General features: G+C 28.2%; 3 protein-coding genes across 4 annotated transcripts; 1 reads left to right on the top strand and 2 right to left on the bottom strand.

Moving 5' to 3' along the window:
• Positions 1-9,886: 9,886 nt before the first annotated feature.
• Positions 9,887-12,423, bottom strand: LOC112679923 (cilia- and flagella-associated protein 20-like). The gene is made up of 3 exons (XM_025549871.1): positions 12,340-12,423; positions 11,620-11,811; positions 9,887-10,237 (listed from the first exon to the last, which is right to left on the bottom strand). The coding sequence occupies exons 1-3, from the start codon at positions 12,421-12,423 to the stop codon at positions 9,887-9,889; spliced, it is 627 nt and encodes a 208-aa protein (XP_025405656.1).
• A 13,416-nt stretch (positions 12,424-25,839) lies between these two features.
• Positions 25,840-31,339, top strand: LOC112679912 (dynamin-1-like protein). Its single transcript, XM_025549857.1, has 12 exons — positions 25,840-26,289; positions 27,508-27,652; positions 28,191-28,399; positions 28,465-28,675; positions 28,733-28,833; positions 28,894-29,040; positions 29,556-29,719; positions 29,780-30,146; positions 30,214-30,375; positions 30,443-30,656; positions 30,718-30,929; positions 31,005-31,339. Exons 1-12 carry the CDS (start codon positions 26,188-26,190, stop codon positions 31,059-31,061), a joined length of 2,091 nt encoding a protein of 696 aa, XP_025405642.1. The 5' UTR covers positions 25,840-26,187; the 3' UTR covers positions 31,062-31,339.
• An 8,362-nt stretch (positions 31,340-39,701) lies between these two features.
• LOC112679933 (ankyrin repeat domain-containing protein 50) lies at positions 39,702-48,640 on the bottom strand. 2 transcript variants are annotated; one of them, XM_025549886.1, is made up of 17 exons: positions 47,895-48,640; positions 47,250-47,513; positions 46,899-47,179; positions 46,563-46,806; positions 46,235-46,492; positions 44,669-44,758; positions 44,191-44,597; positions 43,881-44,107; positions 43,473-43,719; positions 43,200-43,383; positions 42,504-42,720; positions 42,065-42,235; positions 41,758-42,002; positions 41,529-41,685; positions 40,630-40,720; positions 40,374-40,566; positions 39,702-40,015 (listed from the first exon to the last, which is right to left on the bottom strand). In XM_025549886.1, the coding sequence occupies exons 1-16, from the start codon at positions 48,564-48,566 to the stop codon at positions 40,392-40,394; spliced, it is 3,930 nt and encodes a 1,309-aa protein (XP_025405671.1). In that variant the 5' UTR covers positions 48,567-48,640; the 3' UTR covers positions 39,702-40,015; positions 40,374-40,391. The 2 variants fall into 2 exon arrangements, with proteins under 2 accessions (XP_025405671.1, XP_025405670.1); XM_025549885.1 differs by having other exon boundaries at positions 39,702-40,566.
• Positions 48,641-72,089: the final 23,449 nt, after the last annotated feature.

Raw genomic sequence — 72,089 nt, 5'->3', positions numbered from 1 at the left:
AATAAAAACACTGTTTACCAAATTATCGCGCTTGTCGAAACCATCAATTTATAGGAGTTAAAAGGGAAAAATGATCGTCGGCACAAACACTGAATTACAATATGCAAAAATGTGGGGCATACGTCAAAGTTTTAAATAAAAACGAAAATTCCGAATACACGTGTGGAGAGTAAAAGAGTAGGGAAAGAATTATAGTGACCCGATCAGCCGGATAATCACCGATTCCACGCGCGTACGAAACTCGGTAATGATACAAGTGTCCAATGCGCGACCGATTACAATTTTTGGTCGTATTTAATTTCGGACAATTAATGACCGACTGGTGTCCGATGCGCGACCGGTCGTAGCTTCTGAATTTCTCAATTACGTCGGTAATACGTCGACTTCTGTTGAAGGGTGGTGTTGTATGTTGAACGTACAAAATGTCTGTTATGAAAAACCTATGCGCATTTCGAATAATAATAAATTAGTTTTAAACTTATCGGAAGTAGTGGGTGAAAACGAATTTTTATTTTTGTGCTTGATCCCAAGAAAAGTATATCAGTTGATTCCTAAATGTTGACCCGCGAAGACGAAGGATATTTTAAAAACTTAAATAAACAAAAATTAGTTCGAAAACGAAATCGAATTTCACGAGTTTCCCCGTACAAATCGTGCAACTTCAAACCGTCAGGTAATATTTACGTACGGATAAATATTTCACGTTCTGGCGATTAAATTAGTGATTCCTGACATCTTGACGCAAAGGAAGCTGCACTACACTTGTCACGGGTATCGTTCATCGCGCGTAGAACACCGATCGATAGGGAAACGAAAACAAGCTGTGTCGTAATGTGTTGCGCCTAACTTGTGATGGTTGATGTCCATTGCCGTGATCACCTTCAGCCGGTCGTTCATGTGCAAGAACCGCTGGGACTTCTGCTCGACGTCGTGTATGGCGAGTACGCCGGATGAGCGGTAGATGACCTTGTCGTCGGTCTGGAAGAGACAGCTGTTGGACGGCATGGTGGTCAGCCCGAAGATGAAGTTCGGTTCCAGCGAGTACTCGTCCTCGGAGGATGTCATCACGGGATCGGCTTGTGCTGATAATGGCGTTACGAGCCACTCACCGGACGACATCGCGATAGACGAACGCAGTGCCGTTGGCGACGAACGCGCGCGTTATGAGACGACGACGAGAAGACAAAGAAAAAAACAAAAAAGAGAAAAAAAGAGTACCGTTACACGCTAACAAGTCCGTTGCACCCGACGGATGTAAAATATTTTAAAACACCGTATGTATTGGTAACCAACCAACCGTGACCGCATTGCGTTGCCACCACGACGGGATACCGACTGACGTTTGTGCCGACGGCTGTCGATAAAAGTTTTCGTCGGTTTTCAGATAAAACTTTCTATCGTACCGCTGACCGTAGGTAATCGAACGGTTTAGGTTTTACGTTTCAGACGACGTGCGTCCGATTAAATACTACTTTTTCCGTTTATCGCGTCCACGTGGCTAGGCGTTTCCAAAAAGGGATAGGAAGGGGTGTTATTCAAAACGGATCGATAAAATTGTGCACAACGAAATAATAACTACACGTAGGTATACTTTTGTTGTGCAATCATACAAACACATTTTTACATTACACGTGGAAAAGATATTCATATGCACTGCACCAACGTACGAACAAATATTTAAATATTTAATTAGAATTTCAAACGTACATTTCGTCTTTTGAACGTATATTTTAAATCATGCGTGACAAAACTACAGCTTTGGATTATTTAAACAAAACGGTGTAATGAGAAGCCCTGTTTACATTATTGTTATCGTAAAATGTACGCATTCCGTTATGATGAATATGTGTTCGTCACAGTTTATACAATGAATCTTTACCTTTATAATACTTGAGTTTAACACGGTCAAAGGGGAAGGGATGGTTGTTACTACACCTGTAACAATCCCTTCCTGGCTACGCGCCTGGTTTATCGAGTAACTACCACGTCGGCTTCGAACAGTGACACGGTGGTTATCTAGCGTTATGTTACAGACAATATGAAATACAGGGTAATGTTCGTATTGCTCGGATAATTTGCACAGCGCACACAGGGTATGAAAATAATACGAATGAGCCAAAACTTTACAACAGATTTTCATTGTCGAGCATAAGACGTGTTCCACCGCCGAACTGTCATAAAACAAAAAACACACTCACGTTGTTAAATTGCCTGTTTAACGCCCCGTGTTACGTTTAAATACACCTATAAAACCGTTGTTCTTTCTCTTACGTGCAAACGTATTAACTTTATTGGTGTACACTAAGATTTTATAACAATGATACTTAAATTCATTCATACCTGAAGTGTCTCCACGTAAAATTTTTATCGATCAATTCTAAACACATATAGTGTTCGACCCATTAGAAGTAGTTAGTCGTGAATAACCGTGTTTTGCTCGGTGGTGGATCACGTCATCATTGATACATTACCTCCAAACTCCAAAGTCTCAGGAAACTCTCTCTAATGTCGGAGGGTAAACTTATTAGGTGAGTAATATTTACGTACAATTATTTCTCGTTTACTCAACGTGTATACTGATTTGGCGCACATTTATAATACGAATTTTCACCGTGAAAAAGATTAAGTTTTTTCACACCTAGTTCAAACGCTTAAATTTTTTATAAATAATTAAATCAAAATAAAAATCGTAAATTTCCAGTTGAAATAGTTAAGCCATAATGTACAAAATTACTCTTTCGTTAGAATAAATACTTACTGGATAAAGTTTAACGTTGCTTCGAATTTATTTTTATTTAGAAAAAAAAATATAAAAATCAATACTTACAAAGTCGAATAATCGACTTGATCATCTGTTTGGTTACTCTTGAGACCGATTTCCAACTTCTAAGATAACACATGAAACCAATGGCACATATTCACTACACATAAAAATTGTTTACAAAAATAAACAACGTCGTATTAAAATCAGTACACTCTATGCTGAACCCAAAATTAAAAGTAAATACAAATAAATTAAGTTTTATGACCAATATTTATACAAGTTTTCTCGATAACAGAACTAGAATATGTCATTTTCCAAACGCACGCTTAAATATTAATGCTCTTCGAAACACCATAAGTTATTTTAATATTTTTCTATTTAATTTCTCAAAATACTTGTACAATATCGATAAAAATAGGCAGATAAGTCGTATCGTTTTGCACCCCAATTATGTGAAATCGTTATCCGTACTAGTGCTGACATATTTGTTATAGTTTATTAATTATATGTACAAATATTGTTATTGTAATTCCTACATCAGCAGATTTTTTGAAAGATATTCAATTTATTAAAAATAATATTAATTTTATTTCAAAGATATAAAAAACAAAAACTTAAACTGAACTACAACACAAATATACGCTTTATTTACATTGAAAAAAGTGATGGTACAGGGTTCAATGGGACTCAGTTAACTAAGTAAATTATGAATATGTGTACTTTACATCTAATGGTTGCAATACTGTTTTCAATTTTTCCTCATAAAAAGAAATGTAATCGCTTTTCTTTAGATAAAATATATTTATTCTCGTGTTGTTGAGAAAGTTTCAATATACTCGATGTATCATATGTTCATTATACAATTATCAATTAATGCAATCAACAGCAGACGTGACTAAGAACATTTAAATGCCATCTGCTTAAATTACTATTGAGCAAGCAAATTGTTGCAAGTATCACCAAGAATTTTTTTTTAAGATTTTTTTTCATATGCTATTTCGGTACTATATTTTGTTGGATAAACTGTATGTACATGCCATAATGTTTTGAGCAATTTAAATATGGATTTAATCCATGAAAAGACTTTTTATTATCTTCTAAAAATTAATTTGAATACTTACATACAAATTATTTACAATCACTGTAAATAATTATAATCCAAAAGTAAATTCTATGTATCTATTTTATCTTATGTAATGCTTCTCAGATCTCACATCACAGTAAAACTTATAACGCAAATACTTTATAGTTTCGAGAAAAACGTTTCAGACTGTGAGTGAAAATAATTTTCGAAAAGGCAGCTTGAACCTAAAATAGCAACTTGTATATACTTTAGCATTCATCAGTACAATATATATAGATGAATGCAAGAAATTGACTGTATATTTCATTTACTACTATAACATATACTACAAAATCAACAACAAAATGAGTACAACAAACCGATTATTAAGACTTCATTTTATGTAATGAGATTATTAATTGATTATGAAACTGATTTGGAATGGTGTATACATTTTCAAAAACAAAATAAGATCTTAATGATGTTTAAATATTAATATTAAAAACAACATAATTTAAAACAAGTATTTTGCATTCAGTAATAGTCAAACGCTAATTGTAATATTTATCCATATACGAACTCAAGTCAATCTTTCAGATCAAAAATACTGAGATTATCAATGAAAGAAAACCAAAATTATATCTACTACATAAAAATTACAATATTGTCTTCATGTACAGGTTTGTTATTATTTTATTAATTAAGCCCATGAAAATATATAAACACAAATTATTATAAAAATATGTGAATTTCAATCATTTATATTCTATCATGTAATTAATATCCAATTATATTCTGGTCCAAAACTACATGCGTTCAACTTAATATTCTAGCCTAAACGTATACCCTTGATAAAAAACTTAATTTTACCGTGTTACTATATTTTACAATGTACATATATCAATATTTTATAATATCATTGTAATTAAATAACTGTTGACGCTCGTTAAAATAAAGTCATGTGGTAATATCGGTAATATAGGTGTTTTGTGTCACAAAAATCTTATACCTAAACGAATGATAATCCATAAATCCGACTGGCACGCATCTATTAATAAATTCAACTGCCGCCGCATGCACTCGCACCATTCTTTATCCCTACACCAGATTCGGGGATTAAGGGACAAAGCTACGAACCATACATATATTAATATGTAGTCCTTTAGGCTCAAAGGGTCTGAGGGGTTCACGGGCGATGCTGAATTTATAACTTTTTTTTTCATATTCTCGTTCCTAGTATTTAATACCGTATTTAAGACATGCATTTATTATTATATAATTTTGCATGTATGTGCGTACATTATTATTTGTGATTGTATTATATATGGTGATGTGGTAAGTGTATGGATGATATTCAAATAAATATTACGTTAAAGTTAACGGATATCATTTAACGTAAACAGTAAATAAATAATTATTACAGGCCATGGATATCCACAACATTAAATACCTAAATTTATTTATCATTTTTGAAGTAGGGTGAATTAAGGTATTTTCATGGCATAGGAAATTTCGTGATATTATTTGTTGAACGAACAATGAAATTCCCTACTACAAAATTTATTTTAAAATTACAATGATCCTTAAAATGACTGTGTTTTTAAGGATCAATGTAATTTTTAAGTCAATCAAATAATAATGACAAACTAATAATATCACGAAAATACTTTACTTCACCTTATACCATATTAATGTGGTTTTGCGATGAATTTTTGATCCAAATTTAAATGAACATAATCTATTATTCTCCATGTTCACCAAAAAATATTATTACAATCAATAATTTTTTATACTAAAACACCACAAAATTACTTTCAAAAGCCAGAATACATATTTTTCTAGTACTGAATTATAAAAAGTAACGATTTTTTTCATTTTCACCCGTTGATCTTTCTCAGATGATAAATAAATAATACAATATTCATACTAATGTGTAATGTAAATTTCTTTGTAAAAGAAAATGTAAATTGTAATGTAAATTTAAATTGCATTATTTTTTTTTTTCACTCATGATATCAATCATGTATCTTTTTTTGAACGAAAGCTGATTTAAATTTATTTAACCGTTATTGCTGGTTGGATATAACATTTTGAGTGCACGATAAGACCGTTTCTTGTACTCAAGGCCGGATTGGATAAATTCGGCCCACCGAATTTTCTGTATGTTACCGGCCCACTTACTAACTGGCGGTCCTTGTCCAAATTTTTTTAATCGCATATTTCAAAAGGTGCACTAATCTTCAACTTTAAACTATTAATATTTTCTGTTAGAGGCCTTTCACAACTTAAAAGGTCAAAAATTGTCGCGGCCCACCGAGTTTTACTCGGTAACTCGCTGAGCTAATCCGGCCCTGCTTATACTCAAGACTGGGTATTAGTAAATTAAAAAAATTTAAGTGAAGTTAAAAATTTAAGTTACTTTTAACTAAATTACATAAAGTGTTACTTTTTTTTTTAAAAAAAAAAAAGTAACTTCTATTTTCACGACGGTCGAGCACTAATTCATTCCAGTCTAAAATACGAGGAGTGTGCATACCAAACGAGTTTCTAGGTTGTTGATTAGCCAAAAGCGTCTACGGAGCGCTAGGGCATCCCGGTATACACGCATCATACTGTTACACTACCGTGTAGTAAAACAAAATAACAATAAAACAGGCGGATGATTTGATAAAAGTCCGTCACCTCCGTTTAAATGAAACATTATAATAAGAAAAAAATACCGCGACCGGTGCTCTTATGGCACGGGACTCAATAATAACAATGCGTAAATAACACGTGAAAGGTTATTAGATTGCTAACGTCACCTGATAGTCTAGTAAACAAACTCGAACCTCTAGGGTTTAACGTGGCAAAAAGGGTAGGTGGAACTCTAATCCATATATCATTCTCAGTACTCTATGTAGTCCCATATAATTACAAGGTAATTAATTATAAAAAAGTAAACATATATAGATATATATTATGTGTTTTAGCGAACGATTTCCTCCATAAACTATGCAAGTGCTGTAAAAATGTATAATGTATAATGTTATAATAATATTACAATAATTTATAATTTTATAATGTTTGAATATTAGTTTTGTTTATGAAAAACTGTTAACACCTAGTGACATCAATTAAATTGCAAAGCCAATTTATCAACTGTTTTATGTATATGGTTATTTTTAACATATAGTTGAGCGTTTCAGTAAACTTTACGGAGAAATGTCAAAAGGGACTCTTTATAAGCGCTGTGAGAGGTAGGGGGACTGGTTCTCCTTGCGTCCTCCCACCGTAAAGCCCTGCAAATCCCTTGCATCATTCCTTGCCCTGTGACATCATCGTCGTACATAATCGGCGACCTGCCATATTCCATACGTATTTCGCCGAACAATTTACTCTATTTCTCTTTGAAAAAAAATAGAAAGTTTAAGTTTTCGAAATTTGACTCTTAAATTATTACTTAAATTAAAAATATTATAAAGAACAGATTTTATCAATCATATCTACTATTTCAAATATTGTTCAATAAGTATTGTAAGACGAGAATTGTTGAAGAGTTAATATTATTATACATTACTAACTTTGTTCTGACAATTTCTTTTATAGACTAGTGTGTCATATAATTTCCAATTTGATGAATTTAGAACCGTTCTGAAGGGAATCCCTGATGATGATGACTCTTATTTTAATAATTCTTATACATTTACTAGACGAATAAATAAATAAAATAATTTTAGAAAAATCTTTATACATTTTTAATAATAATAAAGTAAAAAATCGTGATTATATATTTAATTTGTAGATAATAAAAATAATAAAAAAATAATTTGATATTATTATTTACAAATCAAATTAAATTGGTAGAAATTACGATACGTTAAAAATATCTTCCTATAGAAAAATAATTTACATTCTATGAATGTCGTATAAGTTTAAACTTGTACAATAATAAAAAAAGTGGTTACTTTTTGATAATTCTTTTTGAATTTTTGGTGATTAGTAATATAAAGAATATAATTTATCCGTAAATATTTTAAAATGATTTAATCAAGTGACTTAATTCACAACATGATTAACGGCAAGCCTCTTGAATTTATACTTACACAAAATAAGAATTTCTATATTATTTTATATTTTGTCGAAAGGAAATTTAATCATTTTAATCCTCTTGCTAGCAAGCTATCAGAAACGTCTTATTAAATGAAAATTTTTTCAAAATTTTTCACGAACCGGAAGTTTTAAATTATAATTTTAACCGATCGCAACGGAAACAAAAGCTAATATTTCGTAACAGAATGCACTAAACGTCAATTTTAAGCACTGAATATAAATTTTTTCAATGTTCTATTATTGTTATCATTAATGTGCATAATTTAAATGTTAAGACTTCGATAAAAAAATAATAATCCAGTAAAATTTAAGAATATTCTGATCGTACTTATAGATATATTTTTGTATAACATTAAAACCCAAACAAAAAAATGTGATCATCATTGCTCAAATTATACTTTAATATTTATATGTATCCTTGATATCGGATAAACTAGGTGTACGAATGTTATCTGGAGTATATCACGTGATCACGTGTATCTTTTGAATTTAATTTTGAGTTATGATGTGAATACATTTTAAATGATTATGAAAAGAAAAAATATTCATCGTATAACCAATACATTCCGCGGCACGTAAAACGATGCTGAGCTAATAATTAGGTACAAACCAACATTTCAAGTACAAATTTTAATAAAATATGATCAAGCATATTATACATATACAGTGCTAGGCAATAACTTAAGTTATGTATCTAAAATATTTAACTGAGTGACATTTGTAACTTATACCTTGTATTTAGTTATATTTCTCCTTGAATCTTGCATTTAAATACTTTTTTAGTAGTAACTTGTAATTAAAAGATAATAGTTACTTTAATATTATTTTTTTAATTGTTTTTATTTAAAAAATGTACATTGTATAATCATCGATTAATGTACACAATTCAAACATAAAATGAACGGAAATCTAATTTATCTTAATGTGTAAGTTATACAAATGACATTCACTAAATTATATATTATTTTATTAACCATAATTTATAGGTAAACTATAAAAATTGCTGATACTGCCTGAACTTCAATATTCGAAAAATTGGGTGCAGTGTTCGTTATCATGGTAACCAAATAAAAGTAATTTACAACAAGTTTCGATGAACACTCTTTGACGGTCAGAGTCTTACTACTAACATGTCAAATAATACGTCAAGCATTTACGTAAATGTATACAGTAAAAGTAAAACAGTACTGTTTTTAAAAGTTTGTATGTCAATTTAAAAAAAGTAAAAAATATGTCTAAAATGTGAACATTTTTATTTGTTATTTTCATAGATAGTCTCAGATGGGTTAAAATCTTCTTTAAATAAGTAAATTTATATATTTATCAGATCATTCAACAACAAAATATTACCAGTAATATATTGTTTTTATTCTTCTTATATATTTCATACTTCTTTCCACACAATGATTTACTTGTTGTTATGTATCCGATGTGAATAAATTATTTATTAAACTGTAGACATTGCACAAATTTTTTATTTCCTTTCATGAAATAGCTTATTATGTCGGCAGCACATATCCAACAGTATTAAAAAAAAAAAGTTTACAAACAAAGTATTGTTTGATTGTGAAATGTTTTTAGATACATAGATAGCATATATTCCGTTGAGACTCCAATAAATAATAGAAAAAATTAGTTAATCAAATGTAGTTGAAATTTATAAAAAAAAAAAAAAAAAAAATGGAAACTAATAATAAAAAAATTTATTGATAACTTAATGTATTTAAGTTTTAAATTCTCAGTGTTTTAGTTTCGGACGAAACGAAAAACATTATTAGGTATACAGCTTAATATCAAGTTCAGAATTATTGCAATTAAGAAATTTGTGATATTATAATAAAATTATAATTATAATCAAATTCTTACTAATGAATTACGTTTTTATGAATATTGTACAAGGATCATAATATAACACAAATTCGATCTTTCCACCGTTCGTAAAATATATTTGAACATAATCATTTAAATTATGTCTTTTTGCCCGCAATAGCCTTTTTCTTTAACACGGTAGAAACAGGTATTACTCGCGGCACTTTTACCTTGTACAGTCTGTACTCGTTGGGAAGTTCATCATTGGTGTACAGTTTTTCACTGAAGTAAATTCTCCTAAGCCGGCAGTTGGCGTGCACCTGTACGCGAACAGCTTCCACGAAACCGGTGTTATACATCTGACTGGTGAAATCCGCCAGATTCAATTGTATTTGAGTCCATCCTTCGGTCAAGCACACTGGCATCGAGCACATATGGATGCTCACCCTAATGGACTTGGAGTAGTTGCTTATGCGGAATCTCCGACGAATATTTTGATCGTCCAATACCTGTTTTTAACGCAAGAAAAATATCGAATACAATTCATTAACATAATACCAAATTTCGCCTAAGTATTATTATCATATTATTTTCTATCAGCAATGTCATCAATCTTATCAACATTTTTATCATTATTAACAATATTATCAAATACCGGAACATATGTTTTATTTTCATATATTCCTTACGATTCATCACGAACAATTTACTGACGTGATATAGTTAAAAAAATTGATTACAAAAATACCATATATGTTTAAATGTTTCAAAATAGGATATTGGTGAACTTACTAAAATCTTTTCAGTATAATTTGACGGGGACACGAGTTAGAATCCGGCCTCCGGTATTTTCATTTTCCGGTTAAGATGACCGTTTCATTAAAAGGAACCACCACCTTATTCTAATTAGTTTTAAGTAAATTACGACTTAAAAACTATTTCGAAATAACATAGATCAGTTACTAAAATCTCAAAAAAAAAAAAAAAAATCGTTTTAATATTTTTCGTAGTTCCTCTAATTCCAATAATAATTGTAACTATACATAATATATTTTTTGCTTTCATTTTATACAAAAACAATGTCAAAAAATAATTGTGTTTGTCCACGTCCTTTAAACCTTATTATACATTTCAAAATAACTATATACTTAAACGTTGACATCATTATACCCTATAGCAGTAATGCCTAACCCTTATTCCTAAGAAGGACACTTTGGTAAACAATTATCATTGAGCGGGCTACCAATATAAAAGTACAAATAATGTCAATATTAATCATATAATAGAATTTCGTTACTCATGATAGGTAAATAATACTTGACCTTTATTTGTCTATTTGGAAATGGCTAAAAAGAAAATTAATAAATTAATAAAATGTTTTTTTTTTATATTTTGTTTTGTTTTAAAAGTTTGAAACGGGCCACATGTAATACCTTCGCTTGCCACATGTGGCCCGTAATCCGCAGACTGGACACCGCTGCCCAGTGGCGTGTCCAGAACTTTTGTTGTGGATGGGCCACAAATTTTTTTCTAACTATTTATAAATCATATTTAAATTTTCATTGATCATCCGACTTGCACTAGTCTAGTACTTATATAAAAATGTGGGTGGGCACATGCCTACCGGGCCCACCCCCTAAACACGCCACTGCCGCTGCCCCTATAGAGTTGCATTTTTATCGTAACACCAAATTAGTTTATGAGATTGTCTATTGATATATTGCAGGAGAATTGATCGATATTTTAACACGAATCCATTTCGTTCGCATTAAGCTACAGCCGGACTCTTGACGATTCGTTTTCGGTGCGATCATTACCCACGCACTTCGTCACTACACGGTACAAGTATAATTCGGTGATTGCGGTGATAGATTTCAGCACGCGGACTTACCGTTATCTCGGACGTGAAATATCGGCCGAGATTTTTCATTAACATCGTAAAGAACGGCAACCGGATGCCCAGCGAATCTGTTGGCTTCGACGGAGTGCTTATCGAACAAGCGTTGACGTTTTGCGACTGTATCTGAAGCACGCTGGACTTCATCACATCATCTTGGAGGAAACGATATTCGCTTTCTTTGCACTGTAATGAGGTGTATTATATTACGGCATAATCCCACTAGTACAGTAGATGTGCGGGTGCAATGGACGGAGCACGTATCAACACACACTCGGGGTCAGGAGCGGGTTTTATCAATCACCAAGGGAGGAGCTAATGGAGGTTCAAGAATTTAGTTAGTTGTTTTTTAAATCTATATAACATTTTAAATTACAGAATATGTTCTTGAGTCCCTCACAAGTAAGCCATTTTTTTCACGATAGTGACAAATTTTAAATAGTTACATTATTGGTATCAATTTTAACCTGAAACCATTTTAAAAACATAGGTATACACATATAATTAACAACAAAAATGAGCTATTTATTTTTAAAAAAAATATATAAAATAGGTACCATATTCATCAATGACGATTGACGATATTTTATAATAATTATTAATATATCATTATATCATAATATTTGGCTTTGTAAAATAGTTTATTCCCATCGAAGGAGCCAATACCCCCTTAGCCACCCCCTTAAACCCGCCCTTTCACAGGGTCAAACGTACTTGAATGGCCCAGTTGATTAACGGGTTGCTGCCTATACTGTAGAACACGGTCACCAACGATCCTTGATATTTTTCGTCAAACATATTCTGCACTAGATATGGCCTAATATAAATTACGTGATTTCTCTTATTTTTCTCTCGTTGGACTTCGCGTACGAAATAGTTATATTTATAAAACGTAAAATGCGATTAGACTTTCTCTTAATAAAACTACATCACATTAAATACATAATACCACTATTTTTTTTGCATAGAATACAATAATATTGTTGTTATGTACAAGAACACATTGATAGCAAAAGATAAATAATAAAACACAATATTTTAATGTTGCATCGCAATATAGCCAATATAACATGGTCGGTTATAATGATTTACTATTACTATTATACAAGTACATGTATGGGTAAGACATAAACTCGTTGACACGGCAAACTACAAAGAACAAATTTTTTTATGGAAACATTAATTTTTTTTTAATATTGGTACAATAAAGAACTTAACGTTTCAATACCATTGTCATAAAATGACGATTAAAATGTCAAGCATAAAAATTTGAAAGTGTCAATAACGGTTACTTACCAACTACATGTTTCATAGTGTTCTGTAGTATAGTATAATTTTTGCAATAAACTTTAAGTCTTTAAAGTGTTTATATATTATATTTATTGGCTTTATGAAAACCCACGGGAATAATAAAAATCTCAAAGATCTATCGATTATAGAGTTCGTAGAATAAATTTAAATTATATATAAGATCATATTTTCAGGTTTTATGTTGAAGAATTACGAATTAGCATCATATTTATATTTTTTATGTAAACAGTTTTCTACATAACCGTATTAAAAAAAAAAATAATATTATTAATATTAAGAGCTATCATTGTAATTTTTCAGATAATAAAAATCTAGTACATTATAAGAATAAAATTTATATTTCATGTAAAAAATCATCGAAATGCAATAATTTTTCAATCCAATAATTTAATATGATAACATAGATAACGTTTATATTACCTACTTATTATTATAACAATAATTTTACTGTAACACGGAAGTCGTTAAAAATACATTTGACTTATTGTTCCTCTCTATACTACATTTTTTATGTCTACAATTTTGTATTCAATATAAAAAATGTATAATCATAACTCTTGCTATTTTTAGACATGATATTTTTATTTTATGGTAAAAAACAGAATACACTTTGCGACATATTTTTGGCATTTAAAATCTCATAGGCTAAAAAACGCATTGTGAACATAAATTATGTAAAAAAATATACTTCAGATGAACACCTAAATCCATTGGGTGTGGTTTTGCTTTTGGGTTGAAAAAAGGTAATACACAAACTACATTCGGGTAAAAAGTAAGTAATGGTCGAATTACACACGGGCTCAGGCTCAAAAAAGGTATTGCAATAAAAATATCATACATATGAAGGGGCTAAACGTTTAGAAAACATTAATTACCCTTTCAACTTACAAGCTTAGGACTGAACATTTAATCATTGGCGTGGTTAAAAATTATTTTTTTTACGTTCCATATTGTTTATATATTTTATATATTTATATATATATAAGGAAAGTACATAGTATAATATATTATATTTATTATTATATGAAACGTCTTCTTTTTAACAATTAATAAATATTTTCAAATTTTAATTGTTTGTGAAAAAATAATATAAATTATCATATAAATTATAATTTTATCCACTTGTATTGTCGTTTGTGAACAAAATACGAATCATTCCAAATGAATTATAAAATTTCAAAAACTATATATAATTATACAAGATACATATATATGTACGTATACAAAAGATCTGCACTGGCCGTTTTTTTTCGACCCGATCCGAACCGAAACTTAAATTTACAAAATCCCTCACCCAAGTCCAGTCCTTAGTTTTTTTATAAGTCCAACCGGACCAGACCCGTTCGTAATATTTATAATTTGTTTTTTAACAGGGATCTATTTATAAATATCATAAAGACTAATAATATCATATATATGTATTTTTATTATGATTTGTGACAAGCCTACTCCATAAGTTTGGAACATTTCCTTATCTAACGTCAATAATTGGCATTAGTATAGTACTCCCATTTAATATTTAGGTAGTTTTATTTTCGACCGGACCGGTCCAAAGAAAAATATTACGATCCCACCCATAACCAACTCCCGATGCCGCATTTTCATATTATGGCACGGCCCGGTCCGTGCAGATTTCTAACGTAAACGATGTACCAAAATAGCATATTATAAAATAGCATAAAATAGCCCAGCGGTTCACGAACTTTTTTGGGTCACGCATCTCCAAAACAAAATAAAATTAATCGTGCCTTTCAATAAAACATTTTTTATTATTTAAATATAAGCAAATTACTTGTCGATCCAAAAAGTAAATATATGATGGTACAATATACAATATAAATATTTGCCTTGCTCCTCCTAGTTTCGGAACCGCTGCCGTATCCTATAATGGACAACCATTGATTTTATAATAGACAGATGACCCATGGTGTAGGGATTTTTGGCGACTAATATTATGTTTATACAAATTGTTGATAGGTAGTGTTGTATCAATTAATTAATAATTGGTGGTCGGTTTGTTATAACTATAAATTGTATCAAACAACCGATGTTTGTAACCGGCATTTATATCAAAATAGATTTCTAAATAAAACAAGCTACCTAGTTAAGATTATCAATATCACCACCTATCGGAAAATCAAAAAAATTAATTTTTCTTATGTATAAGAACAAGACTAAATTACTAATGAAGAAACAAGAATAAAAAACCGTAAATTATTTAAACAATAATAAATAAATAAAACCATAAAACAGTTATTAATTCAAATAAATAGTTAATAAATACAATCATAATAATACAAACATTATATAATAATTATTACATAATAATAAATATAAAAAGGCAATGAATTATGAAATTAAATGTGATTTAAAATTTTCAATTGTGACACTTTAGCTAGTTGTGAAGGAGTAAAAATTGAGGTTTTTAAATACTTTACTGATTAATAATTTTTTAATTATGAATAATTCATGTACTTCACATTCATAACCATTCAACCACTGGTTAATTTAAACATCCACTTTTGAATTTTGTAATAACTTAAAACGAAGTTCATTTTATAGTTTTGGTTAGAATGCAACGTTGATAAACCAGATGAAATAATAAATTCAGTATCATTATAACTAGAATATGATTCATTTATTTCATTACCGAAAGATGATGAAGGTACGATAATTATAGAGTCGATTATTATATTAAAGTCATCTGTTTCTTCAATTTCTTCACAATTAGTTCCTTTTGGTGTACATAAGGAAAAAAATACAGCTACTTCTAATAGAAGTTCTTATTATTCGAGATGTTGAATTTTTATTATACTCCCCCCCCCCTTTTTTTGTCTAAAAATACAATATAAAAATAAAAAAAATACAAATAAAATAAATAAACATGTATGAATTTTCCAGAGAATTCTTGTTTAACTGATTTGTTATAAATTACCTTATAACGAATAAAATATTATTTGATTTTTCTCCTTCGAAAAACTGCAGAATACCATTGATAGTTTGCGTGATTCCTTTAAACACCATGGTTGCGAAATTTTTCCGTTTTTAATAATTTTTTAAATTTAAAAAATAATTCAAAGCTTTCAATAAAATTTTTTTAGTATTCCCTGAGTGGGTTAATGTACAGCTATATGGATTGAAACTATAAAGCTACCTACTATTCAAAAAATCAAATAAATTGTTCATAATCTGAATGAAATCATATAGATCATGTTATCTATAATCTGCAATATCAATTGCAGTTTTTCTACAGAGTTAACCAGTTGCTATTACTCAGTAATTAAGATTTCAATTTTACGCACATTTTCTGAAAAAAAGAAGGACGAATGTGTGCATCTGTGATTTTAAAAAGCACTTATTTCCAGACATAATTAAATTTATTATTTGTCAATCACACGGAAATGCTTACAATAATAAATATAAGAACACAAGTGTTGTCGTTTCAAATGACAATCGACAACTGCAATATCATTGATTATAAATACGATAATTATTGTTTTAAAATCAATAGTAGTATGTAGTATTCGGGACTTATTGCACACGAATTGTTGGAAATATGCATACAAATATGCATTTAAAATAACCGAAATATGCTCAAAAATATTTTATAATAGTAATTAAATTTTCTTTTTTAATTTGATTTATTAAATTTTAAATGTAGACAATTCTTTTTTTTTAATTAATTGTTTGACAACAATAGCTCTAAGTTTATAACTACGAATATAATACTACTCTGTATGATTGAATTAATTTTCTTTGTCCTTTTCTCCTACATTGAAAAAATGTTTAAAATTATAAAAAATGTAAAATAATAAAAATGTTAATTTTTAGAATAAATTTACTTCACATAAAGCATAAAAATGAGTAAATATGCTCTAAATAACTATTAAATTTCAAAAATATGCATTTTACCTAAAAAATGGCAAAATGTGTAAAAATATGTGATTCAAATTTCCGTATTTCAGTCCATTATATCATAAAACAAATGTAACATATATCTTTCTCAAATTATAAGAACTCTAGTTGCATGTTACCGAAGATAAAATTAATTTCTAGAAAGACGAATCTAATTTTAAAATTAAAATGATTGTTATTGAAAAATATTTATTTTCGTATTATACTTCTTATACAATACACCTAATCTTCTGAATTGAACTGGAAACTCATTGCAATATATTGGTATTATCGGTAACAATATTTCGGAAAATTGTTTAAGGTATACACGCATATAGGCAGACACGCCGGCACCCATCAACCATTATTAATTATTTTTTTTTAAAATACACTTGGCTGATCAAGTTTAATTTCAAATAAAAGAAAACATACTGTTAAATTTAATTTCACTTACTTTATTAAAAAAAAATTCCCCCGTCAGATGCAAAAATATTTCCTCCAAATTCCTCAACATATTTACAAATAGACAATTGTACTAATTTTACACATGAGTTGGTTTCAAATATTCCAACTAAAATAAAGACAAATAAAAATCCTCTACAATTAGGAAGTGTATGATTTTTGCATTTTATTTTTCGATCGTAAACACATTTGTTTTGTTTGAATTCAAGCTGTCATCTTGAAATTTGGTTTTTGCATATTTTAGCATTATCAATAGTTTCGAGAAATGAATATATTATACTTAGAGAAAAAATTGAATAAATTGATGAAAATGATAGAAAATGGATTTTTTCAACAAGATTCATAAATAAACATCATTTCAACATAAGTTTAACAAAACTAAAGTCAAATGATATACTCGTAATATATTCTTTAAATATAAAATACTATACCCACTTTTTTAATGTATTTCGTATGATTCAAATTATTATACAAATGAGTATGTAATTAGTGTATATTTGCAGGGGTGGACTGGCAGGGTGGGTAGGTGGCCATACCAGCCCAGACCCTCTAGAAATTTTATGTTCAGGCCTCGAGCTATATTTGTTATGTTTAATAATTGGTCAATTCCACGAAAACGAATCATCACCGTGAAAATGAAGAATACAATATTACAGTGGTTCTCAAACTTTTTTGTCTCCGGAGCCCTTATGTTTTCAAAAAAATTTACGGATCCCGAAAATCAGGAATTTATATTCAAGACAACAATAATTATTAATATTTCATATTGAGAAAGACACACAATTTAAAAATTAATTTTTTTTAAAGTTCGGATTTTGTCATTTGCTGTGAAAACTGGTCATTTTACGTTGTATTGATAAATTTAATTCATTTAATTTTGTAAAAATACCAACCAAGTTATGAAGTCATAATAACCAAATTTTATCAAAAGTCTTAGTTGTAAATAAAATTGGTGTCACTGAAACGTATAACTCGTTGCGCATTCAGGTTACCAGTGTTTTTCCTCAATAACTAAGAAATTTAATAATATTTAAATTTAGATAATTAATATATGCCCACGGAGCCCCTAGACTTCTCCCGCGGAGACCTAGGGTTCTGCGGAGCAAATTTTGAAACCGCTGCAATATTACAATACTATTTACAAAAATAAAACAACTGAAATAGTTCGATTGCAGCCGCGTAGGCTATAAAAGTTATTATTAGATTCATTTTTGGAATTTATTATGCTACGATACACGTCGAACTATATAGGTTGATTCTACTTAAGATACATCGGTTATGGATCAATTGTGTATTTGTATAAGATATGTTTAAAATGGAAAAGTCAATGAGATGATGTTAACTTTAGTAAAATCAAAATCTGGTACTGGAAAAGTATCGTATAATGTCGTAGAAGAAGAATTAGAATCCTTAATTATCCTTTTAACTAATTCGATCGGAGAATCATTCGATGGCGCTGCTAGTATGAGTGACTGATATAACGGTCTTCAAGCGCATTTAAAAAAAATTGCACCCGAATCCATATTTACACATTGCCACGTATTGAACCTTATAGTATCTGATGTCATATCATGTTGTTTATCTGCTCAAAATCTTTTTAATTTATTACAAAAAACTGCAGTTTTTTTTTCTGATTCTTATAAAAAAAACTGGAATTTGGAAAACATTTCTTTCTGAAGAAAACTGGATATTATAAATTGAGAAAAATACAAAAGTTGGAAATTACGAGGTCGAATAGTAAGGGCGCAGCAATGAAAAGTATTTTCAATCCTTGGTCATGGTCTAGTGAAAATGAAAATAAAATGAAAAAAATGAAAGTGAAAAAAAAAGTGATCGATATGATGTTTTATTGGAATCTTTATATTTTCTTGGTTCAGATAAATCGATTGATTCAAATACAGCATTAGATGCAAGGTTTTTATTACAAAAAGGACATCTTTTGAAATTATCATAACTTCATTTATATTCCTTGAAATTTTTCATTACACTACTGCTGTTTCAAAATATCTTCAATCTAAAGAATTATGTTTCGTTACTGTTATAAATCTAATTAAGACTTTATTAAGTGATATTAGAAAAGGGTCATATAATTATAATAGAGTTAAGGAAAAAGGCTATTAATTTTATTTCGATTAAAAGAAATTCCGACAAAATTAAAAAGCTTGAAAATATATTTATAGAAGAAACATTTATTAATAAACGAAGCAGTGCCGCAATAATTAGGTGTACAAGGTATGCAATGCACACTGACCTCTGGTTCTAAAGGGCCTCCCAAAGCAAAAGCTAAAAATTTAATATAGTATATTTCAAAATATATCCAGGTAATCGCTGCCTATTTATAGTTTTGTTGTTTGTAATGTTGCTATTATCGACTATAATCACTTATTGAGGGCCTCAACTTTATTGACGTACAAGTTATATGAATTACGGAAATAATATTATAAAGTATAACAACATCATTTGTGGAATATTAGTCACTATAGCAGGGACCCTATCTGTTATTACAAGATACCTATTTAAAATAATTATTTATAGAATCTACATTATAGATAATAGACTTGAATCGCTGTGCGTTTTTTCTAGAAAATTGAATTAAGTTGTTCATTATTTATTTGATTTTTTATTATACTTATTTATAGAGGAGGTATTAAAAATTAAAATATACAGTACGCTTCATTACATTACATTTCCATTACATTACATTTCATTACATTTATATAATTTATTCTCTCGATCGGCTCCGTGAATCCGTCAAATCTGACCACGATGGCGCAATAATGCGTTTCACATTAAATGCATGTATATTTTAGGTACTTTAATATATTTTTCATGATTTTTTTTTTTTTTTTTTTTTGAAGGGGGGAGGTAATCAAGGTATTAATATTCTATATATTTATATAGTATATACATATTTATATAGTATAGTACAAAAGGTATTCACAACCCATCAATACTCTGTTGAGAGAACATCGATTTCCTCACATTAAGTTCGAATTTAAATTTCATTCATAACATACCGATTACATATTACTGTCAAGTATAAAATACAATCATACATGGTAATATGCTTAACAATATTCAATATTTTAATATATATAAATGTTTATTTCAATGCATACCACAAATTAAGACATTCCGTACATTTTCAGTTATAGTCTTGATTTAAGATATTTTAATTCGTGATCATAGCATAGAGTAATAATACTACTAATAATATTACTCCATGGTTTACAGACGTGCCTGCCCCACGAGACGTAACGCTATAACTAGCGGTGTTGTTTGCAGGAGGACTTCTTCGGCTTGAACTTCTCCTTCCACAAGCCACGTGGTCGTCCGGCGCGTACTCGCCTGGAGCTGTCGCGCGCACTACGGAAACCGGTGGCCAGCGCAAGCCCACCAGAAATGGATATGGCGGTGGCGGTGGTGGCCTGGAACGTGACGAGCATCACGCTCCGTACCGATTCCACGACGATTCTGACTGCATTCGCGGAAACAACCCATTGCCCGAGTAATAAACCTGATAAAAAATTAATGGCCACTGGACTCAAAAAAAAAAAAAAAAAATGAATCATTTGAATTTATTTTGTTGTTAACAATATGGGAAAATATTTTAAGGAATTTCCATCTTGTAGCTAAAAAAATTGCAAAGAATAGATACTCATCTTCATGATGCATGTGCATTTTTAAATCAAGCTACAATTTCCATGATAAATTTAAGAAACCAGTATGAAGAAATAGTTTCATCTGCAACTGACCAATGCAATATATGGGCCATACCAATCCAACCAACTATTCGCCGTCGTGTTTTTTCTAAAAGATTTTTCGGTGATGTAGATGGTGATATGAGATGATATAAATAAAGAAAATCTTCGTGTTGTGGTATTTTTACCACTTATTGATACAGCCATCTTTCATCTTCCTTAAAAAGTTTTTTTTATTTAAAATAAAAATTGTAACAACTAACATGAGTCGCTTGTTTGGTAGTTTTAAAATGTACACCCATCTGGGCCTTCAGGGCCTCAGTCCGCCCCTATATATTTGTATGCGTTTCGAAAAGTTTATAAATGTTATAAAGACTTTAAATACATTTTTATTTTTCACAATAATTATTATAGTCACCCAATTAATACATTAAAATGAAAAATAATTACATGAAAAATAATTATTATAGTATTCAATAGAGCGATAAGAATACATATAAATCTCACGCAAAAAATTTTATTTGAAATCAGTATAATTTTTTGCTCTCTAAAAGGAGTTGGCAAATTATTTTATTAGAGTCTCTCAGTCGGAAGATTAAAATAATAAATTAAAGGGATTCCATGGAAAGAAATTATTTTGTTTTGAGACAGTTGTAATCTTAATCAAGTAAAATCAAATAAGAATGCTAAATAAAATAAGAAAATATTCATTTTTTTCATAAATCGTTATAAAAATTATTTAAAAAAAATGTAATTCATGCATTTAAGTAAAATATGTTGACGATCTAGTTATTCCGACCGCTGTGCTAGTGTATAAACTAGTGATGGGAATAATCGAAAAGTTAGTAATAGAGATATAATAATAATCGAGATATTCACTTGATTAAAATAATTGAAATATTAATATTATTGATCAAAAAACCAATCAATAATCGACTTATTAATACAAAATTAAAATAAATTCATTATAGGTACATAACATTTTTTAGTTTAATAACGCTAATCTACGACTACATTACACTTATTATTTTATAAAAACAAAACAAAATACTTTTTTAAAATAAAACACTTATTTAAGTTATAAATGAAGATATTCGTTATTATTAAACCGATACATTTTAGTTTATTAGTTTATTCCCATAAATTATATATTAAACATATCATATTTATCATGAATTATACAAATGGAGATATAATCTATAGCACGGTTTTGTAAACAATACCGTGGCCTATAGGTGCATATACACATATACAAATTTTAACTTAGAAGTTACAAATTAATATTATAACCAAAAGTTACTTAAGTGGATACCACGTAATAAAATGATACTATCACTGGTGCATAATAATTATTCATCTATATGATTCGTGATGATGGACAAGAAGATAGTTATTAATTAGATAATTATTATTGTGTTCTATGAATTGAAGTATATCAGGTATTTGTGATTAATAGATTAGTAGAATAAAATAATACTTGACTATAAATTATTGTAATTATTATTACTTCAAAAGGACGTTCAAAGGGACGGAGATATATTATGGATGAATAGTATTACTGAAATGATTAGGTATATAAACTTGAAATCAATGCACCATTGCTTTCGAAAATATATTTTCAATGAAAGAGGTCAGGTAGATCAGTTTATATTTCTAATGATATTTAACAAAGTAAAAAACCAAATTTCTAAATAATAAGTTCAACTTTCGCAACAAAAAAGGTGTATATAAAATTAGGGAATATTTCAAATTCCAATAAATAGCACAAACTTAATTCATATAATTCAAAACTATGAAATATCTTTAACTTATACCACTTAATGGAAATTCGTTGAAATATTAGTATTTCGTCAACATTTCATCTTGTAACACTCACAAATCATTTTTACGACTTTCAACTATTGTATTTTTTGTGGCCAAAAAAAAAAATCATATGCGAAATCTGGTATTTAATTTTCAAGCTGTAAGTAAAAAAATTTAGTTCTGCTATAATACTCAACATACACGCACGTGTTTTGCCTTATGAGCTCCGTTATCGCGTTTTCACGTTCAATATGATTTAATTATCTCTCTAATATGATAGACACAATACACGACACCGGTGGCGGTCTGCCTCGTACGCATTCGGCCGCCACACACGAATTGATTTTAAAATGGATTTTATCACGGATCTGGTCTGACGGATTAAATCCTTAGGTCCTCGATGGATTTGATCCGTCGGACTAGGTCCTAAGTTGTGTCCACTAACGTGAAAATAAAAATCCGCTATATTTCACGGATCGAATCCATCAGCGGACTAAATCCGCTAGTTAATGATGGAAATCCGTTAACTTTTGTGCTAAGGACCTAGTCCTTTGATCCTTCAAGACGTACTGAAAGACCTGCGGATTTATACGACGGAATAATCAGTTATTATTGTTATGTTATTAATTTGTGTTAAGTAAATATTATCTTATACTCATATATTCTAAATATATAATTCATATTTAATAATATGAATAAACATAATAATAATAATATGCCTTCGAGAAAAAAAAATTGATAGCTGCTGCAGGATTGATGGTCGTGTACCGTTATACCTCGAAGAGAAAAATAAAAATTAAGTGGGTCAAAAACTGGCTCACTAGAAGGGACTTGTTTGGTCATATGCCATTATTAAAAGAGTTGAACGAGATGTAAAGAATTATTATTTAAAAAAAGAAAATTCAATCAAAAACACTGAGATTTACAAATTAATAAATTTAAAAAAAAATCTTAAACTAACCGTTGATAAGTAAATAGATGTTATTGTATCAATGATAAGGATAAAAGAAAAATTATTATCAATAAATAAAAATTTCTCATCGATGTCCGCCGGACCCGATCTTTTTAATACTTTTAGTAGAGAAGCGAGAGACTTAATCCATCGGACTAAATCTGCCAGATTTTCAGTTTTTAAGGATTCAATCCTTAGAACACCATACACGGTAGGACTTTTTAGAAGATTTAGTCCATCACAGACCAAATCCGTCTTAAAATCCTCTCGTGTATGGGCACCTATTGTTCTAACAAACTTAATTTATCTAACTCGTCAATGTCACCAAAAGCTGACGAAAGTAAAAAATTAAAAATATTCGTTACACCTAATCGATTTGCCGTCTTGGACTCCGATGATCCTCGTATACATCCACTAGTTCATCAGTTACCAACGAAAAACCAGCTCTTGCAAATTAAAACAACGAGCCGTCAATTCTTAATAAACAAAACGTCACGCTATCTGCCCCACCGATTTACATCACCAACTCCATTTTAACGAAATTTCTCTCTGATTTAACTTCTATAATTAACTCTTTCATCATTTCCATATCTAATAAGCAAACAAATTCATAAATAAATTATCTAATACTGTTATCGTTTAATGTAACTTATCTTATATTATTTTACCCTAACATTATAATTCACGGCACCACCGAAACGTATATTGCTATTATGATACCTATACTAAATTCTATATATATTATCTATACACGTTCATTAATATTATTATTATTATTATTTTAATATTAATTTTTTATCATATATCACCATCTACACTTTATTATTACCTGCATTGTTATTATACCTGTTTCTTGTAGATATTAATGTAATTGTCGAACTATAATAGTTTTTGCTGAAAGTTCTAAATAAAAAAAAAATAAAAATAAAAAAGTATAAAAATTAGAAAACTTAATTAATTTTTCATTAAAAATACGTAGTGATTTTCGTGATTTTTATCGTTTTGTCAAATTTAATATTTAAACAATCGTTATTATTTATTAATTTTTATTTGCCTTGTTTGTTTTTAATTAGTCAAAGTTATGTACGAGGAAATTAGTATTAAATTTTTTAAACTTTTTGTCGAACCAAAATTATTTATCGCTGTATAATTATAAAAACACATTTTCAGAGGAAAAAAAATTCAAAAAAACACGAAAAAAAATAAAAACAACATTAAACGTATTGTAATGATTTATTATTATAGTTTTATATTAATTTATGTGTGAAATACTTATATGTTTTTTAAATCATTACTTATTACATCATAAATAAACAATATTACCTCTCCAATGATTGAATCGGCCTGTCTCTTAAAAACCGTGGTCGACTCTTTAGGTATGGAATAAGGTAACCAACTTATATTTTAAAATAACAATAACTTTCTTTTTTTAATTCACTTATATTAATTTTATTTAAATCACTTATACATACATTAACACGTTATTATAAAACGTTTACAATTGATTGTGTCCTTTCGCATAGACGATCCGCGTAGTCTTTTACACTCGCCTTTGATCATCCATACAAAATTACAATAAGAACACGTCTCTCCTGTGTTTGAAAATGTTGCTCCTTATATTTAATGTCGCCTGTGTGTGTGCGCGTGTGTATGTGTGTACGTGTGTGTGTCATATTTTATCTTTAGTACTTACGATTTATTCTTATATTTAACGTGTACTGATTATTATAATTATTTAATTATACATTCAATTTTTTAAAAATATATGAATGTTTAGGCGCATATCATTACAGTATCCATGATACGAAAACCGAAGCATATGGAAATAATATCTGGAACAATTTAACATGTTGTACCGTCGAATCAATAACGATTCGAGTCGTTGAAATACGATAGATTTTACGTATTTCGTTTACTGCGATAGCCGTTGTCAAACGACGCGACGTTCCCCGTTCGATCGCGGGTCGCTGTTATCGCAGCAGACGTCGAATTGCCGCCGTCGTTACAGCCGTTACCAGAGGTAACCGCGGTTCGACACAAGACCGCCGCCGCCGATCGGCCGCGAGACGGGGTGAGAGAGAAAAAAAAAAACAGAAAATCTTTATCGTTATCTACTGAGTTCAGCAGTGTGCCGATCGTCGCCTACGTTCCGTTTCCGTTGCATTGCCAACGCGTTGACGCCGTCCAACGTTTCGCGTCCGTTGACTGCCATTGTCTCGCCCAGTCGACATCGTCCCGATTTCCGTACGTGCAACGCAGCAATCGTCGTAGGACGGTCACAGTAGCCTGAGCTTGTAGCGTCCCACACGGCCGAAACGGGTGCAAGTGAGACGTACGAGTGTACGCACGGCAGAACGCACCCACACTTGCCGGTCGTTCGTCGTCGACATCCCAAGAGACGAATCACGCTTGTGGTCAGTGAAACTAGCGGCCCTCACAATGGAGGCGTTGATCCCGGTCATCAACCGACTGCAAGACGTTTTCAACACCGTTGGCTACGATGCCATACAGCTCCCACAAATCGTTGTAGTCGGATCTCAGGTTAGTTACCATGGCCATTCATTACCGTCTTCCGAATGCATTCATCCACTCTACCGCTATTCTTTCCATTTAGTGGTTTATCGCTGTACGAATGCAATTATTGTTTTCTACCTGCTTATACGAATCAGGTTTCAACTATTATTTACATAATTTATGCATTCATAGATGCAAAACCATTAGCAATTGAGTTTTCTATCAAATATGTATAGATTTAAAGAGGTAAAAATTATCAGAAGGCCATTATTCTCTCTTAGGCACTAATTGCTATTTCAATTGTGCCTTAGTCCAATATACTTTGCTAATAAAACAACCTTGATCTTAAGCATATGTTTCCTATTAAGGAAGAAATAATACAATCAATTAATATTGATATAGTATTTAGTTTTTTGTGATGATGTTGTATTACTTTTATCAGTTTAGTTTTACATGCATATTTACGCAACACTACTTCTGAATATTTTAAAATTCTTTAAAACTGCTTTGCAAATTTAATTTTGTACTGATTATTTATGAGGGTCCATAAATTAGTCGAGTATAGAATATTTCCATAGTTTTATCTTCCACAAATCTATTTTAGTTTGAAGTTAATTTAATTCCTATAACTAATTAAAGCAATAAATATAAATATAAATATAACAATAAATATATTATTTGTAATTATAAAATATATGAAAATAATACAGGCAATTAAATTGTTTTCTATAAAGAAAACTGATATTTATTTATAGTTTTGCGTATCATTATTTTGTTTACAATTTAAAGTTTACACACATAAGTCTTATCATACTAATATATATAATTAATTTTATTAACAAGTTACTCTTTTTATGTATATTATACTCCAATAAACTCTATACAATAAGTATTAAAAGTAAGAACAAATAATAATTTTATTATAATTTAAAATGTTATATATTTTTTTATTTATTTGTAATTATTAATCATTAATGACTACATTTATTATAGAAACAGATTAAATATCATTGATAAATTTATACTAATGGTATATTACTTTATGATTGGATTTGAAAGATTGTCATTTAGAAATACCAATATGTGCATTTTTCAATTAAATTAAGATTATTACATTAACCAAAAAGTTGTTCAATTTTATTTGATTAAGCTTTATTTTTTCATTCAAAAAATGATTAGAATTTTTACTTAGAAATTGTATAATTTTAGCAAATATAAAACTTAATTTTTTTTTATAACCTATAGAGTTCCGGTAAAAGCTCAGTTATAGAAAGTATTGTTGGTCGATCTTTCTTACCCAGAGGCATTGGAATTGTCACTAGATGTCCTTTAATTCTACAACTAGTCAATTGCCCTCTTAATGACAAAGAACACAGAAGTGCTGAACATGGTAATATTTATTTATATACATAATAGTATTTATCTTTTATATATTTATTTATGTATATAATAATATTTATCTTTTATATATTTATTTATATGAAATTTATATTTTTTGTATGACAACAGAAATGGCAACTTAGTTATTAGAAGGTTAATTTTCAAAACATATAAATCACCAAAGCTATATCTGTAATATATATATATATATATATAAAATTTGTAATACATTTTATTATAATACAAGCATGTATTAGGTAATTAGTTCCTATATAAATTTTAAGTAAATATTTATTTTATTATTCTTTTTTTTCCATATAACTATTTCATTTTAAAATTTAAATACATATACTAACTATCAATTAATTTAAGACAATGACTTAATGCAAATTTAAAAAAAAAAGTAAATTAAAAAATAGAGTGAGCTTCTTGGTATCTCTTTTTGTATAACATTATAATAGTAGTAATAATTATTTATTGGTTTATAATTTGTTTGTTAATTTTAATAGTTATTGGGTATCTAATTTATATTCTTAAATATATTATAGGTACAATAAATTTGGAGGAATGGGGTGAATTTCTTCATTGTAAATCAAAGATTTTCAAAGATTTTAATGAAATTCGAGAAGAAATTCAAGCTGAGACAAATAGAGTTGCTGGCAGCAATAAAGGAATATGCCCTGAACCAATTAGTCTTAAAATATACTCCATACACGTGTTAAATTTATCACTCGTGGACTTACCTGGAATAACCAAAGTAAGTTTTAATATTTAAATACCTAGATTGGTATCATTCATTTTAATTAAATTTAAAAACATTAGGTTCCTGTGGGTGATCAACCGGAAGATATTGAAATTCAAGTAAAAAATTTGGTTATAAAGTATATTCAAAATCCAAATTCAATCATTTTAGCAGTAAGCACTGCTAATACAGATATGTCAACTAGTGAAAGTTTAAAATTAGCTAAAGAAGTAGATCCAGAAGGAAAAAGAACCTTAGCAGTGATTACAAAACTTGATTTAATGGATGCTGGTACTACATTTTTTTACCAATTTGTATCTTATAACTAAATTGCTTATTTTGTTACAGGTACAGATGCTGTTGATATACTATGTGGACGTGTAATTCCCGTAAAACTTGGTATAATTGGTGTTGTGAATCGATCACAACAAGATATTAATGACAATAAAGTATGTATGCTAAAAAAATTATTGAAATATTTTTATATTTATTTGTTAATTTAATTTTAGTCAATATCTGATGCGCTTAAAGATGAATCTATGTTCTTACAAAGGAAATACCCTTCATTGGCTAATAGAAATGGTACTCCATATTTGACCAAAGCACTCAACAGGCTTTTAATGCACCATATTCGAGATTGTTTGCCAAACTTAAAGGTAAAATGTTTTAATAATTTTGTTTTGTATTTATTTATTATTAATCTAAAACATTCATCATAATAGCAATTAAAATAATTTTAGTATACCTGGATTTGTAAAACAAATAATATTAGGCTATAGTTACTAATAATAATAATAATAATAATAACCCTTAACATTAACTCTTCATTAAAAATAACATATTATTTAAAAACTAATTTATATTTTACTTATAAATTAAACTTAATACACTAAACAATGATATATCTATTTAATAGAATATAATTTTATAATCTGACTGTCAATGTAACAGATAATATACGTTAAATTATTATTTATAGAAATAAATATGTTTATTAGTATAGTGTTTATATAATTGTTGTTAATCAAATAAACTCTGTTCTTTTGATAAAATGAAACCTAGAAGCTATTTTTAGAATGTTCACTTTTTAAAACTGATCCGTACCGTATATCTTTAGAATTAAACAAAATGTCTGATTGACAGTTATATTGACTAGTAAATGTATTCTTAGACTAGAGTGAACGTAATGGTTTCACAATTTCAATCACTGTTGTATTCATTTGGTGATGATGTGTCTGATAAGAGCCAAACGCTGTTACAAATCATAACGAAGTTTGCTGCCGCATATTGTTCCACAATTGATGGTACCTCCAAAAATATTGAAACGACTGAATTGTAATTTATAATTGTAATTTATTTTGCATATATTATACTAAATAATTAAATTTACTGTAGATGCGGTGGCGCTCGTATATGTTATATATTTCATGAGACATTTGGCAAGGTCTTAGATTCCATTCATCCACTAACTGGATTATCTAAAATGGACGTGTTAACTGCCATACGAAATGCAACAGGACCTAGACCAGCATTGTTTGTTCCAGAAGTATCTTTTGAATTATTAGTGAAAAGGCAAATCCGTCGGTTAGAAGAACCATCATTGCGATGTGTAGAACTTGTACACGAGGAAATGCAACGCATGATCCAACACTGTGGTATAGAGTCCCAACAAGAAATGATCCGTTTTCCTAAACTTCACGAAAGTATTGTAGACGTAGTAACACAACTACTGCGCAGACGTTTGCCAACAACCAACTCAATGGTCGGTTTTCAAATCACCATAACCAAATATTTATTGTTTACTTATATTATCATATGATAATTAACAGGTTGAAAACTTGGTAGCCATTGAACTGGCTTACATTAACACTAAACACCCAGATTTCCATAGAGATGCAGAACTTGTATCGCTGATGATGAAAAGTGCTGAAGAAGACGAATATTCAAGACAACGTACATTGAGAAAATTCAATGTTAACAATTCTATAGATGTGAGTATATGTTTATTTTAGCTGTTTATTTTTAATAATCATGTGATTAAATTGTTTGGTTTTTAAGAATACTAGCACTGGATCATTGAAAAAAACGCCGAAACATCAACCAGACATGAGCAATGAAATAAATTCGGTTGAATCTTCTCCAGCCACAACACCGGTGCACCAAATGAATGATCTATCCTCTACTGTAGCCAATAGCTTCAACAGTATAGACTTACAAAGTCCATCTAACAGAAACCTATCTGAGAAGGAGCTACGTGATTGCGATGTTATTGGTGCGTATTTTTGTATCTCTTTGGAATAATCATATTAAATTAATGTTTCCTTGAATTATAGAAAGGTTGATCAAATCATATTTCTACATTGTAAGAAAATCGATTCAAGATAGTGTTCCAAAGGCTATAATGCACTTTTTGGTAAATTTTGTGAAAAACAATTTGCAATCTGAACTAGTCACCCATTTATACAAATCCGAACAAGTAGAAGAGTTACTTAATGAATCTGTTCATATATCAAACCGTAGGAAAGATGCTGTTGATATGCTTAAAGTGCGTATTTGTAGAAATTAAAAACGCATTTCTTCAGTACATGTAATGGAAAATAATTTGTTTTTTTCTCGACAGGCTTTGCAAAACGCCAATCATATCATAAGTGAAATCCGCGAAGTTCATGTCTGGTAAATATAGAGACTTGAAGTTTTGAAGTTTTGCGTAGTGTATAGTATATAAATTAATTTCCAATCTGTACATCATTACAAGTTCTTTACTATTATGAAATGTAAACTACGGACCAGAATAATCCAAAAATGTGTAGTAGTTCCATTAGTATACCACTTATTTTAATATGCCCAAATACATGACATTCAGTAATTACGATATATGTATATTAAATGTAAAAAAATCTCTTCTTAATGCCTTTTTCTGCTTGGTATTTAAAAGAATTAATGAAGATTGATTAAATATAAAATTGTCATTAACCTAATAATGGTAATATAATTTTTTTTCTTTTTTTTTATTGTCATTGATTCTGGCATAAATTGCATTTATATAATTCTTATTTTTTTTTTTTTATTACAAAAATTTAAAATATTTCAGTTGGGTGTAATTTTTATTTATCAAAAGCAATAATTGTTAAGTCAAATTTATTTTAATTTAAAAAATAATTGGGCATTTTATTAATAAAGTATGAACATGTTATTTTGTTTATGAAATAGATTAATTAGTCATAATTATATTAAAGTAATTCATGTTAGTGGTTAAGAATATATTTAGAGTGCTGCACTTTTCTTTCCTTTTTTTTATATTAGTTGTTTAACTTTCCTGTTATCTTATAATATCAAATAATTAATGTTCATGTTTGATTATATGTAACAAACCGAAAGAGACTGTAACTTTGATCTTTCTTTGATTTCTTTTTTTTAATGCCTGACCAATCCTCGTTATACTTCCGAGTTGACTGCAGAAGTCCAAGGGAACCATTTTATATGCAATGTATTAAGTGTATTACTAAGTTTATATTAATCAAAAGTAATCAATACATGTGGTATTTAAATTTCAAAAATACTTGAAGAATGCTTGTTTAAAATGTTAAACAAATTCACAAAATAGGGTAAGAAATGTGTATTCAAATAATTTACTAAATTTTTTAATAAAACATTAATTTACTATAAAAAGTACTTTGGTCCAAACAGCAGTGTATAGTTCAAATTGTATTTAATGCTAAATGACTTTAATAGTCAAGAATATACAATTATAACATAATCTTATTTGTTTATTTTCTTTGTAGTTAAAATAGTTTATAAAAGTTATTAATTTATTAATTCTTTATAAAAACGCTGAAGTTTTTTCTTTAAATTAATCTTAATACAATTTAATTTTAAAAATTATGCTATTATAAAGTTTTAAATAAAGTGATGAATTACATTTAGTATTGTTGATAATTTGTAATTTGAATGTTTGAGTTAAAAGAAAAACAGTTTATTAAATGTTTATTTATTAATTAACTAGATAAAATTTAATTTAAAGCAATAAACTAATAATATTGCAACATAAACATTTGTTAAAATCATAAAAAAACATATATTAAAATATATAAAAACATTAACTGGCAGGCTTTCTAGCAGCTCCAGTACTTAAAAATAGTGAAAATAGTAAGTTTATTTTTCAAAATAGTGAGTTAAAGTGAGTTACATCTCATTAGTAAGGAAATAATAACAAATTATTTTAGCACAGATATTTAGGTAACAGCAAAACTAAAATATTGTAAAAATACCATCGATAACATGAATCAAATACTTTTTTATTACAACAGTAAAATAAACAGAAAATATTAAATACCAATTGGTATAATATCATAATAATTATAATTGGTATAATACCAAGTGGTATCATTTTCCATTATAGTGCGCACAATAATTTAAGCATTGGCGGATTTAAAGGTTCAAATAAAGTCGGCAAATCCAAAAGAGGGGCCTCGTAATAAATGTATCACTAAAATCCTTAGCCCCATTTTACAAAGCTACTCGCTACACTCGCGATACGAAAATGGAAAATAGTACATTAGAAATAACGTAATGCAGCGAAACTGATAATAAATCATTGTTCATATACTTGTATAGTGTACATACTCGGAAATTATATGAATTCTATAATCAATATTAACAGTATTTCTAACTATATCTATATTCGATCTTTTTTACTTTGTTTATAAATAAAATGTTCTATTTTTGAAGTATTCGGAGTACTCTTGAGTATTTCCTGTATATTTAAATTATTTTGTTATAAATAAAAATAGTAATTGTAAACGATATTACAATTTGTACCATAATTTTTTTTTCCGGTAAAATTTAAAAAAAAATTACTATCATTTTTCAGGGCCTCAGTGAATAATTTAAGAAGGGGCCCCGTCGGCATTCGCCGACTAAACGACCGTTAAATCCGCCACTGAATTTAAGCCAAAGAAAATTTGATGATTTGAATGGTCCTTTAACGATTAGAACAACTTATAACGATCGAATATGTTGTATCATTTTGTGTTCCGGCCACACTTTTAAAATACATAATTATTAATTACGATTAGTGTGTTTTTGTGCAACAGTAAAACGTGACCAAGGCTATTTTTATTAACGCGTCAATGTGATAAAAATAATTAAAATGCATATACTTACGAGTAACGGAAGTATCGCACGGTGTACAGGTAGTGTCGAAATAATCAAAATAAATATATATTATCTACTATGCGAACAATGATTAAAACATTTTCTTTACATTATACCCAGCACACACATTAGCCGGGCATACACGGAAGGTTAACTGTCGGATTTGTCCCTTGACCGATCAAATCGCTCATATTGGTTTGTACGTATATGGAATAAAAATATCACAGACCGAGAATCGAACGTTATATTTTTGGAAGAAAAGTATTATTATTTGACTTGTACGTGTATGGACGGTCACAGTCTACAGTCCAAACTTTTAGTTGTACACACTGAACACACTCCTAGTGGTGTCGTTGATTTTTTTTTTAAATTAAAATTTGTATCTACTTGTTTTATTTCTCTTGCTATGTCTTCTTCCGAGTGGAGTAAGGAGTTGCTCGTAGATTTTATTAGTTGCTATAAACAATATAATTGTTTATGGCAACTGAAAAGTAAAGAATACACTAATCGAAACTTAAAAAATAAAGCATACGCACGTCTCGTAGACTTTTAAACCTTTTAGAAGAGTTACATTACTTTGTTCGCTTTTTTGTTCTATCCATTTTTATACCGATGTTTTCGGTTTTTTTTTTTTTTTTTTTGAAATTTCGTGCGCAACGATTGCCATAGCACATATAATTACAATCTTCTTTTTTTATTTTTATACATTTTATGTGGATTAAACTACGTACTAAGTACTGTTCCGTAGGAATGGCAAAAAATATTTCTTACACGACAAAAGATCTAGCAACACCACTTAACCACAGGAAAATTGACAGTTTTGAACATATACCTACATATCTAGTCGTTACATTCCAAGGGGGCGGGCTAAATCAGCAGATCTGGTATGACAGTGAATGGGTATCAAAAGTTCTGTACCGCGACGGACTAGAACTGACGATCTGATCGACAGTTTGTTTTGGAATGCCATTCCAAAACTGACGGAATAACCTTCCGTGTATGGCCTGCTATTATGTAAACAAATATCGATACCTATAATACATCTATAAACGAAACCTAATAATAACTCATGGGGAATTCAAATAAAAATCATATTAATAATAACGTGAATGCATAGGTTGCAGCATTTACTGGAACACTGATAACATAATGCGCGTCTCGCTCGCAAACAGTTAAAACCTAAATAAATAAAAAGATTTATTTTCGTATACACTAAAATATTCAAAATAAGTTTGGCTATGAATGTGGATAATACTTTTTCAATATTTCAACAATTTTAAATAAATGTGAGGGTTAAAACATTTTTTTAGATTATACAGAATAATGAAAGAAAAGTGAGTCGCTAGAAAACCTGTTAACTAGTCAAGTTTACAATAATATTAATTACATGACTCTATTGTTGCGTTTATTTCAAAAGTTCACATAGTAGTGAAAAGATAAGAATCATACCGATACTCTTCCTCGACATGGAAACAAATTTATGGTACGCTGAGAAACTAATATTTTACACTTTTGCAGGCAGGCTTGTTATGACAAATTATAAAGAAAATACCAACTGTGTCAATAAGTGAACGTATTATATATCTTTAAATATAATATGAACATAATTTCACAAATTAAAACAAAAAAGATCGAACACAAATTATCGTCTTCCCGTTGATTTGATCCAATGTTATTATGATGAAATTACTTAATAAATGCTTAAAACTCATTAATTAATCATTTTTATTGCATATAAAAAATAATTTATAGGTACTTAAAACTTTTGATTACAAATAAAAAGCAAAAATAATATACTTAACATAATTTAGGTATTTTAACAATGTAGTTTTATTTACATTTATATTCAACAAATATCCATTAACCACAACCCATCAATTAATTTTTATTCGAAAACAAGTTTGTTCTAATATACACTCAATCAAACAGCATACATAGGAAAATATTTTAATTGTGTATTATTATTTTTTACATATAAAAACACTGCACTCAGGGTCGCATTTAGAGGGGCATTGGTTACAATTGCTCAGGGGGCCAGTTGTTTAGGAGCACCAACATTTTGTGGTCGGAAATTTGCTCACTTGTGAATTATTGAACTTTTAAAATTATTTGTTTTTTTTTTTTGTTTTTAATAACAATATTATAAATTAATGTGAATGTATTTAATTTATTAATATATATTATTAATGTATTTATAGCAATATATCTATCAGCGATCCAGAATATTATTAATATACCTAATATTAATTCCCAAATTTATTGTGATAATGTCAATAAACATAAGTTATTTATAATAATACGGCGTATTATGGTATCACGTGCGACGTGCAGTGGCATGCCTACTTCACAAAAATAGCATTGATTTTAGAATATCTAAAAGGTTTATGAGGATCTATCTCCTATATTTTCCGTGGGCAGGCCCTTTAAAGGGGCAATAATTTTTTTTTTTTTTGCGCCATAGCGCAAAATGTCTAAATACGACACTGACTGCACTGGTGAACATAGATTTAATAAGATCAGAAATAACATTGAAGTAGCTATTAATAATATTTTTATGGGGAAAATATAAATATGTATTGTAATATAATTAACATCGGTGTATTCCAGCTTTATTTTTGTTTTAATAACAATTGTTCTGGTGAAAATAACGATAAACATATGATTACCGTTCTAATCTAAAAGGTATTTTTTAGATTAATTTGTATTAATTGCCTAATAATTAACTTCATAGTTATCACCACATTTAAAATCGTGTATTATCACATTTACGCATGTCTGATTAAATTTTAAAGTTTTAATAACTTGTTTTCTTCGGAAACCACTGCATGTACAATTAAACAAAGGATTAGGGAGAGAAAAAAAAACATAAAATACTATTTAAAATATATATCCATTCGTTTAATTTAAATATAATTCAAGCATTCCTAAAAAAGTTCTATCAGTCTACTTCACATTAGAGTTATACACAACTAGGTATAAAAAAAAAAAAAAGTATCGGCCGTTGAACTCTGCTTATATAATTACATATAATATTATCTTATATTATATATATCATCAAACATTAGAAACGACGTAAAAAAATTGTACTAACAAATTTATTGACTAGAAACTTAAAGTAGTTAAAAAAGTTATTATTTGTAAAGAATGTTGTTGCATACAATTCATTTTATGTAATAAGAACAAAATAAAAAAATAAGAAAAAAATATGTTTGATAAGTAGATTACACAATTCATTCATAGAAATTAATTTAAAAAATAATAGACTAGAAAGATTTTTTAAATAATTAAAAGTTATGTGCGATTAAGAAAGTTTTGTATCGGTTTAAGCTAGAGAATCACCATTTCACGTGTACATAAAAACATGAATATAAGACACATTTTTACCGAAACTATGAGTTTAACATCATAATGAATTCCAATACACACTTGCATTTATACCATGTACCTACTATGCCGTACTGAAAATATGTGAACATTTGGCGTGTAAAAGTATATAATAACACAAATGAGTTATTATATATAAGACTTTTAGTATTTTAATACACCGTCAAAAGATTGCCTATCTCTAGCTTAAACCGGTAGTTACACTTGTCAAACACACAAGCTCTGTTCTACGGTTGATTTAACAAAAAATGATAGGATAAGTAATTTGTTAGTACATAAGATTAATATTATAATCGTATCGTATACAAACAGTTCACACTTAACTTTATAATATAAAACTAAAACACAATAAAAAAATTACTAATCAAGATTCTTAAAATATAAAATATTACACGGCTGCTTTATAGTTTCATGTTCGAGGCGTTAAACATATACATATATATAAATGTTTTTAAACTCGATACACGAAAAAAAAAATTATGATTTTCATGCCCTAATGGTGTTTATTATTGTTTCCAGAATTTAAACAATGATAATTGTTTGAAATCGATAAAATGATTTTGGAGCGTAAAACGATTTTTTTTTTAATACTGCAATGCGCAATACTTTTTCGGATTCCAAAACATGATGTTTACTTCGAAAACAAAACCATAGACCAACATTACTCTTGGTAGTTCAAATTTGTTGATCTAAGAATTCAAATCTAAACCATCAAAAAGTGTAAGGAACACTCTAATTTTCTACGTCGAACACAGTGGTAGTAGTACTAGTAATAGTAGTAGTTAAATAAATTTTTCTAAGCTTATGGTAGTAAAAAAATAGGAATTTTATAAAAGTTTAGAGATTCGATAATAATTAATAAATTTATATTATTCAATATAATATTATCACAACACTGTTGGCACATGACGCCACAATCTGTAAGACATTTGAACTTTCTTGAATAATATTGAGGTAGTTTCCCAGTTAACTGACGCTGAAATGGTGCGATTGGTCATGACATAAGGAGTAAAAGAAAATGCCCATTTTTACAACAACGAATCACTGTGACATTGAAAAACTAGTAAGTAATTCATCAATTTTTTTTTTAGAGGGATATAGAGAGCTGATCGCTACACCTACTTGCCGGTGCTTACTAGTTGCCTCTCATAATATACAAATTGCCTCCCATCTTTATCGTAAATGAAAAGTTCAAACTAACTGAATTTCTTGATCAGGTGGTTCAAAATAATATACAAGTTACTTTCCAAAAATGTTTATACTATTTGCCTCACGTGATGATATAAGTAGTGGTTCATAAACTTTACTAAACACATCAAGTTAATAGATACAGACATTAATTTAAATAAAAAATATATATATATACACACACAGATATATCTTACACACAACACAAACTATTAAAATTAATAGTATCTCAAACAACGGTTTGGTTAACGACGAGTGTGACATACGGCGTAGCGTTTTGAACAACATTTTAGTAAGATAATGATAAAACATATACATATCAAAAATAAAATTATTTTGTGTAGTTAATATTCGTAAAATAATAATTATATAATATTAAATAATTTATGAAAAATTATAAATGTTTCTAATACGTAAAATCTGTAATAATATCTATAATGACCACTCGTCAATAGTGCAAATGTTAGAAAATCTATAATAGTGCACTCAACACACAAGTATGGCTGTTAGGTAATTTATTGAATCCTATCACAAATATACATAGCGTAGCTCCACTCCAATTGAGGACATTTATAATCTGTTGTAGTGCTCGCACTCGTTTGTGTTACGCGAATGTCCGACAGTGAATCTGGGGCGGAGGTAAATGGGTGTACTAGCTCCAAGCACAATTGGTATAAGAACGCTATTAAAGTTTATGAAAAATAAAAAAATTATGAACATACCCCGTAATTCCATTTACGTAAGGGCGTTACAGTTTATTAGCTCCGAGCGTCAAATTTCCTAGATCCGGCACTGATGTCTGATATGCAGTCATATATCATCTTATTTTATATGTTTAAAAATGTGAGAATAAAGTATAGGAACCACTTTAACGCTATTCTATCTTATCTTGGTGCTACGTCCCTAGGTGAGATGGAAAAACTAGTCTACCAACTTAATTTCAAGGCTAGTTCTTTGTATAAAAACCTACAACCTCACTACGCGAGATTATTATTCACGTTTAAACATTTTAATAATTGTAAATTGTTTAAGTGGGAAAAACTTTGCTTAGTCATATTCGCAGAGATGGGAGTCGATTGAGAATTGACGATTTATAGAGAGAAGCTGAATGGAATTGCATCAAAACGCTATATCAATTATCGTTATTATTTTCTTCGATTAAGATGACTATTAAAATTAAAACACATCGTCTCTAAATGTTTGTTAAATCGATTGGAATAAACATAAAAAAGGTAGTTTAAAACGAATGTCCACCAATGCACAGATGTATCTGAAATTTAACAGTTTTAAAAACGAAATTCATACATATATATATATATATATATATATTATACCTGTACGTAGTACTTTTATATAATATTATTTAAATCAGGCTACCTTAGTAATTTGTTAGTTATGATAACTTTTTTTTAAGTATTATTTTATTTGAATTTTAATACCTCAAAACTTTAATATATCGAATTTTTGTCTTAAACCCTTTGGATTTTTTAGATATCGAAATTGTACTGTATGCTCTTTCCAATCACAAATACTATATTTTTTAACAATGTGTGTATGATTCACGATTATCGAAATAAATACTATATATACATATTTTATATCCACATATATACTATAAGCGTGAGAGTATGTATGTAAGGGTGTATAATATGATATTTAGACTTGATTTGATAGTTGACATTACAGAATCGTACCATCTTCAATAAAAAAAAAAGTCTTAACAATGTGAGAATCATGAGTTTACAAATGCTAAATAAGTAAATATTTATGTACTAACATCATATTGCACTACAAAATCAGTTTAACTACTCATAAATTAATCACACATTAAAACTAAATACAAATTAATTAGTCCTTTTTTCCTTTCCCATGTAACCTCTGTACGATTCTAAATTATAATTGCATCTAAAATAGATTAATTAAGACAAATACTTAGTTCTTAATACACATCACATTTAAAGTATAAACATAATAACTATTTAATCAGCAATCAATTTTTGAGAGCACAAAAAAAGTTATAAAAATATATTTTATCAAAAATTAAATCAACTTGATAATATAAAAAGTAGATACGAGTTCTATAAATTTGAAGCATAAATTATTACTTAATACATTTAATAATAGAATATTCGTAATTTTCAATTATTTACTTAATTTTTGGGTTAGTCTATAAATCCATACTTTGAAAATTAAAACAAAATGGCAACATTTTTAAAACAGAATTTTTTACAACATTAATAAATACTCTATAATATAAACTCACTTTGAATAATTAATATATTTACAAAGGCGTCTCTTTTCGCCATTTAAAACTATCTGTGGGTAAATGAGCTGTTTTATTCTTACGTCCGGCAGCCATTTCTAAACCACTACGAATAGCTGGCATTATTCTTAATGCTGGATTAGTGACAATGCCATTACGTTTTTGCTTGAGATTTCCCACATTTTTGCTATTGCTATAAGAAAAATTATATTATTAATATAAAACAAAAAAACAATAAAAACAAAACTAAAAATACTTTGAATCAGATGTAGATTTCTTTAACACTGCTTTATTTCCAAGAATGATTCGCATATGAGTATCACGTGAAAAATGATCATCCGTTAACACTGAAACCATGTAAAATTATAAATAATAAACAAAACTATTCATACATTTATAATAACAAAGATTTAAAATTTACATTTTTATACCAAATATACTAATAAACGTGTTGAAAAAAATATATTAAGTATTTCAAATATTTTAAAAATATATTAGTATAATGAAATTTGGAAAGGTCAAGAAAAATTAGTAAATTTATAATATAAAAATGTAAGCAAGCAAACAATAATAGATAATTCTAAATTTTTATAAATTAATCTAGTAATTTTTTATATGGTAAGTATTTTATTTAGTTTGAAAGTATTTTTAATTTGATCTTACACAATATGTAGCTTGTCTTTCATAAAACTTGAAGAACTTAGAATTCTTCAAAACTAATTAAAATTAACCTAACATTTGTGTTAAATTGTATACCAACACTTAATACTAAAATGTTCATCTAAGTATAACTAAATATATAAAAACATATTTTTTTTTTATTTTATCTTTTTTTTTGTTTTCAAACAGAATATTTACCATGAACTTTTACATTTTCGTTAAAATTATTTTAAAAATTTTCATTTTTAAATATAAGTATTTAAAGTAATTTTAGGTTTTTGTATATAATGGTAATTAAAAATTTACTTATACTAGACCTTAGTTTTGGATGTAGTAACATTAATGTAAGAAATTAATAGACTACTGATATAGCTCAAAAATAAACATAAGGAATATACGAGTACAATAATAGTATATTATATATAAAATAATATAAAATATTGTAAAATAAATAAAACCAAAGTAGAAATGTAATAGGTCGATTAATTTTTTTACCTTGAATACTTGGAGCTGATGGTTCTTCTATATTAGGACTATGAGGCGGTGTTGCATAAATAGGACTCTGCAATGGACTAAGAACTTTAGATGTAGGTCTTGACTTTACACGGCGACTACACTGCTGTAGTTTTTGAGTAAATGTCAATGGTGTCAACTATGGAAAAATAACATTATTTACCATTCAGAATGATTAAAATAATTTTAGTGTTCAAGAAAAAACATTTACTTGGGTCGGTAAATCTTGGTGAGAACTTTTGGTACTGTCAGTTAAATTAGAACTGGATTTGCTATAATTAGAAACAAATGATGTTCGCTTAGCTGTTGAATCTGGAGATTCAATAGGTGATGAGTCATGTATAGGAGCATGATTGTTACTAGATAATAATGGATTAACTAATATTGCAGAAGATGGTTTAGTTTCAGTAGTTGAACCTGAGCCACAAGACGTATTAGCTGTATTAAATCCATTACCTAGAACAATATTTTATTTAATATTACCTAATATTATCTTATAAGGCAACTTATAATATTACTTTCAGTTTTTATGGGACAAAATTGTTCAAGAAGCTTAACAATATTGTCATGACCACTTTTGGCAGCAATTTTTATTGCATTCCGGCCGCAATGATCTGATACCAATGGATTTGCACCTTGCATTAATAACAATCGAACACACGTTTCATTACCTTCTTGAGATGCAATACCTACAATTCATATTTTTAAATTAATAAAATAATTATTTCAACAATCAAAACAACTATAAATTCAATATTTAATAATTTATATTAATCAAAAATTAAATATTCTCATTTCCATTAAAAATTTTAATATCAAATAATATACATGTGTACAACATTATTTAGTACATTAATTTAATTTTCAAAAATATTCATAATTAGCTAAAAGAAATTATTGGGAAATCTTTATGTAATAAATAACTAATACCAAATGGAAATGTATACATTAAATTACCTAATGCTGTTGCTCCTTGGTTACATGCATGATTTACACTAGCGCCATGTTCGATCAACATTCGAACAATAACAGAATGACCTTGCCAAGCAGCCAAATGTAGTGGAGTTCTATTTTCATTATCAGTTGCATTTAAATTAGCTTTTCCAAGTTTTAACAATAATGATACCATTTCACAGTGACCTTGCCAACAGCTAACATGCAATGCAGTACGGCCCTAAAATATAATATATTTTTGATTAAAAATTTAACACTATTAAAAATATTTCTATAACTTAACTGATACTTACCAAGAATTATACATACTATTAAAATATTATGTACTAATGAATATCTTATAATTGAAAATTTAAAAAATAATTTAATAATATAAACCCAATTTGACAATAATTAATAATTAATTGGTAATATTTATAATAATTTATTTAAAATAGCTTTACATAATTAACTAGTAAAAGTTACCAATTTTTAAAAACTAGTTTATGTCTAATTATTATTTTATAATTTTATTATAATATAATTACAAATCACAATAAATAATATTATTTAAATAATCTTTCAGTTTTTCAATAAAAAAAAAATTATATTTTAATAACAATAACTAATTAATAATAATCTTTTAGTGAGAAAATAATTGTAATCAATATTATAAATACCACATAAAATTAAAATTTAAAAAATATGTGTAATACACACCTCATAATCTGTACTTTCAACATCTGCACCACCTGGATCAATAAAAAACTTAGCCATTGCTAAATGGTTTTCAAGAGCTAGAACATAAAGAGTACTTCGACCATCAGCATCTTTTTTATTTACATCAGCTCCATGTTCCACAAGACTTCTTACTACTTCAATATGACCTTCTAATGCAGCTAATCTATATTCAAACAAAAAAGTAATAACCGTTAACTTATATTCATTACATATATACATATAAATATAAAATTAATTTAACAGTAATAATACCTTATTGCAGTTCTACCATCATGAGCTTTTTGATCAGAAGGAGCACCATAATTTTTTAAAAATTCTCTGACTAAATCTGAATGCCCTTCTTCAGCAGCTAACATTAATGGTGGTTTACCATCATTATCGGTTTGATCTATCTTTGCTCCGCTCTCTAATAATGTTCTGCAAACAACTAGATGGCCTTCAAAAGCAGCATAATGCAAGGGCGTCCAACCAGAGTTGTCTCTATGTTGTTCATCGAGACCTAAATAAATAAAATTTAATATAATTAACAAATATTTCTATGACTATTACACCAATGAAAAATGTAATATATCAATATTAAAGATAATATAAATTATCTAAGTTAACAATATTGAAACATAAGGAGAAAAATGTATAATACAGATAAAAATATAATTATACCTCTATCGAGTAACTGAGATACTACAACATTATTTCCTTGAGCTGCAGACACACTGAGTACTGTACGCCCTTCATTGTCAATGCTATCCACATAACAACCCCAAAATAATAAGAGAGAAACACATGCAGGATGTCCCATTGATGCAGCAGCCCATAAGGGTGTTCTGCCTAACTTATCACAATGATCCACATCAGCCTCTGCCTCTAATAGAATTTCACAAACATCTCTAAAAATATATTATATATTAAACTTATAAATTTATTAAAATAAAAAGCATTTATCCTAAACAGTTATTATTTTTATTAGTACCTATGGCCTTCAAATGCAGCAACAAGTAAAGGAGTCATTCCGTCTTTATCTTCATGATCAACAAATGCCCCAGATTCCAACAATAATGTAACAACTTTAGCATATCCTCCATTAGTAGGTGCACATAAAGCCGCTACACTTAAGGCTGTACGGCCATCACTATCTTGATGGTTGATATTTGCTCCATTATCTAACAATCTACTAACAATATGTGCATGACCCATATATGCAGCAGCAATTAAAGGAGTTCTACCATCGCCATCGGTAGTATTGGGATTTGCTCCAGCTTCTAGCAGTTTCACAACAACTTCACCATGACCTCCCCAAGCTGCTGCGCGTAATGCTCCACGACCTTCGCAATCTGAGCATTCAACATCAGCTTTATGTTTAAGTAATAATTCTACCACCTAAGTATCATAAAATAAAAATTAATAGTTTATAGGTTTAATTTAATTTATAGATTTAATGTATGCATTACTTGTGAATGACCTCCCCAAGCTGCAGCTCTCAAAGCAGTCCATCCTTCAATATCCGCATGATCCACTTTACAATTGTACTTTAATAGGAGCTGGAACAGAGTAAATATAACAAATATAACTAAATATAACAACTATTAAGTAAGTAGTATTTCGTATTATTATTTTTTAAATTAAACATAACTTTATAAATATTATTATTAATTTTTCTTAGTAAAAATCATTTAATAATTATATTTTTTATGGAAAATTAACTAGACCAAACGAAAAATATTTTATCTTTACCAGAATTTCGGATAACTATAAAGCAGTAACCTATGGTAACCAATAAAGCTATCAGAACTTTGATTCTGTTTCTTTCTTCATACTTATGTGTAGAGTTCGGATTTGAAGGCAAAAGCCTTTTTTTTTAATAATAATAGAAAAATAATTTTTATATTAAAATATGTTCCATTTAATATCCAAAACAATGGATGTATTTTTTTTTTTGCCTTTTTTACTCATAAATTTTTTTGTGTTTGATTTTTCAATTGATATAAAATTTTTTTACACAGCTTAGGTATTATCGGTACAAATCAATTAGAGCTTGTGAAAACGGTGCATTGTCGATATTATGTTTAAAATTATTAGTAAATTATTAGTTATTATTATTTATATATGAAGTACTCCCCAATAACTTTGGTGGATGCCAAAAAATCATTTTCTATGTAGAAAAATATTTTATGCCCAAACCGTTTTAGTTTTAGATAGCTTATCTAAGAACATGATACTGAATTTTTTTTTATTACTAACTAGTTAGTCTATTTAATTTTGAAGTATTTTTTTTTAATAGTTTTTTTTTTATATAAATTAAATGCCTTTTTTGACATTTAAAATTGCTTTTTTTTTTGATTATATTGTTTTCAAATCCAAACCCTGGTTAGGTGGAACAGGTTTTCAACCTTAGCAGTTATTAAAACTAAATATAGATTAAGACTGAATACCGAAAAGGAACTAAAAATCACACTTTCAAAATGTATGCTACAATTTGATAATATTATACAACAAAAAAAAAATAAAGCCGTCTCATTAAATATTAAAATTATTAATATTGTATTAATTTTTAATTGTAAAAAAATAAATCTCATGAATATATTTCCTATTATTAACAATTACATGTTTATTTCATCATTAAATAAAGTTAGATTAAATAATGTAAATTTATTTATTCTAAATTTTTGAATGGGAGCCATATATTTTATTTTTAAATTAAAATGAGCCATGGACCCAAAAAGGTTATAAACGACTGATATAATATATTTGTACATTTTATACATGATGAACATTCAATAGTGTAATTTATTTAATCATAAGCTTAAATGAAAATTTTTGAAACAGATTATTGTTGATTGTTTAAAATAAAATTGTATTATTTAAATTAATTTTATATTGATTTTAAGGCACATATTTTACATAATTATATTAATAGTTATTATGAATTGAATATTATTTATCATATTTATAACGAATTACAAGTTTTCCATCATATGGTTAATAACTCAAACTATTATATATTATTTTTTTTATACCTCTACAATTTCAAGATAACCATGACGTGCAGCTATATTAAGTGGTGTCTGCCCATTGTTGTCATTTAGTTCTAAATTTATATCTGGATGAGTTTTTAAAATATCATGAAGAACAGTTAAATTGCCATCCATTGCAAGCAAATGTAAAGTGTTTCTACCATTAATATCTACTTCATATAAATTTGATGGTAATATAGTACTTGAATTAAGTACTGTACTTTTTTCAATTTTGGGCGACAAGACAGAATTTATATCAAACTAAAAAATAAATGAAACAATATAAGTTAAACACATAAAATAATTTTAAATAATAAAATATACAATTTACCTTATCAGATTTCAAATCAATATCTGATTGAAAACAATTATTTGCCTCTTCCAAAAAATTAATAGCTCTTCTATCATAACAAGGAATAGTCATACTGTCAGAAATTGGAGCTCCACAATCGATCAGCCATAATAATGGCAATAAATTTGAATCAGAAAAATTTGTCCAAACTGGTAATGGATTTATTCTTGATAAATGGAAAGCCAATATATGAGTGTCTTCATATGTTAGAGGTTTTGAACATCTAAATTTAATATTATATACATATATAAAAGTATATTATATGTACCAATTGTAAGAACAATAATTTTATTAATAATATTACAGTAAATATACCTCATTGTATAATGCATAGCAATCATAGCATGTCCTTCATTAGCAGAGCACAAAAACCTTCTAGTACAATGTTTAACATCAAGGAACCATTCACCAAAACTGTGGTGAAATTGTATTATTTTTGAATCTCTCGGTAAAGAAAATATTCTTCTCAATAAATTAAATCGTTTGTGAAATTCTTCAGCAGACATGTATCGATAAGCATTATGTATAATATTACTTAATTCTTCTTCTGATATAGGTTCAGGAGATGCTAAGATAACATTTAATAATGGACGAACCTGAAATAAAAATAATAATAATAATTTAGTAATACGAATCCGCATTCTTTAATTTTGTAGGAATATTTACTTTTGAAAAATGTTTTGAACTCAAAAGCCTCTGACAAAACCATAAATACAATCCATTTAGTGTTCCAGGAATGTCTTTAATTTCCCTCAGCACTACACAACCATCAGATATTCCATCTAATACTCTTTCCAAATATAGAAAGCAACCATTACTTTTGATATGTAACTGATTCAACATTTCAGCTGTATCTCTACTCATATGCTGACGTAATGATTCTTCAGATTCCAGACGGCTCAAAATGTACTGTTGAATATCTCTGACAACCTATAATTATTAAGTGAAAATAAGAATGTAGTTATTAATATGTTAAAATAAAATCTAAGTAATAAAAAAACTGGAACTTATGAAGTTAGAATTTCTAATGGTTTAAACAGTGGTTCCTATCCCAACCTCTTCTATTCTACAACTCCTTTGTAGACTTACAAAAATCTCGCATTCTTCCCCCATCTCCTATAAATTGAAAAAATCTATCTCCTTTTATTTGTGTACTTTACAAATAAACTATACAATATTCAGAATTAATCAATAAAAATTGTATTTCGTAATAACTATTTACACCTCCTCAGCAATATGTACATGCCCCCCAGTTTAAGAACCAGTGGTTTAATTCATATAATGCAAATATTATAAATACATAAAACATACTTGTGATTTACGAAGGTCATCAATGCAAATTTTCCTAAATCCGGAGAACATACGAGCAACATTTTTATTTTGTCTTCGAGTTGTACAAATAAGCATCAACCACTGTGGAAATAAATGATGGTGCGTAGCTAATAGCTCTGTTATAGTTTTACTTGAGTTATTTTTCAATTTTGGATCAGATCTATCATTTGTATGTAGTCCTTCATCGACTGAATCGACTAAAAGAAACATGGTATGTTTTGGTAACTCAAGATCTAGTAAAGGAAATACAACAGCTTTCTTAAATGCATCATCAGCATCTTTTACTATGTTGATTGGAGACAAAGAATCTTGTATCAATGGGTCAGATTTTAATCTCTCTTTGTATGATTTGGGCAATGAATCAGATAACTGTGAAACCAAACTCTGAATAAAATGCGTAACTGATAATGTGTTAATATTTTGAGCTTGGCAAAAATGATAAGCTAAAAGCCTTCTGTTTAAAGCACGTTGTTGTCTACCAGTCGGATTAACAATTTCACAGCATAATGCAGTCTTCCCACAACCGGCACCACCTACTAGTAGTGCTCCACATGTTTTCCAGTTGCTTCTTTGATCAAAACAATGTAATAATTTTTGAAACACCCATTCCCGACAGTAAAACGGTTTTTGAGCAAGATCACTTGAAGTCATTTTGTTTTGTTTGTCACCATATTAATTAAATGATTTTCAAACCTTGATTACAATAATTTAAAATTATTGATTTCACTTTTATTGTTTATATATTATAAGGTAAAATCTGAAAAAAAAAAATAATTATTCATTTAAAATATTAATATACAATATAAACTATAAATAGTACGTTAGACGTACAAATATCTATACAAAAAATTATTTTTTATTTTTTAATCGATAGTAGGGGCTTAGAAAATTCAGCAAATTAAAAATATGAATCTGTATCTTAAAATTAATTTTCACAAACTAGATTTAATTTAAAATTAATTTAAATTAAAATAATTTAAAATGAACAGTTCAATTCAACATTGTACTCTGAATAATTTTTACTTGTCTCTGCTAAACAAATGGATTTTCATTAATTTAATAAAATAAAACAAGAAATACAGAAATTATCATTTTTTTAAATATCTATTTTTATATTGTCTACCCATAACTATTTTATGTTTTCAAACAAATTCTTTGTTATTGTAAACATTAAATGTACGAATATTAAAACGAATATAATACAAATCATTTTAATAACTCATGATAAGATTATTATTCAGCCAAGGGTCATTTTATGTTCCTTGAACTGAACAAATTACATATAAATACAATACAATTTAATTTAAAAATAGGTTATTCAAAATAACACAATATATTAAAGTGAAACTAAATTAATAAACTAAATACAAAATGTTATATCATACTTAATAGAACGTGTGAGTATGTGTAGATATTATAAAAATATTTAATATGTAGTGAAAGGAGAACAAAAACTAAATAAGAAAACATTCTATTAAATAATATAAGTGTAATTTAGAAATGCATGCTACTTAACAGAATATTTATCATTAAATTAATTAAAAGATAAATACAAATATTAATAAGTGGGTTAAATACACATTTACTATTTATAATTATATAATTATATATTCGTTGAATCAACACAATTTATTATTATTATTTATATCAAAAATTAACAATTATACTTATTATAAATATATATAATCAATATTATCAATATATTTAAATACCCAAATATTTAACTAATAAACCAAATATATTGAAATATAAATATTTATTTAAAATTTGCTAAATAAATTAATTGATAAATACTTATTAAAAAAGTATTTAGTTTTTATTGAAACTTAATAAACAGAATCAGATACTAATTAAATAAAAATGAATGTAATAATAACAATTATTCATCGATGTATATAGAATGGAAATAATATGATTCAAAGAAAAATGATACCTACTTATTAGTCATAAGTTAGAAAGTGTAGATTTACCATATAGTTATTAAAAGGTGAAATCAAGTAAAGCAAATATTAAAACTAATTAAATATTTATTTTTATATGTATTATATAATATTTATGCAGATATTTAATTAATAAGGATTTTATTTAAATATTTTTGAGTATTATGTAAATAAAGACAAATATCTAGAAATTAAATGCAAAATCATCCAATTACTTTAAAGAATCTTAAAGCTTTGACTTTATAGTTATAAACAACAATAAACTTATACAATGAAAAGCATTGTTTGACATGTTATGTTTTAGACAAATGTGAACAACAAAATTGATTGAATACAGATGTTTTTAAGTGGTTAGTACATTTTTGAGCACAAATATCGTATATAAGATATGGTTGGAACTATCAATGAATTACTAAGAACACGATCATTAAAAATAAAATTATTCTCTCATTGAAAGCAAGTACATTAAAATAATGGGTAAAGTACTATATAATTATAACAAATTATGATCAGCTGAAATTCAAATGAAATGCAATCATTGTACATACAACAATAATGACTGAACAAATGAGAGATTTAACTATTGTTATATATATATAAACCTTTTATGAATAGAGCATCGTCGAAGTGGCTGGTCTGCACGTAACCGCGATGACTACGAAGCAGTGCAAACATGCACGATTTTCACCGGTTTCTACTGGTGAGCCCTCTCAACTGAGTACCCATTCAAACACAACTACTCCACCACTAACGAGACGGTATGCAACGATACGCGAAACGGCTGAGTGTCAGCGCGGTGAAGTTCTTACCTCGAATTCTGCCGGTGCTGCTGTTGGTGTTGCCGAACCGACGTGGACAGAGCACGGGGCATCTCGCGGGATCCGAAGACTACGCCGAACGACGATGGATATGACGACGATGACGGACGCGCGAACGGCCAAAGGTGTGATGAGCGGTGTAGGGCGCACCGCGAATCTCGAAAATATAATTAACGACGGCGTAGGGCAGGAGAAAAGATGTAAAGAAGTGTACGGGACACAAAAAAAAAAAAAAAAAATGATAAACGAAAAGACCGAAAACGAAACGAAAACAATAAACCGATACTATCACCGCGAACCCCGCCGCATCCGGTGTGTTACCGAGTGCACACTACAGTGGTTTCAGTGGCGGCGGCCGAGTCAAGACGGCTCTGGTCGGGCGGTGAAGGTGCGGGGCGGTAGTGACGACGAGGGTGAACAATAATAGTAATAATAATAGTCGTGCGTCGTAGAGTAGCACACGCCGCCGCCGTTGTTGTCTCAGCAGCAGCTGCAGCAGCAGCAATAGTAGTAGTAGTAGTAGTAGTAGTAGTAGTAGTAGTGGTAGTGGTAATAAGTGGTAACGCGCGCGCGCGACCGTGTGATATCCGCCGCCGGGGCGCTTCTGCCGCCGCGGTGAGAACGGTCGCGCGTGTACGTGATCGTGTACGTGCGTGCGTGGTACGTGAGCGTACATGCGTGCGTGGTACGTGATGACGTCACGTCACGCGCGAGACGACGACCGGCGGCGGCGAACCTTATCAATTGCGTACGGCGGCCCCGAGCGGCGCCGTTGAAATTACGGTGTCGTGCGGCGACGCGTGCGCGTCTCGGTTCGACAAACGGATCGTCTACGACCGGTTGATTTTCACGTTTTTTTTCCACCGACAACCCGTTCGCGGCCCGACCAGGGGCGGACTGAGTGTACTTCGGCCCGAACGGAGAAGATTTGAACGGCCCACATTTTTTTTTTGTATTATCGAAAAAATTGCAGTTCGCTGTGCTCGCTTATCATAGGCTAAAATGCCCTAAAATGTCCTAAAAGGGTGTTTAACATCGCCAATATATTCTAGAAATAAATAATACTTATCATCATTCATAATATATCGTTTACTTAAAATATTTTATGTCTATATTTAGATATTACTGAGAAAACAAATTATTAGGTACTTATTTTTCAGATAACTAATGATATACTAATGATATAACTAATGATCATTGTGCTGTTTCGACTTACTATTATATAATAAAATACTTGATTATATTATGTACCTATTATTATTTTATAAGTAAATTTTTATTTTCATGAATTTGTTTCTGTTTATTTTAATATTTGTTTTAAAGATTTGGCAGAAATTATTTAAGATTTATGAGGAGTGTGAGTGTCAAAGCCCCCCACGGGTTACTGATAAGTTAATTTTGGAGGAACTTGAGCACCCCCAAAGTACTAAGTGAATTTGCGCCTATGTCGCTTATGATTGGCCAAGCCCAAATTATGATAATTTGGGGCCCGTGGCCAAACAATTTTAGAGGCCCATAACTATAATCAAAATATTGATTACCCACGCATAAATATATTTCAAAGACAAAAAAAAATTATATTCTAATTTATAAATGTATGCATGCTCAGGATTAAAAGTCAAATTGGACAACATGCATGATAATTCACCACTATTACAAGAAATCATAGTAATTTTATAAGAAGCACCTTTACACCAAAAGTCATACAATTAAAAGTAAAATTACATTTTTTCATAATCAATTTTATATCAAATTGATATAGTGTTACAAGCACGTTAAATAGGTACATATTTGTAATGTACAATTTATGTATTTTTGGTTACCTACCTGTATGAATGTACGTCGAGAAAGTGTAATATTTAAACGTTTTCAAACAAAATATGGAAATAATGTGAAATTTCGTTTTATAATTACAAATTAAATGTTTTTCATAAATATTTACGATTATTATTTTAAATATTTAATTATAACTCTTTTGATCATAATCATTATGCATTTTTAAATTTCACATTTTAAAAAAATACGGTGGTTGTAAAATGTATTTTATGCTAATAGGTCTTATGAACATTTTGAACAACTGTCACCGAATCCCATTGAAAATTCATTGAATGGTATGAATAGTTTGGTAGCACAATCGCGATGTATTATACGTACGGTCGTAACGATTTGTAGAAGCAACGTGCAACGGTGTTTGTCTTTCTTCACGACGTTCCATTGCTGTCGGTATCGGTCACGTTTTTACTGTGTGGACCTCCTCCGAGTCTGCTTTTATTTTTAGGTACCTTGTGCCGGTGATTAAAAATTTAGCCCTTTAGACAAGGAAAAAAACCAGTGTTTCTTTCACTGACATTAAATGCGCCAATAAATTTCCCAATTCACATTTATATGATTATTTATTATGAATAGTTGCCCAAAGCATACTGTACTTATACAACATAGATGTAAACAACAATTTAATATTATTACGAAGTTAAAAATGGTAAAGTTAAAAAAAAATATGAAATACGAACTATAAAAAAATCAATACACTGCGATTTATAAAAAAAATAAAAATAGTAAAATGAATATAAACTTTAAGGTTGAATGGTTAGAAGGCTATCCCGAATAATAATATTATAATATTATTATTCGGGATAGCCTATAGTATGTAATATAAATAATATTGTATGAAATATGTATATCAATATCATTGTTTAAATTGAGACCATTATAAAACGTACAATAAATCAATTTTATATCTGATAAAAGTGTAAAAAAAAATTTAAAAAAATTCCAAACATGAAAAAAAAATTATTCTTGTAGTCATTAAAGTGTTTTATATTTTGTTGTTCAACAATACTTTCTCAGCAACTTCATTAGCGTTCCATTTAGTACCTATTTCAGAAATGAAAAATTTAATAAATAGATCTATTACCTATTTCAAGTTATATCCATTAAAATCTAAAAATAAACTGGGAATTTGATTATTAAATAGAACACTACAGCGACCGATAATACATTTGATTTATTTATGTAAATCGTGGGCGAGGGAAAGACGCAACTCTGTGGAATCACATATATCTATACTAAACATAGGCATCTGTGGGTAGAATCCATCGATTTTATCTTATTACCCATTATCCAACAATATAGCGATTTTTTTCACACATAAATATGAAACTAATGAATATAAATTTCTAGAAGTATAGTAATAGTATTTATAACCTATGATAAAACTACAATTCATTTCACGTTTGGTTGAATTAACGTTGTGTTTCTTAGAAAACAAATTATGTGCATAAATGTACTTCGATACTCACTAGTTAGTAGTTACTAAAATATAAGCACGAAGGGAGCTTTAACAAGTATCCATCTACATTATTTAGGTCATTAACGATATGCATACGTTTTTATTAAAAAAAATAAATGTAAATTTACAGTAAAATTTTATAAATAATATGTAGTATTACATGTTAAATATTAATTTCCCAACCAAGTTAAAAATTATTGATGAATATTTTTATCGTGATCCTTAAAAACAATTGAAAATGATCTTGAACAAATACATTTTTTCTGTTTCGATAAATATATTATTATACTATACTACATTTCATCACAAAACAACACATGATTATTACTAGGGAACGGATTTATATGTAATAAAAATATATAAATATGTACATATTTATGTAAGTATAATTTATAAAATATGTGCTAAAACCATCCAAATATGTAGGAAAAAAATTTAATAAAAAAAAAAAATTATAATTATTAAATTATCAAAATGATTTGTTGCATTGAATTATTACAATTTTAAATTATTAAATATTAAATATCGCCTATTAGATCTGAAAATATTTTTAAAACTGCTAAATGATCGTTCCACATTAACCTACATCGGTTGATTTAAGCATATTTGAAGGGCATAATATTAGAAGGCGATAATTCCAAAATTTTAGAAGGATGTCTGCCACTCTATGTCATTGATTGATTTATAATCAATATAGCCTGAAATTTTTCTCTGTAACAACATGAATTTTCTTTTTTACAACTTCGCCTATTGGTCCGTTTACGAGTTTTCATTTTGCAATCGTTGATTCGACAATTTGCATACTTTCATTCAAGGACATATTTTTGTTTCTTATTTTGTAAATGTATGTGCAATAAAACTAAAATTCACTGAGATGAAAATTAAATTAGTTTTCAATGTTTCATTTTGCATAATATTTTGAGCTTTACTAATAGCGATATAAGTTCTGGATCTAAATTTGAAATAATTTCTTGTATTTTTGTAAGAAGAAGACGTATGAATGATGAAATAACAAAATATGTTTAAAAATATTTACAAATTAGTGATATATGTAAAAATATGGAATTATACCAAAATATGTAAAAATATGTAAAATAAAAGTAGCATCATATTAATAGAATTGATTTAAATCATGAACATTTCTTATCAAATTTTAAATATCTCGTTTTAATAAAAATATGTATTTACATATAAATCCGTTTCCTAATTATTACTTTTTTTTATTGAATCAAAAGCAAATTATCTAAACAGGTATTTTCTCGAACCAAAATACTATTCGGTATAGTAAGCCAAAGTTCATCATTTAACCAACGAAAAGTCATAAAAAAAATATATCGTTCTAATAATTTATATTCAATCACGTAAAAAAGTTTAATCAGCTAGATATTTTCAAGTAATATCATTCGAAAAAATTTAATTAAGACCCTACGATGCGCTGTGCCGTACGTTTACAACGTCCATGACGCAATAATAAAATAAAATGTAACGATTTTCCTAATGTGATGCACCAATCATTATAATTCGTAGTGTTATTAGTACACAGTGTACATTTCAAAAAAATTGAAACAAAAACGCTAAATTGTTAATTGTAGTTAATGCTGGGTCCTTAAACATTTTTTTTTTTATACATATAATTACATCGATGTGTGAATTATCTGAGTTCGAGTGTTTGAAACAAATCATTAAATTAAATACATGTATGATAATAAGTATCTAATGTATAGATGTATAGAACAGGTGACCAAACAGCAACAAATTGAAATTATCAGTAGATTGAAAATAATAACAGGCGTACGTAAGACATATTTTACGGTTGATTATAATATATTTTAAGTAGACCGCAATATAAAAAAAAATAATAATAATACGTAGAATACAATCATCTTGCAGCTAAGTAAGCAAAGCGAGACGAGTGACCCTCAATACCAAGCATCTGTATATTGTCCTTTTTTTTACGATAAAAAGAAGTTAGCTTTGAAATAAATATTTATTTTTTTTTTATCATGGACAATAGCGAAATATTAACTCATTGTTACTATAATACCACTTTACTTTTGAAATAATAACATTATAATAAAGTATTAAATAGTTTATATTTATTTAAAAAATAATAAATAATTGAAAAGTTAATTTCGACATTTTCAACAAAAAAATTGTTTCGATTTTCAGTCGTTAAATACCACGTAAAGTAGCTAGAAGTCAATAAGTACCTCACACGCATTTTTTCGAGTGCCCGATTTGTAAACAAACAATCGGTCGGTGCGGATATTTGTTTGAACTATTTCTCAATTGTTATTTATTTGTTGTGCTAGTAAAATGTAAAACTCTTATTATAATATCTTTGATGAAACAATGCGCCAAATTCTGTCCATTAGAAGACACGATTACGATAATTCGTATCCTTCACATCATTTAAAATACAAGTAGGTTTTTTCTACACTTCTGATATGAGTAGTTCTACTAGGAATCCATGGTATATTAATTTACAATATAAACCAATAACTGAATTATTCAATTCTGAATTATCAACTAACAATTCTATAGAAAATCCATGCCATTTGCTCACGTCAAAAACAAAAATGATTGTTTTTTATGCGCCAGCGATAATATCATATCGCCCGTTCGCTTGTTTAGACATTAGAAATAATGAATACATTAAGAACAATTGAGAACAATTTTTCTTAATATATTTCTTTCTTTATTTTTTCATATTCAGTCGCGATTTTATTAACTTTGTAGACACCAGAGGATGAATTTTTAATTCGTAACTGGTCGTACACACAAAGGTGTGTGCAGACTTGTATTTCAGGGGGTGCTTGCAAAACTTTTGGATCCTATTTCAACAAAACGTGTAGGAAAATTTAATAAATTATAATGTACAAGTAATTAAATATACATAACTTTTTTTTTTTATTTAATATTGTAGTGTATTAGTCCTAATTAATTTGTTTTCCTTAAATCTTGTATATTTTTCTCAGATAACTTTATTTATGATTTGTACATTTGGAATCAATTGTAGCTTTTATATTATCATAAGAAATTTTTGTATGAATATTTAGAAATTTTTTTTTTTTTTTGGTTTTTTCTATTACGAAACATAATTTATTTTTAATCAACAATTTTAGAATAAATTACATTTAATTTGAGTAACATCAGTTAAGATACTGCTCCCTTAATCTTATATTTAAATTTTTGAGCCCCATTTACATCATTACGGGGGGAACCAGGGCACACCCGACATCCCACGTGCGCACGTCTATGATTACACATGTAATAATACTCCAGGTTACGCATTTATTCACTTATAATTATTATCTTATTACTTTATTTATTATTTTTCTATTTTTTTTATTTTTTATTTTTTATTTTACTTTACTTTTATTAATTTCTATACATAAACTACTTATTTAAATATTTATTTGTGAGTATTAGGCATTTAATAATTTTTGTTATATTTTATTACTTTATTACTAATTATTTTTAGTTTATTCTTATTATTGAACATTGGTAAAACTTATCAAGAAAAACCAAAAGTAAACCACTTAATTAACTTTTAATTATTAATAAATTACACAATTTACGCGTAAAACTCGGCGAGAATGAGAATTAAGTCTCCGAGTACTAAATAAAGAATGTCTTTGAACTAATCGAAACCATACAAAGAACGTTAATTAAATCAAACTTGGAAATTAAAAACGAACGCGTTTCAGTTAAATTCGTGTAGATTTTCTGTAGATTATTCACGACGCTTATATGATTTGAAACGGTTTAAAGGAGTACATAACACAAAAAAAAATTCTTTAAATTTTTTTTAAATGATAAATTATTATTGCTACGTCTGTAGCAACAATAATTTATGAAATGATTTATTATATGAAATGATTTGGTGAAAATCCGATTTAAAAAATAAAATATTATTCTAAGAGATATTAAGAAATGTAAAGTAACCACGTGACGTCACTGGGTCTTACTCATCGTAATTGACCTATTTAATTGGCCTACGTAATTGGCCTATCTTATACGTATAAAAGTTCCTCACTTCACACAATGATTTTATCAATCTAAACATTTTACTTTTGAAATTTAATTTATGTATAAATGTGTAATTTTATGCAAGTATCAGAATTTCAATATGACGTTTAGTTTTTCAAATAATAGAGATATTTTTGTTAAACGGCGAATCATGGCGAGTGGAAATCAAACTACGGGTCCGTCGACTGCCACTATCTAATCTAATTCTACATATTTTACACACTAAACACGACATAATACATACGTTCAACCCATAGAGTAACTTATTATAGTATTTAATAATTATTACTGTATTTCTATTACTCTATTTGGTTCAACCAAATTTTAAAAATATAACGTAATAATATTTATATATGTGTATATATAAATGTGAGTGTAGTGTGTAAAATCCGTAAAATTATATTAGTTGATTAAATAGTCGCGGTCGGCGGACCCGTTATTCGATCTCCGCTAGCTATAACGCATTGTTTAAGAAAAATGTCTCTATTAAGATTTTTAATATTTAAAAAACTAAACGTCATATTGAAATTTCGACACTTGTATCGTATTAAACACATAAAACCATACATTTATACCCAAACTAAATTTCAAAAATAAAATGTTTAGGTTGATAAATCGTTGTGTGAAGGGAGGAACTTCTTCACGTATGAGATAGGCAGTTATGATAAGTAGAGCCCAGGCCCGTATTTAGGGGGGCACAGTTAGACACATGCCCCGGGGCGTCAAGACTCAGGGGCGGCAAAATATTTTAGCAAAATTAATTTTAAAAATTATGTACCTAATGAAAAAAAAATAAAATAGTATGTTTTATTATGTTATTATTTGTAAATTTAAAAAAAATTGTATTTTTATTATATTATAATTTGTTAATTAATAAAAGTATTAAACCATTTTCATTTATAAGTTTTTTTTAATATTAAAGAATCTCGATTATGGACGAAATAATATGTGTTATATTATTATTATTTATATTTTTTTTTTGGGGGGGGGGGGCGCAATTATCTTTAAATTTATGTCCAAATTATATGTCCAAGGGCGCCAAATTTTTAAATACGGACATGGTAGGACCCAATAACGTTACGCGTCTTTTTTTAATTGCTCATTACTTATTAAGTAATGTAAGTAGAAACGTAACACCTATACCATTATTCTTAAAATTGAAAACATTCTTTCAAATAAAAAAATTATATTTTTTATGTTCTGTGCTCCTTTAACAATACTTCGCACTGTTTAGATACTGTACTCGCTGTGTCTTTGTAACGGTATAAAATCTAATAACATTTGTAATAGCACCGAGGCCATATCTGGGGGGTCCAAGGTATCTGGACCCCCCCATCCACCCGAAATTTCTTCAATATTTTACGAATGTTTAAAATAATTATTCATTTTTAATACCAACGTAAATATTTTCAGTCAAAAATGACTTAAGATCCAATTAATCATTGACTGCTTTTAATTTTATATCATAATATCATATGAAAAAAGAACCGGATGGACCTCGCTCTGCTGTATAATAGAGGGTGGAGTGCACCTCGTTTATAGGATAGGTCATTACAATGGATTTGTTAAATTTGAATGCAATGATAGGTATCATTGTAAACGAATAACGATTCTGAACGGAGATGATTTGTTACTTTAGAATATAATACATTGCTATATATAAATATTGTAATAAGTATATTTTATTTTAAAGCGAGAAATTTATTTTTCAATAAGGATGGGTTGGCAGTTGAATACGGCGGTATAGTTAAATTTTTTAAAAAGCATGCATGTAGTCATTATAATAATACCTTATATTAACTAACTAGTATCAATTTTAATATTTATATATGTGGTATCGTATAATGTTTGGTGGTCATTACTAGGGAACAGATTTATATACACAAAAGATCCTCAAAATATGCTCCTAAAAATGCTGTAATATGCTTCAAAATATGCACTTATAATTAAATCAAAAATATTTTTTTTTTTTAAACCATGTAAAAATTTCACAAATACTGTAATACAAAATTGAATCATTGGTTATTTAAATATCTTTATGTTTGTTTATGTATGTATGTAGACAACTCCTAATTAGTGTTTTTCTTTTAGGCATTTTAAAGTTATGAACGAATAATAAAAAAAAAATCACTAAACACAAAAACGGCGAGTTTTATATGTAACGAATGCTCGCACTGACTGATTGGCTTCCATAATTCCATAAAGTTCAAGGGTTCAACTTTATCATATGAATTTATCTATATTAATAAAATTTGTATGTGTTGCCTTTGAGTATATCATTTTACTTTTGGCTATAATGATCGGTCTTTATTTTATCTATATTATGTGGCTGTGAACATGAAAATATAAAATAAAACAAATATATGCATTATAAATAAAAAATATGCACTATAAACCTCAAGTATACATGAAATATGCAAAATTAGGTGAAAACGTTGAAATATGCAAAATATGCTAAAAAAAATTAATGTTATTTTAATAACAATGATCTAAATCGGGGACAATTCTCATCAGATTTCAAAAAACTTAATCCAATACATATATGTATTTGCATATAAATCCGTTCCCTAGTCATTACACATGTTGACGACGTTAACGTTGATACTTGATTACGACTTTTAAAATTAACCATGGATTTTATGTAATTGCTAAATTAAATAATTTCAATATTAAAATTTTTATATATTATTTTTATAATTGGTTTATTTATTTTTTTTGACACAAGTAATTTTTTTTTATTTTTTAACTACGATGGGTAGGCAATTATATATATCATGGTTAATACAATTTTCAAAATCATTGCATTATATTATCATAGTTATACTAGTATCAATTTTATTATTAATATTTGTGATATTGTATGTTTTGTTTAAATTACACGTGTTGACGTTGATACTTGATTATGACTTTTGTAATTAACCATGGATCGTATGTAATTACTTTAAATTAATATAGTTCTAAATTTGGATGATTCCTTGTGAAACAATCACATATATTATATTAACATAAAGTAGAGTCATTTTTCACAAATTTTTACAAAAATTGGCCCGTTCCGTTATTTACCGGTTTCAATATCTTAACCATCGTAATTTTTAATCGGTAGAATAACACGATATTATATGCAATCGGTCGGTTCGAGCAGACGGTAACATCACTCGCACCGCTTGGGATTACTACGCGCTAAAGTTCTACATGGTCCGTTTTTTTTAAAGACGATCAGACTGATATATTTTAACTAAGACCAAGACCGGACTGGACCGATGAAATAAAATATGAAACCAGATTACACCGAACCGTGTCATTTAGAATGTACTTTTAAGTATGAGACCGGACCGACATTTAAAAATAAGACCTAATATTAATAATATAATATTCATACACCGGACTGTACCTTAATTGAATATATGTTTTGTACAAGACCAATCAAGTACAGATTTTTAAAATAGACTATTAATTAAAATAGATTTGATAAGACTAAACCGGACTAAATAATAATGCACATAAAACACAGACTGTTTTATATTAAAATTAAAATAATTTTAAAAATATGATTTTTTTAATGATTTTTTTTATGATTTTTTTAAGTTAAAACTGTGCAAGATTTAAAGTATTTTAAGTCTCTAAATATATTAATTTTAAAATGCTATATTATATACAATTTGTTTTGAAGTTATAAAAATCCAACTAAAGTCCCCTCAATAAGCAGTGTTGTGTTTCGATAAAAAAAATATCTAGATAAAAACTAGATCATTTTTTTAAATTTTATATATAATAACAAAATAGTCTTACACCTAAAACACAGAATATTCGGCAAACTCGGTGCACATCACGTGAGCATATAAACGTAATTCACGACCAACTGCCTGCCTACCCCAGTCTCTTGTGTTACGAACATCGCGTTGTGCATTTTTTACGGCATATTTTCACGTAAGAATAATATTCGCATAACGTCATCCGTGTCCGTGCTCCTTAGGCTAGATGCACACATGCGTATTTTTAACGTACGCATCGGGAACGGGATCTACAGTGAGAGGGCTGTATGTAAACTGCGGCAAAACTAATATTTTTTTAAAAATCGATGTGTAAACTGCGCCAAGAACAAATGTAACATCTTACCATCTGCAACAAGACTGATGAGATACATTATACAAGTTGCGGCAATTAATTTTACATGCCTACGATATTATACAGTGCGATTCCTTTTAAATGTGTAACACTAAAGAATTCAGTCCAGTAACATCCGCTTGATATTGCAGTTTTCGGGAGAAGATAGGAAATGCCTAAATAGATATTTTTCGATGATTTTCAAATAGTTAACCTTTTTTTGTGTGCATACGCAACACGACTTGTATTTTTTTAAACAGCAAAGTTACGTGATAGTCATTGTTTCAAGCCGGTGATCTACAGATCATCGTACAGATTAAAAATCGGTTTTTCCATAGGTACACAAAACAAACTCACTCGCATGCACTCGAAGTTTTCTCACGTGCTTATTGTACCGTTTGTGGTCTACACGTTTCGTCGTGTCACTTCGGTCACGCGTAGGGAGCGAGTTTTTAAATGACGATATTTATCTACGGCGTACCTTTTACCCTAACCTTTGGGCGCACACAGTGTTTATTTATAACCATAGGTTGAGTGTACATTTAATATTAATTAAACGTACATATGTATTATATATAATATATACAATATTATTTATATTTAATTTATGTTGTAGCGGAGTTTGAAACCCGAATAAATGGGGTGACACCATAGGCGCAACTAGGGTAAAAAATCTGGGAGGGGGGCTACAGCCCTCTTACCAAAATTTAAAATAACCTGTAGATTACCCCTACTCTTATATACCAAGTTAATATATTTTAGATTCTGAACCAAGTTGGATATATTGCAACGTGTCTTTTTTTGTATGTGACACTATTGTGAGTTAAATATGCTGTATGCAGTATGCCATGTATAACGTGGAATATTTATGGAGGGCTAAGCCTCCCCAGATCCCCCCAGATCACCCTAGTTGCGCCTATGAGTGACACATGAAAATACGTACGGCGCGGTTAAAGGCATGATTCATGCTCCGCCCTGGCACTGCGATCAATGCACGTACCACACTTTCGTTCTATAACCTAAATTTAATTGCGTAGGCATTCGAGTACGTGTATGCGGTCTGGGTGAAACGTATAAATATTTTTTAATACAAATTAAAACAGCTAAGGAGAGATGCGAGCGCGCGTTCCATTCCTGGTCAGTGGTTTTATGTGCGATTTACGAGCCCACAAACGCCGGAATGAAATAAAATCGATGTTCTAAAAATATCATTACAGTTCCATTCACCAAGTTCTGATTATTTTATTATAAACTTTTTTATTTTTCATAATCTTTTATTTCTGTTCAATACGTGATTTCATAGTGAACCGTAGATGTTTTGTTTTTAGAAAATATAATTCCACTATAAATTATGACAATTGTAAGTTTTATTATATTGGACATATGATTCAATTACTAAGGTATTCATTATTATAATTATAAACAAAATCAGTGATCTTTAACTAGAGGTTGGCGAAATGGGTGGTTGCCAAGGGTGCAGCAAAAGGGACGCTTTGACTTAAATTAAAATTGGTTTTTCTGTATAAGATAAGCAACAATATAAAATTTACTGATGGCGCCACGGAGGGTAGTTACAGTACAGCACAAAAAACACATACTGCATAGATCATAATTCTGATATAATTAAAACTATTAAGGTTTGTGTCTGGGATTGTGCTTTCGTTACCAAATAAAATTAACACTATTATACATGACGACTGAAATCTTGACGGATGGACGAGAATACACAAATAAATAATGTACATTTAAGAGGATGTCACACCGACAATTTTTAAAAGTAACATGTTCACGCAAAAAGTACAATATAGAGAAGAGAACATCACAAGTGTTTTTCAAAATATTAATGTGTAAAAAAGTTAAGTAGATTTAAAAAAGTAAAAAAATAAACTTTTCCGTGCATCCTATTGAGCTTACTATTGCGAAGAACTCTTAAATCCTTTCGCATGGAAATATTTTTCTCTAGAATTTACATATTAGATGTTTTGATTTAGAAATTACTTCAAAAAATAAAATATTTACTTTTTCCGAGATCATGTTTTGCCGTAATATATTGTTTTTCTGTTCGTCGTGCGCCGTCGCCTATGGGTGTTGCGGTGGCGTGGCGATAAAAAGCCCACTATAGAAATATAGTGGCAAAATGTCGATTTTCGAAATGATGGCGACGGCTGGAACCGGCATAGTGACGCCGGCGCGCCGGCGAAACGCTGTTTGCGTCCGGGCCATGTAAAACTTGTAAATATTCTATTTAATCTTATTATTATATGAAGAGATAGCGTTTGTTGGTTTATTTGCAATAATCTCAAAAACTATTGGACCTATTTCAAAAAAGGTTTCGCCGTTAGAATGCTACATTATCCTGGAGTAACATGTGCTATATTTAATACTAGAAAAAATTAAGGATTCCTACTAAAACTTCAATAATATAATTCGATATTTGAAAAATTGTGAAACACTGATTTTATTATTAAAAAAGGTTATAAAATTAATTATTAATTTTATAATTGGTCGTGTCTCTCTAAATTGGATATCCAATTCAATTCATTCTCATTTAGACTATTAATTCCATACATGTACAAATTGACTCAATGAATAAAATTTGAAAACCGACTATCGAGTTGGTAGTTAGCAAACACCTGCACAGTAGTTCTATTACTTACAATGTACGTCTAAAATACTTTCGTGAATTTTAGTAGATTTATCTTTGATCGCATCAAATATTAACTAAAAATTCAATTTACAAATAAATATAATAAATACATTTTTTTTTTTAGAAAAATCTTCTTTATTAGTCTTTAATATCTTGTTGTATCAGTTAGAACAGTCTGAAATAAAATAATTAGAATGAATAAACATTATATTAATATTGTTATGATAATATGAAGTATGTACTGTCAAAAGTATTCAAATAACTACTCATATCTACACATAACAAAGAGGCATATTAGACTATTGAATGAGAAAAATCTATTGATTTGATCACAAAATGTGTTTTTTATTTTTATTTTTTCATTTGTGAGTACACGATTTCGATTAAAGTGGTCCAATCTTTACGTCCTTAGGTGGTTTCTAGTAGCAAATTTCACCTTAATGTTACTACAATTAAATAGAATGATAAATACAATTTATGTTACTTAATGGTACTTTAAAGAAATAATTTTTCAAATTTTTTAAATTTTGTGTAAAACTGACGAGGGACTCTTAAGAAAACAGCAGCATTTACAGCACTCGGGTTTTCGACAAAATCTTACGCTTACATATAAGATTGCAGCGGCCTTATAGTAAATCAATTACTCTTGGTCGAAACCGATAAGATGATTAACACGTTTAATACATTTCTTAAAAAGTATGTAGGTTTCACAGGTGAATACATTTTTTAAAAAAAAAGCTCGTATCGGTGTTTCAGTGGGGTCTAAGTCTAGCTATGTGAATCAATAAACAATAAAACAAATTATCGAAACAATGAAAAAATTCACCTTTAAGACTAAATAAAATTATGTTTTATTTAGTCTTAATAGTGTTATCACTATACGCCAAAGAAGATGACCTTTTGCTGATGCTCGAAAACGAGTAGTTAATTCAGGGCCGTGCCTAGGGGGTACAAGAAGTGCATCGGGTGCCATGACTATTGCACTGGGGCGCCAAGAGCTTTTTCAAAATCTATGTAATACTACTGTAAGTTAATCATATTATTTAATTCGTAGTATATAATACATTCAACGCAATGGTATCGACATCATTAACATTGTCTTGATCGGCGGTGTTGCTCATTTATTTTTAGTATTGGTATTTATTTTTCCCCTAAATGACGACGTCGTCGATAACAAATTAACCGTAATATAACATTTATACTTTATTATTGTTGTTACTTGATATAATTAATTTCATAACATTAATAACAAAAATGAATGTGGACTTGAACGAGTTGTATGATTTTATTTTGAACCCATCTAATGGATGGCATCAATGATGGTGTTCATATCATAGTTCATGAACGCAGAAGTTGCACAGGTACCTAATTATTTTTCATCAGTAATTATTTAAAGGTAAGTGGTTTTTTGTGCAACCCAATAAATTCGATTTGTAAATAAATTATACTGGTTTAGTATGATAGGTTATTATTTATATGTTTTGTTCTGCCTATACAGTTATATTTCTTATATTGTTCTTTAGTTGTTGAATATTTCTTTTATTAATTTAATAAATACAAAATAAATAGTTATATAACCCCCTATTCTTATGTAGTCTCCTTATATCTTACGCGATATTTTACCGGTGATATTTTGTCGGAGTACCCTGTTAATAGACTCCTTATCTTCAGACATTTTAATGTTAAAACAGTACATAAAGACAAAAATTTGACACGAATTACGATTAGACTCACATACACAGACTGCAGAACTAAGACTAAATTACTATAATATTAAATTATTTACGAACACTTACAAAAGTTAGTGCAATGACAATTTTTGATATCGTTTATGGAATTGTTAACGTCCTATTTGAAAATTTAAGCTACGTGTTTACTGCTTATATGTTAAATTAATCTAATCGCCGATCTTGGAGATGTATTACTAAGGAAATCGTATGTCTACGAACAGTTAACAACCATATATAATCAAAATTTAAAATTATTTTTAATTCAACAGTATTTTGGTTATATATTAGATGAAATAATTTCAGCAAAAAAGTATTGATGAAATGATAAATTATTTGAAATATACATCTAAAAATATGAAATGGAAGAAATATTAAAACAAAAAAAAACTTGAAATATACATTTATATGCAAAATAAAATTTCAAGACTAGCTTTGTAAAAGAATGAAACATATTTGTTTCGTATTCTGCTATTTTTGTGATCATACAAAACAAATATGTAAATGCTACAAGTTCTCTGTCCTAATCATACGCTTTCATAATTAAATAGCTTATTAAATTTAATATTTTTTTGTGACCGAACGATATGAAAATTGAATGAAATATTATTCACAAGTTATTATTTGTGGATAGCCAACAAAAATAAAAGTTTATTTGAAAGTCACAAAAAAGTCAGATTTATATGTTGATGAAATCAGATACTTAACGCGTTTATTACGGAATATACATATATGTGTCATAACTCACATTACTCATAAAAATATTTGCATTAGAATGCTATCTATAGAATACGTGTATTATTTTAGGTTTACAATTAATTGCGTTGAATATTTCAACGTGTGTTAAAATTTTTATTACAGATATGATTTGTTATCATTACGATGGACAGTCGTATTTTATTTTCAATAACAGTCAGTAGTGTAAGCCAATAGCAAAAATATTAATTTAATTTTTACCTAATTATACCTTAACTAATTAAACCTAACCGCTTTGTAATGCGACACAAATTTACAGCGCAATGCAACCGCAATAGTGTGACGCGATCTTTAGAGTGCGTGTACCCAGGCCCGACTCAAACATAAGCGAAATTTAGTTTTTGCCACCCCTTACGTGTGAATATTTTATCAAATATATTTTTATACATAAAAATTGTTCAGGAAAAATTCCGTTCTAGGCGTGGGCCTGTCGTCTACCCCTTGAGCCGGGCCTGCGTTTACCCTCCATACAGATTGGTGTACGCCTATTTCGTTATAGATTATATAAGTAAGTTAGTCTAATCCAACTACATCTTACAAAAAGCAATAAATGGGTGCAATTTGTATAATAAATAATTTATACCGGCGGCAGCGACTCGTAGCATTCCACAACGAAATTAAATTACACCGAGAACGTGATTTCAGTTTTTATTACACCAGTATAAAACAACGACAGTGATCCGGTACGAAATATAGTCTTACGACTGTACATGAAACAATGCATAGACTCTACATAAATACAACACATAGTTTTAGTGTAAACCAGAATGGAGGTAAAGGAGCATATCACGTTTTGAGTGGTTCTTTTTTTTTTGTTGAAAAGACGGGAAAGAAAAGAATATATTTACATGATAATAAATTAATGCGTGTAAGACTTATTTATACGTATTGTCATACATGTATTATACTTGTACTCGTATAATACAAATATCACGAGAACAATATTGTTTGATTTTCGAGTATTTTAAATGATTGAACATTCAACTTTAAATTTTTGCTCGCGTACTGTATCAAAAAACGGGAATATTTAATTTTTAATGATGTTTTAAATAGAACCGTTTAAAGTTAAATTGTAATTTATCTAATATCTATGTTCGAAAAAATGCTAGTATTTTTGTATAGAGTAGACATACATACATCTGATATACAGTAAAATCGAGTAAACCTTAAAATCCCTAGAGGTTATAAAAAATAGTTCAATATTTTATTATTTTTGGCTATTATACTAAGTGTTTTCAATTAAATATTTATTAATATATAAATAAATAAACAAATATCTTATGTAAAAAATAAAGAAATACATGCTTGGCCTTGAGTATTATTTAGTATATTTATAAAATACGACCGGTTTCAAATATTTATCGTCGGGTACATATAAAGTCAATAAAATCGTGACTCAGTATGAAATTATTTTATATAGAGATAATTTATTTTATTATGAGAGATCATTTAAAATTATTTTTTTATTAGACATAAATATGTTAAGAATTATAAATATTTTGGTTATTATTATTTATTATTATTTGAAATGTATTGATATAAGATATTATTTTTAAAATCATTTACCTATTTAAAATATTATTAAAATTATTATTCTTTATATCTTAGATACATGAAAAAGTGGAATTTTGTAGTTCCTTTATTTATACGTTTGATTAAACTATTATTATTTTTAAAAGTGATTTTTACATTATTAGTATTATTGTTTAGGATTATAGCGAATTTGTTAGATATAGTATTTTGATATTTCATACTACGAAATTATAAATTATATACAATTTCAAAATCAAAATAAAACAAGATATAGCCTAATAAAAAGCATCAATAAAAACTATAAAAATAATCCTAATGAAATATTTAAAAAAAAATAATATAGGTAAACGATAAAATATAATTATTAATAATATAGTGAATAAATCAAAAACAAATAATTCTTAAACAGTTCCAGTAGATATATCTAATGCTATTGTTATCATTCTTACTAATGAAATGCATGAATAAACTTTAGATTTTATAAATAATCATTAATAAATATAATCAAATTCCTCCATTAATTAACTTTAAAACTGCTCCATTATATAACCTTGCTAAATATTTAGACTCTCTCAAAAAAAAAAAAAAAAATATAATAATAATTATCAATAGGCATACTTCTTTTAAAAACACTTAATATTTTGTTGAAAAAATTAATAAGATTAATGTCAAACCTGGATAAAAAAAATGATTTTTCTTGACGTTAAAATTGTATACTTATCCATTCTTAAATACGTAACAGTAAATATTTTAAAAAACAAACTTATATACGTACACAGTAATCAATTCAATAGAAATTAAATACAATAAATTATTCATTTGATAAATATAATTATTAATCAAAACTATTTCCAATTTAAAAACATTGATTATAAATACTAGTTTATATAATCAATGAAAATAATAAATTATAAACGCAAAAATAGTTATGAGTGGACCTTCAAATGATCTTTTATCTGAAATTTACATCTAAAATTAGGAAATCTATAATATTATTAACAACAAAATATGCAGTCCATATATAAAAACATATTATAGATTATAGGTTCAAATAAACAAGCAGAACATTTTATTTGTTTATTTTACAATGTATACGCCAACTGTTTATAGAGAGAATAAGTAAATAATAAAATATAAGATAAACAAAAATACAATATAAGTTAGTAATAAAGTGACAGGAGTATAAAGTAATGAACAATAAATAATTACTGAGCGAAGATCAAACTATATTAGCAAACTTGAGCATTCTCTTCATGGGGTGATTGTGGCTAAAGTAAGAGGAATGAGTGGGAATATAAAAAGGAGTATGATTACGGATATAATTTTTTAATTTAATTTTTAATTTACATTTACATTTCGATTTTTCTCAACCAAATAATGTTTTTAACTATTGTAGTATGAAATATCACAATAATATAAATTTAACAAATTCGCTAACATTCTAAACTATAATAATAGTAACTAATGTAAAAATCACTTTTAAAATTAATAATAATTTAATCCATCAAATAAATAAATAATACAACTTAAAACTTTGTTTTAACTTTGTATTTACCTGACGATGAACTTTTAATTTAAAACCAGTCATACTTTATAAATATAACACTACAGGCCGAATATTTATTTGTTTATTTATTTCTGTAAATAAATTATTTGTTTATATATTTGGATATTATACATATATAAAAATATATTGGAGTAGTTTAATAATTTTTGATTTTTATTTAATGCTCATTATTTTATTAAATATTTTTTGATTGCCCGTAATGTTTTATGTGTAAAAGCACATTTAAGAGTAAATATAATTATTCTGAGAACCAAATAAATCGATTAAGTATTCGAGAAAAAATTAATCATTTGTTTATTTATAGAAATAAAAAATATGATAATAATAATAATGATACATAGAAATCAAAATTAATTCCCCTTTACAATATATTATGATCAGTGACAGTAAATTATAGAACATTTACCACTGTCATCTTAATTAAATAAAATATAATGTTACTATACATAAAACTTCCCTTAAGTTGGTCCAGTAAATTGTTCAGTAGTTTAAAAATTAATACGACTTTATTGTTAGTTAACATTTGTTGATTGGATAAATTAAAAAATATTTCGACACTTGTACATCCGGAGTGTAGAAATAGTAAACTATGGTATTAGAATGGGAAAAATAAAAATATATTAATTTGAACGTTGGATAGCTTGTGAACACGAATTAAATAGTTTGAGCGTCATATATTAGACTCATAAGCCATTTGTAATTTAATGAATAAACAGCGTATATTCAAATAATTTAATTCTTTATTTCTAATAAATTCTACATGGTAATTAATATACAATTTCAAATCAGATGTAATGCTCAGGTGCGAGATTTTATCAATGAGAATGAACTATTATTGTATTTATTTAAGTTAAATACTGGTAAATTTTATTGTAACGACATTACATATAACGAACACATATTAGATCACAAATAACCCTTCTATACGAGAGAACGTGAAAATTTTTGAAAATTAACGTGAATAATATATTGAAAAGTGAAAAAAATAAAACTTTAAAAGTGATTGTTTATCATACATTTCGTTTTCATAAATGTTTTAATAAATTATGTTAAACGTTGGTATTGCATTATCAAAACTTATAAGTGCTTTGCAAAATCAATTAATACTGTGATTGAAATTTTTAATGAACATAATATTTAGTCATTGCCAGAAAATATTTTAAATATACAAAAATTTAGTAACAATTTAAAATGAAAAGCAGTTGATGAAATGTTTACTAGACCATCAACAATTTTACATTCTGAACTGAAAAATTATGATATTGAAAATATAACTTCTGGATATGTTTTATTATGAAAATGAAATATACATAATGCTCGATGTTCAAAGTTACCCAAATTACTAACTATATTATCACACGAAAATATATAATTCATAATTCACGAGACTTTCAAAAAATAATAAATGGAATTTTGAATTGGAATTTAAGACAATTAAATGTGAAGACTTTTTGTTAGTGCATAATAATGAAACAAATATTTTAGGTTGCTCGATAGTTCGTAATTTATAAGCTTTATGCAATTAAAACACTATATTTATAGACGGTTCATTCAAAAGTTGCTCAAAATTATTTTATCAACTCTTTACTATTTATGGTGTGGTAAATAATAATTACATCCCATTTGTTTATTTTTACTACCATCAAAATCAACTAATTGTTATACCCATATGTTTCAATATTTTGTAGAATGTAGAAAAAATTACATACAATTGAACCCAGTCGAATGTATGTTAATTTTGAAAAGGCTATAGATGCAGGG

Source organism: Sipha flava, unplaced genomic scaffold, assembly GCF_003268045.1.
Source record: "Sipha flava isolate LNK unplaced genomic scaffold, YSA_version1 170_pilon_pilon, whole genome shotgun sequence".
In the NCBI taxonomy this organism is placed as follows: Eukaryota; Metazoa; Arthropoda; class Insecta; order Hemiptera; family Aphididae; genus Sipha; species Sipha flava.
This window is presented reverse-complemented; position numbering and strand designations above follow the sequence as displayed.

What these genes read in the sequence shown, in the direction of transcription:
- LOC112679923 (XM_025549871.1), bottom strand. Translation starts at nt 12,423, where the DNA reads ATGTTTGACGAAAAATATCAAGGATCGTTGGTGACCGTGTTCTACAGT. An exon ending in TAATCAACTGGGCCATTCAA is followed by an intron (nt 11,812 to 12,339) that starts GTACGTTTGACC and finishes ACCTCATTACAG; the next exon opens with TGCAAAGAAAGCGAATATCG. An exon ending in ATTTCACGTCCGAGATAACG is followed by an intron (nt 10,238 to 11,619) that starts GTAAGTCCGCGT and finishes CGTTAAAAACAG; the next exon opens with GTATTGGACGATCAAAATAT.
- LOC112679933 (XM_025549885.1), bottom strand. Translation starts at nt 48,566, where the DNA reads ATGACTTCAAGTGATCTTGCTCAAAAACCGTTTTACTGTCGGGAATGG. An exon ending in GCTATGCATTATACAATGAG is followed by an intron (nt 46,807 to 46,898) that starts GTATATTTACTG and finishes TATTAAATTTAG; the next exon opens with ATGTTCAAAACCTCTAACAT. An exon ending in ATCAGCTCCAAGTATTCAAG is followed by an intron (nt 40,721 to 41,528) that starts GTAAAAAAATTA and finishes ACATGGTTTCAG; the next exon opens with TGTTAACGGATGATCATTTT.
- LOC112679912 (XM_025549857.1), top strand. Translation starts at nt 26,188, where the DNA reads ATGGAGGCGTTGATCCCGGTCATCAACCGACTGCAAGACGTTTTCAAC. An exon ending in ACACAGAAGTGCTGAACATG is followed by an intron (nt 27,653 to 28,190) that starts GTAATATTTATT and finishes AATATATTATAG; the next exon opens with GTACAATAAATTTGGAGGAA. An exon ending in AAGATATTAATGACAATAAA is followed by an intron (nt 28,834 to 28,893) that starts GTATGTATGCTA and finishes ATTTAATTTTAG; the next exon opens with TCAATATCTGATGCGCTTAA.